Here is a 58,971-nt window from a genome sequence, read left to right on the forward strand (position 1 = left end):
ATTAATTAACGCTTATTTATCCATCCGTATACTTATTTTAATTTACGAAATTAAACAACCCTCACATACACTTTCAGAAAAAAGGCACAAAAACTGTCACTGGGGTGGTGCCTTTTCAATAGGTAAACTTTAGTACCTTATTTAGCCCTAAATATAGCACATTTATACCTGAAAGGTACATATTTTACCCTAAGTGTACTTATCACTTTTATTTTGGAAAGCTATAGTGACCGATTTTGTACCTTTTCCCTCTGAGAGTGAGCAGTAGGCTACTTTGTACCTTTTGGTGCCTTTTTGTTTTAATCAAACAAAATAGTTCGAGAATCATATAGCCTAGGTTTCATGTTACAAAAGAAGTCTCTTAAATCTTGATGGAAACGGAAACTTTGAAACGTTTCTGTCAACCTACTTTAAAATCATAATGCAATCTATTCTTGGTCTGATGCTTAAAATATAGTCTACACTATAATATTGCGGTCTTCCTTTCTGGTTCTGCAAACTTTAAAATTGCAAGATGGGAAATAACTTTATTAAGACGTCCAGTCTATATTGGGGGGAAATATACAAGACCACAATATAAAAACAACTTATTACTGTAATTTTACTCTGTAGACTCACTTCCACTTTTTACACCAAGGATGCACAACGCCGATGACAGATGAAATGATGTGAGTGTATGCTCGGGCAGCAGCCAATTAAAATGCGGCCCCCATCCCTCCACATCTGCCTCCCTTTACAAACGAATCAAACAGAAAAGCAGGAGCCCAGTGAAAGAGCGCTCATTGAGATCACAGATGGAGTATAGGTTTTTGCAAGAAATTTGAGAAACACCATTGTCCCAAATCCAAACTCAATGTGGTCCCTCACAATGGTTGGGGCTTTGAGCTGCGCCGACTCAATTGGCCTTGTTTTTAAACTTGAAGTGTTGAGCACAAAGACCGGCCTCCTAAATGTCACAACCGCTCCAAGTGGGGCTCTGCAGCGCGATGCTGTCTGAAAAAAAGAAAAAGAACACAATTATGAAGCAATAATTACTCTGCTTCTCTTCGCACGCCACTGCGTCTATTCAGGCCCCTTTAGCCCCATTTAATGCTTTATTCTCGTCCACGATAATCCGAGTACCACAGCTTTATTATTTTTTCTTCTCCCTTGCAGAATTTTCTTATGAGACGGGAAACGGGGATTGTGCTAACCTGGACAATGGCCGTGTTAACTTGCTTTCTGGACAACTTTTTAATATCGAAAGATTAATGCTTAGTGTCACAGCTGAGAGCTGCTGAACGATACTAGATATATATTAATAAGTTCATCAGTTTACATTTTTTTTTAAAAAGCCTTCTGCTACAAGTAGCACCGTTACTCACAAAAATAAATACAAGTAGTGTCTTAATTAAAAGTGTGTTTTAAAGAGGGGGCAAATTAAATTTCTAGGCTACATTTTTTAACGATATTAAATAAACGATAATAAATAAATAAATCACATTTTTAAAAAGTATATTATGCCTCTAAGCTATATTATTAATATAGCCCAGCAAAAGTTTAAAACACAAATTTTAATGCAATGTAAAAAAGATGGGGAAAAACATTTTATTTTATTCAAGTTCTGACTATAGGCCTACGTTTAATTTAATAAATGCATTGTAGGCCTGTGTTAGGCAAAAGGGTCAAATGCACTACAGTTCTCATAAAAGAGCTTCCTTCATTGTCTTGAAGATCTGCCTCATTGCTTTGCTGAGTAAAATATTTTTGAAGGAAAGATGACGTCTTAATATGTAGTGAAGATCTACAAAGAAATCAGTTAATATTACTAGAGGTTGTTTGTCTACCAGGACTAAACTGGGCGTTTGTGATTTATTGGTAAATAAAGGATACAAAAGTTGTGTATTTCAGTGTATTTCTTTTATTCATTTTGGGAAAAACGTTTGATGCCAATTGCCAATAAAGTTTAAAGGTAAAGTTTACCTTTGTCATTTCTGGAGATCCAATTATTATTATCTAGATGCCATCAAAAATATATATAAAATATGCGATTTCTCAGTTTAAAATAATATTATGTAAAATGACATTTCTCAGGCAGAGATGTGCTCTCATGTCACTGCTAATTTTTTCACAACCAGTAAACAAATAGAAACTTGACCATTTTTGGAGAAATTGTTCTTAAAAAGCTGTATTGGCTACAGTATTTTTTGCTATTAAAACATTAAATTAATTAAAAGTGTGATTTCAACAATGCATTAAAGTGGGGGAAGAGATACTCGATCAAATTTAAATCAATTATAAAGACACATTTTAAAATCTATTTAAACTTTGAAAACTACTAAAAACAAACAAGCCAAAACCAATCATTAAAAAAACAGGGTAAATTTCCTTAATTGAAGAAACATCCATAAATAGTCAAAAAGTAAGTTCCACCTACAGTAAACTTCAGGGCTCCATACCTAATGAAATGAAAACTCTATTGAAAACTCCTGGAGATCTGTCAGGATGACTAAAGCATTCCTTTTGGAAGCAGCCAATAAAACAATTTCTGTTCACACCAACCCCTCCCGTCTCACTCACTCCATTCGCACACATTGCCCACCACAAATGAGCCCCTTTTTCGGGCGACTCTTTAAGCCGCATAGATTCTGTTTCTCTAGCGTCTCTGAGAAAGTAAACTTTGAGTGACCCTCCAGGTTAGTTTAGTCTGGGATTTCAGCATCGTTGGGTGAGTGGATGCTGTGGGATCAGGAACTGCTTCAAAGAAGAGATCACTTGCGTCAGGAATTCTCTTCTCTCACCAAGGGCCAGCAGCATTCTTGACCCTTAAAGACTAGTCAAACATTATTGAATGCTTCCCTTTTTTATTGAAGAATCGAGCCACCACCTGATGTAGAACACAATTATGAAGCAATAATTACTCTGCTTCTCTTCGCACGCCACTGCGTCTATTCAGGCCCCTTTAGCCCCATTTAATGCTTTATTCTCGTCCACGATAATCCGAGTACCACAGCTTTATTATTTTTTCTTCTCCCTTGCAGAATTTTCTTATGAGACGGGAAACGGGGATTGTGCTAACCTGGACAATGGCCGTGTTAACTTGCTTTCTGGACAACTTTTTAATATCGAAAGATTAATGCTTAGTGTCACAGCTGAGAGCTGCTGAACGATACTAGATATATATTAATAAGTTCATCAGTTTACATTTTTTTTTAAAAAGCCTTCTGCTACAAGTAGCACCGTTACTCACAAAAATAAATACAAGTAGTGTCTTAATTAAAAGTGTGTTTTAAAGAGGGGGCAAATTAAATTTCTAGGCTACATTTTTTAACGATATTAAATAAACGATAATAAATAAATAAATCACATTTTTAAAAAGTATATTATGCCTCTAAGCTATATTATTAATATAGCCCAGCAAAAGTTTAAAACACAAATTTTAATGCAATGTAAAAAAGATGGGGAAAAACATTTTATTTTATTCAAGTTCTGACTATAGGCCTACGTTTAATTTAATAAATGCATTGTAGGCCTGTGTTAGGCAAAAGGGTCAAATGCACTACAGTTCTCATAAAAGAGCTTCCTTCATTGTCTTGAAGATCTGCCTCATTGCTTTGCTGAGTAAAATATTTTTGAAGGAAAGATGACGTCTTAATATGTAGTGAAGATCTACAAAGAAATCAGTTAATATTACTAGAGGTTGTTTGTCTACCAGGACTAAACTGGGCGTTTGTGATTTATTGGTAAATAAAGGATACAAAAGTTGTGTATTTCAGTGTATTTCTTTTATTCATTTTGGGAAAAACGTTTGATGCCAATTGCCAATAAAGTTTAAAGGTAAAGTTTACCTTTGTCATTTCTGGAGATCCAATTATTATTATCTAGATGCCATCAAAAATATATATAAAATATGCGATTTCTCAGTTTAAAATAATATTATGTAAAATGACATTTCTCAGGCAGAGATGTGCTCTCATGTCACTGCTAATTTTTTCACAACCAGTAAACAAATAGAAACTTGACCATTTTTGGAGAAATTGTTCTTAAAAAGCTGTATTGGCTACAGTATTTTTTGCTATTAAAACATTAAATTAATTAAAAGTGTGATTTCAACAATGCATTAAAGTGGGGGAAGAGATACTCGATCAAATTTAAATCAATTATAAAGACACATTTTAAAATCTATTTAAACTTTGAAAACTACTAAAAACAAACAAGCCAAAACCAATCATTAAAAAAACAGGGTAAATTTCCTTAATTGAAGAAACATCCATAAATAGTCAAAAAGTAAGTTCCACCTACAGTAAACTTCAGGGCTCCATACCTAATGAAATGAAAACTCTATTGAAAACTCCTGGAGATCTGTCAGGATGACTAAAGCATTCCTTTTGGAAGCAGCCAATAAAACAATTTCTGTTCACACCAACCCCTCCCGTCTCACTCACTCCATTCGCACACATTGCCCACCACAAATGAGCCCCTTTTTCGGGCGACTCTTTAAGCCGCATAGATTCTGTTTCTCTAGCGTCTCTGAGAAAGTAAACTTTGAGTGACCCTCCAGGTTAGTTTAGTCTGGGATTTCAGCATCGTTGGGTGAGTGGATGCTGTGGGATCAGGAACTGCTTCAAAGAAGAGATCACTTGCGTCAGGAATTCTCTTCTCTCACCAAGGGCCAGCAGCATTCTTGACCCTTAAAGACTAGTCAAACATTATTGAACGCTTCCCTTTTGTCATTGAAGAATCGAGCCACCACCTGATGTTGCCAGAGCAGAATCTGTGTCACAAGAAGCCACAAAATAACTCTATTGTCCCTAAATAAAGAGTTTGGGATCAAACCATGATGGCATTGGAAAATCGGATTCTTGACTGACAGCAGCTACAATTCAGGGTCACGGATTGAGATGTCACAGATCTGACAAATGGGCAACAAAAAGAAAATCACATTGACAAATGCAAAACTCAATATTACTAATAAAACTTTTAAAAATGCCGATATTAAATATAAATAATACAAAATATATATGTATACACACACACACACACAAATGAAAATGAAGTGTTTACGGTTTTGCATTATTACACTATTTTTCCTATTGAATACTGTAAATCTGCTTTGACAGTCTGTATTGTTAAAAGCACTATATAAGTAAATATAAACATGTAATATACACACACGTTAAGTAAAGTCACTTGACGTGTCAAGTTGTGCGTGTGTGTGTATATATATATATATATATATACACACACATATGCATATACACGATAAAAATATTACTTCCTTTTTTTCCACAAGTTGTCTTTTTTAAACATATAAATAACAAAATATTTATAAAGTATAAAATAAATAATATTTATGAAATAGCATGTGTGTTTGTACACACACACACATTTAATGTAATAATAAGGGCACAGTCATACTAAAATATCAAAAGAAAATTGTTCAATGTTTGAGTAGTCTTTAAGCATCAGGAATATATTAAAGACTACAAAAAAGTATATATATATATATACATATGTGCTTGTTGTTTTATAATATAATTTTTAAGGCTATCCTTTTTTCAAGCTGTGTCCTTTTTTAAATTTAACTGTTCAATAACTTGGCTAATCTTTTAGTGTCAAGAATATATATTATATATATATTACACATAAACACCCACACCATTCTTGACCCTTAAAGACAAGGTAAAAAAAGTTTATACAAGGTAAAAAAAAAAAAAAAAAAGACGAATTTTGAAATAACTTGAATTTTTAAGTAAAATCAACTTACAAATTACATTAAATTATAATAAACTGGCTTAAAATGAGTTGAACCTTGTACAACTGATCAATTTGAAGATTAAAAAGTTGAAATCTGCTTAACTTATTTTGACGAGTTAATGTAAAAACACCTCATAACTTATTGGTCATCTTTTTTTTTTTTTACAGTCTATAAAGTCTAAAAGCTAATAAAAATGTTTAAAATGGGAGGAAAATAAAAAAAAAACATTATGTCCTTTGATACAGGATTATTTTTTTCCAAACAAGAGGATTACGGTTTCAATTGTAGGCATTATTGTGCTCTTCTCAAATTGCTCAGAACACACCTGCCAAAAGAACGCCGTTAACGAAGTGTAGACAAGCCGGATCAAGCTAAAAGAAATATCAGTTCACTGCTTAAAATGATAGCATTTCCGACCTGCTCATCACTGCTGTCTGTGTCAGTACAAAGTCAATGTCTGCATGCATTAACCAATCATTCAGTCATTGAAACAGTAATATCACACGCACACAGGAGCTGCATAACCAGCATTTCTCCCTCGGGCTGGATTTACCAGTCTTTCACACCTGATCGAGCATGATGAAAACAAAGAAAATCTTACCTTTCAGTGCTTGCTCTTTCTTGAAAACACGGGAGAGCAGACTACGCCAAACTTAGAACAGCTATCTGCAGATTCTGAAACGCATTCAAAGTCCAATTTACACAGGCATTACTCATATTTGACAACATTAAATTGCACAGCAGAAGTGAGCATATAAACCATAAGAAGGAAGAAACATTCACATTTTGTGAATGCTCATTTTGGGGCTGACGAACACACAAGAGCCGATTTCAGAGAATTGTTACCCAACAACACATTTAGTTTGTTGTTGTCACTTTGAATAAGGCTGCTTTCTCCTTTGTCTGAAATGAATACTGAACTCACTGGCCAGAACACCACAATGCTTGAGTTAGTTTAACATACTAAACTCATTCTCACCAAACAGTGTGTGTGAGAAACCGAATGATTCATGTCTTCTCAGGGCACATCACCTACAGTGGAAGTATGACTGGATGCACACAATAAACGTTCGGATTCCTTGCGTGAGAAGGCAGACAACACAAATGAAACAGCCTGCAGGTTAGACTCCTTCTATCCAAAAGGTCAAGTGCCCATGAGGAACTGTACTTTACATAAAACACATTCTGTTCACTACTTATAGTTTAGCAGATCATTTCATTAGCTTTCAATACATCGACCAAAATCCACAAAGAATCAGGATGAACCATCATATATCATATTTTGAAAATTATATAACTTGATCAATCCCAAACAAGAGCACAGTCTTGCTTGTCTCTCATTAAAATGTGTGGAGCTGCAGAGATTACAATAAGCATTTCATTTCAAGGTTCAACGGGGAAAATAGCCATAATGGCTAATAATACTCATCAGAGATGTCAAGGAAAACAAAAAACAAACTCTACATCTACTGTCAGTACTTCAGTGTCTCTGCACGTCATGCAGCATCCAGACAGTTCCTCAAAGTGATCAGTGGAGATTCTTTGAGTCCTTTTAAAATACATGATCAGTCATGTGACCGCCACTGGCTACAGTCTCATGCACAATAATAATAATAAAAAAAGAGCCACAAGCTCCAGTGAATTACAATGTTAACCCCTAAGTAGTTCACATCAGCAGTGAAGATATTTGTGGCACTCCCAGGGTAAATTCCTCACTGAATCAAAATATTTCAAATAACTTGTAACAATCCTGACTTCAGTAATCTGGAAAATAACTGGGTAGAAATAAATTGGTGCGATGTTATTTTACTCCTGTCATAGGATGTTAAAAGAACAGTTTAAAGCAAAAAATGAAAACCCTGTCATTTGCTTACCCACATATTGTTCCAAACCTCAATGACTTTAATAAAAAGAGAATTTTTTGCTCAGTCCGATTCATTAACAAATCCAAAATGATTCAAACATTGCTATACTCCACCAAGATTGGTATTAAAAAATGACTTCGATTTCTACCTTCAGATGTCTATAGAAAACTTGCTGTATTGCACACAAATCATATAGACCATGTTTATGATGCTTGTGTCATTTTTGAAGATCTAATCCTCATTCAGATGTTTCATAATTTCTGTTTGGAAAACACTCATGCAACTTTGGAAGGACATGCGAGTTCATAAATAGTGTAAGAATCCTTTAAATTTACCTTAGCAGCCATGTATTAAAAATGCAGAACTTCAATGCGAGGAGGCCATGTGCTGGTTTGATGATGTTATGATGATATAGTCACCCACACATGAAGGTAAAAATAAATTTAGAGTGGCAAGACACATGCATGTTCATATATTCTTTATATAATGTATATTAACCTAAATCTAATACAGCATCAAACTAAAAAATGGGGGGAAAGTGAGAAAAATAAACGAGTATTAAACCAAATATAATCATTCTGGGTATAAGGAAGAAGCCAGGATGATGGGCTGTCCAGGGCTGTGCTGAGAATCAGGGACTCTGAGAACCTTGGGAAAGGAAATGGTCCGGCGTTCTCCAGGAAATGTCTCTTTGTATGACTTTTATTTATTTGTCATTTTTTTAAATTGATATTTTTTGTCTCATTTCAACACAAAACATGTCTAAAAAGCAGCCGCAGTGAGAAGTCCTTGTCTGTGAGGCTGGCTGTTTTAGACTTCCAAACCTCTGCTTGTTTTTTTTCTTTTCGGTTACCTTACGTTTTGGGTGGAAAAAGAACATTACACTGCAGTTATGGGGGGAGAGTGATCGTTTATCCATGTGCTTGTGAAGGCCTCCGTGTGCATAAAATGTACACTCAGCATTCATATACAACGCACTGTGTGATAGTGTGTGACGGCTTGTGTGTGTGTGTGGGTGTGTGTCTGGTCGCTGTGGACATCATGCTAAAAGTTCTTTGCTTATTCTTCTTGTTCGCCTCAGGACATCTCAGATCAGTCCTACTCTTTGGCCTCCAGGAACAGGGTCTCCTGAGGGAAGAGTTTAGCCTCCACCAGACTCCAAGCCGGGTCTATCTGCGTTATCTGGGAAGAGATGAAGAAAAAAAAGCAAATTTGAGATGTTTTTCAATGCTCAAGGAATAAAAAAAATTGTGCCAATTTTAAGACCAAGGAGGATGACTATAACGACATATCTGTGGGGTATTTTGAGCTAAAACTTCACATACACACTCTGGGGACATCAGAGACTTATTTTACATCTTGTAAAAAGGGGCATAATAGGTCACTTTTAAAAGAATAACAATAAATAAAAATGCATTTTATTCAATGGTGCCTTGTAAACACCCAAGGTCACCTTACAGCAAGCAAAATAGTAAAAATAAAATACAAAAAAGTCACAATAGACAAACAAATCCTGGCAGCATTACAAAGTTCAACAGCACAACTGCATACATACATCATAACTACAAGTAAATAGTATGGAAGCCTGTTTGAAAAATGTAATTGTAACTTTTTAGCTCACTATTTTGACTTTCAATTCTGAGAAAAAAAGTTAGAATTGACTCTGAAAAAGTGTCCAAAATGCAATATATAAACTCAGAACCTTCTTTTTCGCAATTGAGTTTTTTTTTTCCACAGAATTCTGAGTTTATATCTCACAATTCTGACTTTTTGGTTCTGCTACGGAATTAAAAAAATGGTTAATTGCAACTTTTAAATCACACAATTCTGATATATTTTCTTGCAAATGTGAGTTTATATCTCACAATTCTAACTTTATTCTCAAAAATGCAAGTCAGCTTGCAACTGTGACTTTTTTCAGTTTATATCTTGCAATTCTTCATTTATATCGCGCAATTCTGAGAAAAAAAAGTCACAATTACCTTTTTAATGTGTTTTAATATAAATCTTATGGTGGAAACAAGCTTCCATAGACTAGCAAAGTCCACATCAAAACTGTAACAATAACAGCACAGATGAATGATATAGTTGGAATCACTTTCAGAATGACTTTTTTCCAGCTGATGAATGCTAAAAACACTGACAGCCGAACAGAATCCATCTTTTTTTAAAGAGCTCAAGCATTTCAAGCGGCAGACGACAGAACTGCAGGATGCACTTACAATAAACCGAACGCTTTATGGATGCTAATATAGATATTATAGTAATCTTTCGTTCTTGTTATGAACTGGCCATTATTGCAATATTAAGATTGTAAAAAAGCTGTTCATGAGGTGTGCAGGTTAAGTCTGGCCATTCCTCCTAAACTAAGCGATGTGTGGGGTCTAGCCTTCTGATGTCATTGGTTAGCGCCATAATGCGATAATGTCCCCGTGTGAGGTACGTGTCCTGTTTCCCTTTGGGATAGTAGCTGTTTGTTATCGCAAATGGACCGATCCAAACCAAACACGATAGCAATGGGGTGAGAACTCGTCAGCCACTAATAATCTCCATGAGTGAAGCCCGACTTCATTATCCAAGAGCAATGCAATCACTGGCCACACTTTTAACAGCAAACTAACTGACATTTGTGCTGACATGACCATCATCCACATCTCGGTTCAGGGATTTTCCCAGCTGATGAGGAGTGACTAGCACTTGTGAAAGAGGCTTGCGATCCTGCGCAGAGAGAGAAAAGGAAAGCGGGAGATGATGGCTGCATTGTAGTGAGCTAATAGCAGAGCGTTCTCTTGTTACACGGGGCCTTTGCTCACACCTGGGTGTCTACACCTCGTACGGCCACAGTGCTCAGGACAGGGGCTTAACTGCAGCCTGGTGACAGGGCTCTGATTAAGGCCTATTCTCGCCTTCGAAGACCCCTCCAGCTCTACGTGTTTGTAATTAAAACACAAGAGCTGAAAGCAGCTGGACTGGAAGGTCACGGGGTCAGAGAATAAAGCTGTGTATAGTGTAATTTCTGTTAAAGCAGACAGGACATTGGACAATATTACAAAGCTGATGGAATAAAAAGAATATATGCCACATACTGAAAAAAAAAAAATCTCAAAAACCATTCCATATTTCATGGTTTCTAAGGTGTCATGGGTGCTTTTCTTACTGGCCCAAATCAAAATGCCTACTCATTTTTGCCACAATAATGAGAAAAAGCTCTGTAAAGTCCTTTTAGAGAAACTGAGGAATAATTAAAATAATTTTCTGTGGTAACTGGCAGCATGCCACATTATAGATATCACCGAATGAATGCATTATATCATGAAATCATGAATAGCAATTTGTATAGCATTTACAGCACAGATTAACCTTAATAATAATTATACTATTGTTCATTAATGTTAATTTACATAACTTAAATAGCTAAAAATGTATGTAGTACTGTTCAAAATTTTGGGGGACTTTTGCCAGCTCTCTTACACTCACAAAGGCTACATTTATTTGATCAAAAATACTGTAAAAACAGTAACATTGTGAAATAATATTACAATTTAAAATAACAGTTTTAGATTTTAATATATTTTAAAATATTATTTATTCCTGTGATGACAAAGCTGAATTTTAAGCAGCCATTATTCCAGGCTTCAGTGTCACATGACTCTTTAGAAATCATTCTAATATGCTGATTCTGTGCTTAAGATATATTTCTTAATGTTATAACTATATGTAATTTTGAAAAAAGCTGTGCTGCCTAATATTTTTTGTGGAAACTGCAACAAATTTTTTTCCAGGATTCTTTGATAAACAGAACATTTATAAAATAAAAAATAAAAAATAAAAAAACAAATAAAAAAAAAGCATTTATTTGAGTTTTTTTGTAGCAATTTAAAAGTCTTTACTGTCACTTTTGTTAAAATGAATACTTTCTTGCTGAAAAAAAGTATTCATTAAAAAATCCAACTTTCAATCATTAGTATATGTAGAAATTAACAATCAAGATTAATAAAAAGTACTTTTCATTGTTAATTTTTAATATCTAATTACACACATGTTGTCAATTAATTTTATTTAACTTGAAATATACTTTAAAGGCAGAATTCTGCTCCATAACAAAAACAATAATTCTAATGTCCAAAAAACTAATTTTACATAAAAAAAGAACTGTTTTGATGTAAAGGCCTCGTTGGGACACACCTGACGTGAAGCACTGCACAGACAACAGTAAGTTCAAAGTGACAGCGTATTATCGGCGGGTTTGGCATCTCGAAGGGGGGTAAGTACAGATATCACACCCGCTTCAGCACATTAGCTGTGTTGCCCCAAACCTCATTTTAGCGTGTGACTTATGCCTTTTGTTTTTCAATCTGACCTGAGGGCACAGGAGGGGGTAGTAAGATGTCGTAAAAACACGTCGCTCCCACCAGGATGTCTTCCCTTTCTTTCATACGAGAGCTTTAAGAAAAATTTCAAATGGAAATGAACCTGAAAACCTGCTATAACACCACAGCATCAGGTAGAAGTAAATGAGGTTCTAGGGTGGCGCAGATGTGTGCGCGTGTTTGTGTTGATGACTGTTCTCTTTTAAAGGGGAATGAGAGAAACAAGGTGGCACTCCAATGGCAGGAGACAGATGCCATGGATGATTGTTTACATTGTTATCCAATTAACAGACCATAAGAGGAGAAGCATCTGTCAACAAACAAAGCTGTTGTTTTCCTCCACTCTCCTTGTCTTTCGCTCTTTTTCTTCCTCTCACTCCCTCCCTCTTTTCCCAGCACTTGTTAGTTTCTTCAGAAACCTTCTGTTTGGCCCTTCTGAATGAAATTAGACTTCGCTGTGCAACAGCGACTGCACTTGTGCTTCTAACACCTCGACTGACACACAAACGCACACTCACACAGAGTCATAAAATGAAAGTATGATTACAACCCCCTGACTGACAACCTTAACCCGCAATGCACCGACGGGGGATGTTAAGACCAAATGAATTCAAACGTGAGATCTCCACTCCAGAACAATACGTTCTCCGACGGCCAAAGTAAACAGAAGAAGAAAAGAGATCATTTGAAGGGTGTGGAGACTCATATCACCGTAATCCTGAAGAGGTTTATTAAAGCAAGAAGTGGCTGTGCAATGGAGGAGAGGCCCGGGCGGCTGTTTTCTTTGGGCCTTGATGATGTTGATGGCAGGTAATCCTGTTAAACCTTTAACACACTCATCTTCAACGGCCCCACACAGTCACCAAACAAACACAGGACAGCCGCCCAGATGACCACAGGAAAAGGGGCACGAGAGAGAGAGAGGGAATCCTGCTCTCCAAAAGTAGAGTGCTACTCAACTTCTGAGCCCTAAATGGAACGATGACCATTTACAAGCCATTGAAAAGGAGCAAAAAAAGGTAACAAAAAAAGTTGAACTACCGTTCAAAAGTTTGGTGTCTGTTTTTGAAAGAAAGGCTCATATGCTTACCAAGACTGCCCCTTATTTGATCAATACAATCAGTACATATTGTAAAATATTATTACAAAAGTTTTCTATTTTTAATAAATTTACAATGTAATTCATTATATTTTAAAATAGAATTTATTCCTGTGATGGCAAAGCTGAATTTTCAGCAGCTATTACGCCAGTTTTTAGTGTCACACAAATCCTTCAGAAATTATTCCAATATGCTGATTTAGTACTCAAGAACCATTTTTTTTTATCAGTGTTGAAAGCAATGTCATGCATCTATGAAAACCATGCTAAATTTTTTTTTCAGGATTCTATGATTAATATGAATTTCAAAAGGAAAGCATTTATTTGAAATGGAAATCATATAACCTTGTAAATGTCTTCAGTGTTACTTTTTTATCAATTTACTGCATCCTTGCTGAATTAAAGCATTATTATTATTATTTAAAAAATAAAATCTTACTCAAACTTTTGATTTGTAGTGTACAAAAAAAATAAAATAAATAAAAATAAGCAAATGCAACTAAAGGCTAAATGTAAAGATTTAGGCCCAAATATTGTGGAACTTATAATAAATAGTATAATAAGCTTCTATATTATATACAATAATAATTTTAAAAAAGTGCAGCTGAAGGGAAAATTTACCAGCACTGTTAGTGTAAATATGTCTTCATGTGAAATTTGAGCAGTACTTTTAGATTAAAAAGAAAAAGAACACTAAGAAAATTCATTTGCATCACTGACTGTACTGTGTACATTTCTACAACCAGACTATTTGAAAAGTCCTGAGGGAATCAATACGGAGTTCACCGGAAAACAAAATAAAAGCTGAATGTCTCAGAGCATTATTAACTGATGTCACTTGCAGCTAAATATTAATAAAAATAAGCAAATGCAACTAAAGGCTAAATGTAAAGATTTAGGCCCAAATATTGTGGAACTTATAATAAATAGTATAATAAGCTTCTATATTATATACAATAATAATTTAAAAAAAGTGCAGCTGAAGGGAAAATTTACCAGCACTGTTAGTGTAAATATGTCTTCATGTGAAATTTGAGCAGTACTTTTAGATTAAAAAGAAAAAGAACACTAAGAAAATTCATTTGCATCACTGACTGTACTGTGTACATTTCTACAACCAGACTATTTGAAAAGTCCTGAGGGAATCAATACGGAGTTCACCGGAAAACAAAATAAAAGCTGAATGTCTCAGAGCATTATTAACTGATGTCACTTGCAGCTGCCAGTTCAGTTTAATTAATTTCATTATTAGTATACTTAAGGATTAACCTGATCAATAACACAGTAAAAACTCATTAAAATGTCAATACAGAGTTTCATCATAAAGCAGGTGTATGTTACCAGGCCGCTGCAAAGTAAACTACGTGAAGGCATTACTATAAATTAAGAACACACAGGTTTTAAGAAAGGTCTGGCTTCCGAATCACGTACTCAAAACATTTAAAGCAAATTAGTAATAAGCTGAAAGCCAGTCTTCCCTGATTCGTAGCGAGATTTGTTTAAACTGAACATCTCCACTTTAAAAGCCAGGCAAATAAATATTGCCATTCATTAGCACTAATAAAAGGACCTGCAATAAGCAGCTAAGAGAGAAGGAAAATAAAGACCAGACACGCGAGATGTGGTTTTCCAAACAGAAGGAAAAAAGAAAAGGGAAAAAAGCAAACCAACAAAAAAAGAAAAAGAAAAACAAAAAAACAGCTGAAACAACAGTTCTAATGAAGCCATTTAGGGTCCTCCACCATTAATTAAAACGCAATAGCCAGGTCTGTGTTAGCGCTGTGTTGTAGAGTGTTTATTTGGCCAATTAGGAAAGCGGTGGGAGATCATTATCTGCCTGCAGGAGCGGTGAGGGCGTCAGCGTTCACAGTGTTGGAGTAAGACTCTGTTAAGGGCCGGCCGAGGGTGGAGACGGAGGGGGGAAGGAGGGTTACCACCTCTGGGGAGAAGTCAGTTCTGGCTCCCTGCTTGTCTTTAGCATGACCACGGGATGCTAAGGGGGGTCTAAAGGCAAGAAGCCAACGCAAATGCACAGACAGGCCAGGCGCTGACGTAAGAGATGTGAAACTACACATCCAAATGACTCTCTGAGGGTAGAAAGAACAGATGTTTTATCAAGCAGTGGTTTTGCAACTGGTTTGGTCTGGTGACCCAGACTTTGGACATCACATGATGACCCCAAAAGATTTAGTGAAGTGAAAGTGAAGTGACATGTGGCCAAGTATGGTGACCCATACTCGGAATTAGTGCTCTGCATTTATCCCATCCAAAGTGCACACACACACAGCAGTGAACACACACACACACCCGAAGCAGTTATATAACAAAAGATTTATAAAGATGAATAATAAAAAGTGACCTATAAGCCACACTTTATAAATATATAATACATATATTTTTATATTATTTTTTATATTAGAAATTATAATATTGCAATCATGTAAAGCTGACACGTTGACAATTATAATATTGCAATTATGTAAAGCTGACACGTTGACAATTATAATATTGCAATTATGTAAAGCTGACACGTTGACAATTATAATATTGCAATTATGTAAAGCTGACACGTTGACAATTATAATATTGCAATTATGTAAAGCTGACACGTTGACAATTATAATATTGCAATTATGTAAAGCTGACACGTTGACAATTATAATATTGCAATTATGTAAAGCTGACACGTTGACAATTATAATATTGCAATTATGTAAAGCTGACACGCAAAAAATATTGCAATACATATATATATATATATATGTATATGTATAAACATATATATACATACACACACACACACACACATATATATGTACACATATACTACCAGCCAAAAGTTTGAGATCAGTAAGACTTGTAATGTTTTGTAAAGAAGTCTCTTATGCTCATCAAGGCTGCATTTATTTGATCAAAATTACAGAAAAAAACAGTAATCTTGCAAAATGTTGTTACAACATAATGGTTTCTATTTTATTATCCTTTAAAATATAATTAATTTCTGTGATGCAACGGTGAAATTCCATCAGCCAATCCTCCAGTATAAAGTATCACATGATCTATCTATCTATCCACACACATGCATGTTAGATTGTATATATTACAATATTCATATTATACTGTATATTTCAATTTTAAATATTCTGCATTTGTCTATTCTTTAAGTGATTGCTATATATATATATATATATATATATATATATATATATATATATATATATAACAATATAACACATTATATATAGATACACATTTCACCCTCCGCAGAAACACGCAACTCGATTCTCTTTTGATTTCCAAACAGAGACTGTGAATAAATGCAATACAACGTGTGAAATGCTGTTTGTTGGGTGTGAGGCTGCCCGAGTAGCAGTGTTTAAGGTGGACGTTGAGTGTTTATGAGCATGATAAGGCATTTTGTGCACGTTTAAAATTGTGAGTTTGTTGGGGCCCTTAACGCTCGTCCCCAAAGGGTTTGGATGGCATGCTGTCTGGGCAGGCCTGCGCACATCTCTTGATTAATGGAAAGCCCATTTCTGTTTCCATGCTGTTAATTAGTCAGGTCGTTAAGAGCAGAGCTTGTTATCTACCTGCTGCAGAGTGCACAAACGCAGCACTTTAATGACACAAACACACTCACACACAGGAAAAAGAACTGCTGACTGTATCTGAAGTAGCCAGTGCACCTTTCTGCTTCTGAGGACCGCAATTAATATTCCGTAAATTATTTATGCACTTGTGGATAGATCTAAAAAAAATATAAATAAATTAAGGAAAAATAAAATACACAAGAGGAAAAGAAATACTAATTAACCAGGCATGGCTTTTAATTAATGTGCAGGTGTGTGACTATCTGTGGACTTGTACAGTACACACACACACACACAGACTAAGATGAGCAACAAACTTCTGCCACACGCTGGGATTAACTAGCCAATTATACACTCTATTTTTCCTGCTGAGCTGTAACACTCACACACACTCTTCGCACACACACACACACACAGTTATTAGTGCACCGCAGATGGACAGGAATTAAAAGATATTCACCATCAGTGGGGCTCTAGACTAATATCAGTCATGTTCCAGCATGGGGAAAGTTGCCCACAGAAAATATATTAAACAGGAAGGAGGAGGGTGTTCCAGGACTATGTGCGCACTTGGGTACTTATAATAGCTGTTATGAGTGGGGTAATGGTCATGACCGATATCATTATGATATACATGTGTTACTCTAGTTATTTGCACCCAAATTTGCAGAAAAATGTCTTCAGTAGTTAAAAACAATAACTAAAAATATATAAACAATGCTTCCTTTTTTGAGAATATCCTTAAATATCCTTTAAAGAAAAAAAGTGATTCATAAATACACAATAATAATAATAAATACATTAGTGATATACACATCTTAATATAAAATGTATTAAACAATTTATTATATAATAATAAAAATAATATTATTCATAATTTTAATATTCAAGTTATATATACACACATATACAGTTAAAATAAACAAAATTATTTATATATAATTTAAATATATAATACAAAATGTATCCATTGTGTCTTATATATAGCACTAATATGTCATTTTAAGAAACTATAAGTGTATATTTATGCATTTATTCATATTTATTTATACTGTATTTTAAAAAGTGTAAAAAGTTTTAGTGCAAGTTTAAGGATTATTTTAGGGTCAAAATGCATATAAATTCGAAGACATTTATTTGAAAACTACATAAATCTATAGTAAATGTTTGTGTGCATGTGTGAACTTACATTTCTGCGTGGAAAGGTGGTGAGCAGTTTGAACTCATCAGATGGGTAGCCCTTGGAGGCGACGAAGTCAAACAGGACCTGGAGTTTACAGCTGCCCAGGAACTGCCTTTCCAAAAACTTGCCGCTTGGCGTCCGGATGCGCAGTTTGCTGATTGGCTCTCCGCCCTCCTCTTTGGGCTCTGGTGGCAGGGCCTGCTCCAATGAGAGACGGATAGCCTGCGCAGGGGACAGCAAAACGGTAACATTATGGCAAAACAATCGTACCTCATGAACTAACCCCTTCATAAATCTTCTGTTTGGAATGTGAATGTTTAAAGCTCATTTAATATTAAAATGACTATAAAACCACACTACTGTACCACATAACATATATATGCATGGATCTTATTAAATAGCACCACGAAAGTCATGCGTCAAAGGTCCTAAATTTAGCGCTCCATCATAGCTTGAACGTGCCACACAAAAAAAATCGTTCCATTTTGCACGTCATAGAAATATCACACTGTAAAAAAAAAAAAACCGAGACAAAAGCGAGGGACGGGGAGGCAAACAGCGAGAAGTCGCATACACGTTTAAAGAGAACAAGCGCGAAAGCGAGAGGGAGAGGTGAGGGAATTGCGCCGTCTCTAGTGACACGGAGCACGACCTGCCGCTCCTCTGGGCTTTTCAACTCCAGCTTGTTGTTCCTGTTGTGACACTGGGCAGCATATGCTGTGACAAAACACGCAGGCTTTATTTACACACCATAATGCAATTATATTTCATCAAAGTGTACAACAGTAGCTCATTAGCAGCAGGTGGCTTGTGTGAGCGCGTGCCGGCCCCGCTCCCTTAGGTAGGGGCCCACGTGTAAAAAGCCCTCTGGGGGGCGAACAGCGTTTCTCCCCAGCCCTGCTCGGGATGTATGTGTGCACTGTGTGTTTCCTGGTCCCTGCGCACAAAGGGCACTGAGGAGCATCCTTTTCACTGCGCTAAACAAACAGAGTGTGTGTGTAGCACCTGACGGCAGAGAATAATGACATCACCACTCCCCCTCGGCCTTTCGTGCGCTGTCTGGGTCACAAAAGAGTCCAAATCACAGAGCATTTCCCCTCTCTACTTCTCTATACACTTCTGCTGATTGTTTCCCTCCAGTGCGCCTATTGTGGCCACAGACCCACCGAGGTGCTGTGGTTTGGGCGTGTGCGAGGGTGCGCGCGTGCTTGGATAGACTCCAGGTGGAGAGCATCTTACTGCCTTGTTTACACACACACAATGTCACAAAAATGACGCACGGGAAAAAGCGTAGATACACACATGCCACATACGTCCAAACTGTAACAGCTGCTGAAAATCGCAGAAATGAATGTACGCCATTTGAATCTAATCTTTCCCATCAAGAGCAAGAGGTTATATACGATTGTGTGCGAATCCAAACGATGTCATGAAACGTAACAGGTGACCTCTAAGGTGCAGGAATCAAAGACATGTCACCCGTTTCACAGCTTGGAGATTCACGTCCAAAGGCGTGAAGTTTCAGTATGGAAGGGGGAAAAAAGCAAAAACGGTCATTTGAAGTTTAGTGCAGGTGATTTTATCCGTTTAAACGTGTGTGTGTGTTTCAAGCCTCTTCTCCCCTTGGGTTCATTACAGACAGCAGGTGAACAACTTTAGACCCTGCTCTCATTAAAACAAGGCTGCTGCTGAGTTAACAGCTCACACACACACACACACACACACACACACACACACACACGACTGACACAATTACTTCGCCTCCAGGCCGTCTTTGTGTTTACCTCTCCACAATATTCCTCATATTAAAAGCTTTGTCCAAGACAAGCATTAAATGAAGCTAAAGTGAGCTATTGTAGGGTATCGTATGTTTGAAGGTCTATACTGTAGCCTACACACCACGTCCTGACAAGAATGGTACCATGGCAATAGGAGATTTAACTAATTATGTGCTTTTGTTGAAGCCTAAAAGTGACAAATGATCTCATATAGCAGTTTCACCTGAGCTGGTCCGGTTAGTATTTACTGCTGAATAAACAGACGATAATCTGGCAACACTGGTGTGGTGGCTATTTTGTGTTTTTGGTGAGCAAATATCTTATTAAAAAGAGTGTGTGTTGAACTTGTAAGCACACTAAATGAACAAGTACACTTTGTGCCACAAACTGTCTTTAGAAAGGAGCTCTAAACCGCACCATCTGTAATAAATTTTTATGTTAATACGGTGGTATTGTATTCGGCTGATCAGCTGATAGGGAAGGGGAAATATTTGCTTACTCCTACATCTACAGGTGAGATTTAACTTTCCGTGACACTTTTTGATGCCGTCTTTGTGAGAGTGTCAGTGCTTTGACGTGCACCTGTCGTTTTGTACAGCTCGTATACGGGGCAATAGCGCAAACACTGCAGGAGTACGCGGGCGGATTGCAAATAAGTATGTGATATGTGCAACAACGTAAACTGTGTGTTTGATGAAAGTGGTTATGACAGGACATGAAGCTTTATGGCTGTCACTGCTATTTGTCATCTTATGAGGCGTGAAATCCCATTTAAGTTACATGTTTAGAATATCCATAAACACATTAAATGTCAATGTGAGTGAAACTGTCAGGTTTAAATTTGGACTTAAAGCACGGGTGCCATTTTTGTGCTAATTTTTTTCGGCTTCAATGGATCAGAAAGAGTGGTTTTAAAGATTTAAGATGTTTTCAAAAGCATTAATGGCTCTTTTGAACCAATTAACTGGAACTAACTGGTAACGCAGTGTAATAGTAACATAATGCAGGAAATCAGTCATATTTGGCAAGGAAACAAAGCTTCGCTGGGCTCTACGTAGAATAAAACAAGGAAACTAGTACATTTCTGTGAATTCCAGTTCTTTTACAAGGAAGGATCATGATTACATCGCCTGTATCGTGCTACTTTTAAGGTGAATTATTTAGGGTCATTCTGAAATTTTCTTCTTTTCACCAACCTTTGAGAGCTTGTCATATAAACCGTGTTATTGAAACAGTCACCAAACCGGTGAAACTCAAAGTAAACCTCACCTCTCGTTCTTCCTCCTGCTCTTTCCTGATTCGCTCCTGACGGACTTGCTCTGCCTCTTCTCGCTCTTGCGCTTCTCTCTGAAAAAAAAAAATAAAAAATCACATTAACTAGCAACATACTATACTAAAATACCTCAATAAGAATTTTACACAATCATTCAGCAATTATACCTCTAAATTCAACGAAAATAAATATAAATAAATAGATAACTTGAAATAAATAAAAACAAACAAACAAACCAAAAAAGGAAATCTGAGCAAAAAAGGACATTTAATATCTTGCCAAACCTTTTTACGGTCAGCCTCCAGAGACAAACGATAAGCTTCATCCTGCTCTCTTTTGACCATTTCTCTGGCTTCACGTTCATCCTGAAAGAAAAATGAGGGTGAATAAAATTAATGTCATGAACTAATCATCTAAAATTAGAACAACAATTTTTAATTTCTGAAATGAATATGAACATTAATATTGACTTTTTTATATACAGGGGGATCCAAAAGTAAAAAATAAAATAAAATAAAATAAATTCAAATAAAGTTGGAAGTAAACAATAAAAGATGTGTCTAAATTGAAGACATAATAATAATAATAATGATTATTATTATTATTAATAATAATAATTATTATTATTAATAATACAAAACATTAATAATAATAATAATAATAATAATAATAACAACAACAATAATTCCTGAAATGAATATGAACATTAATATTTACTTTTTTATATGCAGGGGGATCCAAAAGTAAAAAATAAAATAAAATAAATTAAAATAAACTTGGAAGAGAACAATAAAAGATTTGTCTAAATTGAAGACATAATAATAATTATTATTATTAGTAGTAGTAGTAATAATACAAAACATTAATAATAATAATAATAATAATAATAACAACAACAACAATAATTTCTGAAATGAATATGAACATTAATATTTACTTTTTTATATGCAGGGGTATCCAAAAGTGAAAAAAATTAAATAAATTAAAATAAACTTGTAAGAAAAACAATAAAAGATTTGTCTAAATTGAAGACATAATAATAATAATAATAATAATTATTATTATTATTATAATTATTAATACAAAAACATTAATAATAATAATAATAATAATAATAGTAATTTCTGAAATGAATATGAACATTAATATTTACTTTTTTATATGCATCCAAAAGTAAAAAATAAAATAAATTAAATTAAACTTGAAAGTAGTAAACAATAATAGATTTTTCTAAATTGAAGACATAATAATAATTATTATTATTAACAATAATATTAATAAAAACCATTAATAATAATAATAATTTAAAAATAAGCAAATAAATAAACTAATAAATAATTAAAGTTTTAGGTCTATTTTTAGGTCACTGATTGGAAAAGCAAGTAGATACTGACCATGTGAACTAACTTGTCCAAAAGACTTTTAAATACTTACTAAAACTGTTTAGCTGATAATATAATTAGGAAAAAGGCATTTTATCTAGTAGTCTCAGAATTTATTTATTTTATCACTAGATTTCTATTATCTACATCCTATACCAGGCTAGCCAATAAGAGCATGTCTATCCAGATAACAATCCCACTGGATCTTTTACGTATGAGATGGTTCCTTGTCATTGTCAACAGTAATGGCCACATACTGAATACTATTGTATTGTCGGACACACTAACTGGGGACGACTGAAAGAGTATCTTATAGAAGTGAATGCATGGAGTTCCTCTACATACAATGGACGGGTTCTTTTATTATTGTGAGTGTGTGTGTGTGGATCCTGTTTGTTAAAACCCAGCTGCAGGTCTACCTGCTGAGACTGAAGACTGTGAATAACTACTGTTGCTTTTGTGCAGTCAGGCTCGTGCGATTGTCTGCGGCCGCTTTTAAGACTAAGGGTCTTTTCTCCTGGCTGGACTTTGTGTGGAAATGTGAAAAAGAGTTGTGACTACACAGAGCAGAGGAGAAGAAAAGGAAGGATAGAGAAGAGAAAGGAGCGATAGAGCACAGAGGCTGATCAAAGGAGAGATACATCCTCAAATTCTATTCAAACGAGCTGTAAAAGAGTGTGTGAAATCCATGTTGTGGTATAGGAAGAGTTTGTGGGCTGTGTGTGGGTCTCTATTCGTAAAGTCAGAACACTGAAACAACTCAGGTGTATCGGGATTACAAACAACTGGATCTTTTATCTGAGGGCTGGAAATAAGAACAAATCGTACAAGGCAAAATCTTTCAAAAGGACTTTCAAAAGCCACTGTTATAATAAAGCAATTAGTCATGAGAGGCCATGTTTTACACTGAATTCGCCATAGATAAGTGTTGTTAGAAACAAGGCATGTCAATAAAAACTTAAAGTTAAAAAAAAACTAATGGCCTCTCACAGCTTACTGGTTCACGAAATGGTGACAACAACCTTATTATGAAAGAATAATTAAATTTATATTTACTAAACAACATTAATAGTAGCCATTTTTCCACCAAGTAGTATAGTAGTATAGTTCATTATCCAAACGGCAACCTAGAGCAACAAAACAAAAACACAACAAAACACAACAAAACAAAAAGACAGCAAAAAAAAAAAAACAACAAAAACAAAACACAACAAAAAAAAAATAGATTAAAAAAAAAGAAAAAAGTTTAGATGTTGTGACTGGTCATACCGTAGATATCTAATTTTAAAATTCATAGTAAAATTAAAACAAAACAAACAAACAAATTTACAGTACAATTTACAAAATAACAACAACAATAATAATAATAATAATAATAAAATAAGGTTTAGGTGTTGTGACAGGTCATCAAAATGTCCAGAAAATGTACAGCCAGTCTCTTTTGGGAAAATCTAAAATGTAACATTCAAAATTATTTCTATAATGCCCTTGACTAGCAATATCAAGTAGCAAATCATAATTCATGGCTGTCATCCAAGCTAACATCTATTGGCCATTAAAAAATAGTAATGAATTTTAACATATAAAGTTAATTATTAAATTCATTAGTCCAATTTCACCAATTTGATTATCCATTTACTCCACTTGTATCCTTCTACATGAACTAAGCAAAGCATTCTTTCAATGCTCTGTCAAAGAGAAAAAGAAAGTGTAAGTTGAAAATAATTAAATGGGGTGAGTAAAGAATGAGAAAGCTTTCTCCCATGTTTTTTTTTCTCTGTTACACTCTACATACAGTGAGTCAGTGCTGTGACCTGTACAAGAGCTAATGGAGAAAGCGTATAACTAACTATTTTACCCCTGACTGCACAACCCCAGGTCATGTCACTTACACAGAGAGGAATGCTGGTGTGATTTTGGTGGATGAGTGTGTGCTGTCTGAGTCTGCCTGTTGATCCAGACAGTGTATGTAAGGGGTGTATATCTGTCCATACAGATGGACAGACACACACAGGTCACTATGAGTCACCTGACTGTATGGGGCAGGAATGACACTCACACAGGGACATTTCGGTTAAGGACTTTAAAGGGCAAACCTAAACTGCCTCAAATGGCAGGCTGTTAGTGGTGGCACAACAACAAATGCTTTCAAACACTCCCACACATTTCTAAGGTGGCTCACTCATTTGTGTACAAACACAAGGTTAACAAAAGATTTGGGTTCAAGCATCACACCCATGATTTGAAATGAGCTGTAATCACCAGCTGTACTTTAATCAACAAATTTAATTTAAAACTAAGTCAATGCTACAATACTTTGACCCTTCAAAACCATTCGTAGTCTGAATTTCTTTCCTTTCTAGTGAACGTAAAACATTCAGTGCAACCAGTATAGTCAAACTTGCAAACTGGTTCTTTTTGTTGAATCAAAAACATTTAATGCAACAGGTGTAGTTAAATATCAAACAATTAACCCTTTTTTTTGTTGTTGACTCAAAGACGTTTACAGCAACCAGTGTAATCTAATTCATGGAGACATGACTCTCTTGAACCTGTTCTTTTTGTTGAATTAAATATTTTTCATCCAACCCCCAGTGATGTCCAATTCATTAAAAAAGTATTCTTATGAATCGGTGGTTCTGGTTGAATCAAAACAAAAACAAAAAAATCGGTGTCGCCAGTTTAGTCCAATTCATAAACAAAGGACTTTTATGAACTGGTTCTTTTTACTGAATCAAAAACCTTCTGCACAACCAGTGTAGTCTAATTCAAGAAAAATGAAAGTTTTCTCTTTTTGAGTTAGTCCTTTTAATTAACCATTCAAAACTAATTTGAATAGTTTAGACATAACTCAAATAAAGAGCTGGTGAATCAAATTAAAATGTGTATTGATACCCAACCCTAGGGAGTAAATATTATAATTTTACATGTTTTAGGCAAACCTCATCTTTCATTTCTACCACATAAACTGTTTTTCAGTGAACAGAAAATGAATGGAAAACTTGTTGCTTTACTTTCCAGCTAAGGGCCAAATGTGTGAACAACATAAAACGCAAAATATCTCCTGCGTTTCCTCTGGCACCTCACTAAACCCGGCTCCCTGTTTGTGTCCGTTCACATCACATTTCCTTCACAGCCAAACAGATTACAGCCATTAATTGCCACGAGGAGCAAACCGTCAAGATACTTCCAGCAGAAATCCATCAATGTGTCAGAGTTATTCAAGCGCTCTGACTGAGGAAATCTCAGAAATTTCACAGCCTAATGGTTCTAATGGAACAGATACAAATAACGTTTTTAACGGAACTTATTCACCGAGCCGGGAAACCGGCCTAATAGCAGATGGAGACTGAACAAATTACCTGGATTCTAGCAGAAATATTTTCACACTGAGACAATGGCAAGAAATATGACAATTATGACACAGCATAAATATTTTCTGTTGCTTTTCGTGATTGATAATTATTCAAAGCATCTCACGCAGGGGTGCGAACTGAAAAGAGAATGCTGGGACGAGGCATGAAATGTCATGACTTATCAAATCATGGAGTCAATGTGCCTCAGGGGGACAGTAACCTGTGTTTGCTGCCTGAACATTTCCCACCAAACCACAGACACGAACATTAACACACACAGGTGAAGAAAGATGACTAATTAGCTCAACTCAAAGAAGTGTGGACAGACCTGTCATGACATGTAACAAAACTTTAATAATTAGTGTTTTTAATTAGGCAGGAAGTTAATCTCCTCTTGAAAGTTGCCACAGAGCATAGAGATCCACTATTTGGAATAACCTTTCACTTAAAACCGTTTTCAATTGATTTGAACAGATGGACACATCTTGTTTGAGCTCTTTGTAAGTGCATTTGTTTGCAGACTGTTTGCATTGATTTAAACAATCTCATACCGCATGCAGACATGACACACCAAAATCGCATCCTGCCAGCATTGTGTTGACTTCACAAGCACAGGCCACCGCAAGCTTACATTACACAATTGTGCTTTTTCTTCCATGGCTTGTCTGAAACCCAGACAAACGCACAGACGCAGGCGGAGTGTCTATTCTTACCCCTGTGTGATGGGCCGACTCGTATGAGTCAGACAATGAGTGGTCATCTGCCCCAACATGCCCCTTTTTGTGGCCTAAAAATATGACTTTGAATCTGCCTAATAAAAAGCCTCTCTGTGCTAATCAGTGTCTGGTGTAGTGAATTACAAGTAGCGTGCGTTGCAAAATTTTGGGAAGAACTGAGTTTATATTGTCACGATACAATGTGGAAGTGATTTTTCCACAAAGGATACATGCAGTGCTATCTTAGAATTTGGCCAAACAAAGTATCTTAGGGGGCAGAATAATGAAGTTGCCTATTTTTGTTTAAGAAATGAGACCTTAAAAAGCTGCCTATGAAGAGAGCTCATGTTTGATCTCACCTCATCTTTGATGTCTTCTTGCTGCTGTGCTGTGAAGATCTCCATGGCTCCCATGAGTCTCATCATAAGCTCATCCACTGTTGTGTTGCCTTCATCACACAAACAGAAAAACAACAACAATCAAACTGTAGCAGACTTATCTAATTTTGCAGTTCTTCATACTTTGAGATGCATGCAAAATGTTCCAAATGTAAAATAATTGCATACGGCATGACATGAGACACGTTGATCTACAATTTAATTTTATTGATTTTCTTATTTGAAAAATAAAATCGGAATTACTATGAATTATTAATATGAACGCAAATCGATGCGAAAAAGAAATTCAGTAGACATTTATTAATTTGTTTAAAGATTAAATAATTTTGATTTATGTTTTTATTAACAATTTCATTATGTATATAACAATTTATTTAAATATATTTGGAATAATTTGGCCCTCCAGAGACTAAATTGAGCCTAATGTAAACCTAAAAGTTTTATAATTTTGTACATTAAGTACAATTTTAAATTGTAAATTTCTTGATCACTAATGAGTAGGGATGTAACGATTCACTCAACTCACGATTCGATTCACGATTTTGATTTCACAATTCGATTCACGATTGTTTTTGAACAAAATGAGATTGAAGACAAATTATAAATTAAATGTGTCCTTTTATTATTACTTGGACAAAATACTGTACGTTTCTTTGTGAAATTGAAATATAACACTATAATAATATACTAATATAGCACTTGTAAATTATTGCTCTTTTGTTGGTTTTGATTTCTTCTATTGTCCTCATTTGTTAGTCGCTTTGGATAAAAGCTAAATAACAAAATTTTAACATAATGTAAATGTAAATAACAAAACTAAACTGAAATTTTAAAACAAGCGCCAAATCAAATAAATAAGTAACAAATAAAATAAATCTCTTCATATAAACAAACTAAGGCTTTGTCTGTGCTCTTTCCATTTAAAATTAGAGGCAACCACTGCATTTTAATCATGATCCAAACAAAGATGCTGCATACATGCAACATGAGCAGTTTTTAATCTAAATTAGATTGTATAATTTCGAAATTTGAAGCAAAAACAGAATGGTTTGACTTCAGTTTTGTGAAACTATACATAAAAAATATCTGCATGAAACAGAAACAGCAGACGAGCTGAATTAGACGCAGATTCACTCTCTGCCAGCAGGTGGCTCTTAAAGCCTTTCTGCTGTAAACAAAGCAGCGCTGCAATTATGAACTTTAATATGCTTTATACAGAGGCAAGAGGAAAATAAAAAATACCATTGAAAGACAGTAAGTTCCCCCCAGACATATATTCATATAAACTCCTACCCCTAATTGAATTGCGATTTGTTTAGCATCTCAACCGATTTGAATCATCACATATTTAAATCGATTTTCAACCGGCTCGCAGTTAATCGTTACATCCCTACCAATGAAACAAGTACATTTGTGACAGGTTTTACACACATTTGTGGAGTTCAAGGCCACTCAAGCTGCTGCTATTATTAAACCAAAGGGAATCTTTCAATTCTACCTCAAATAGTTATGTTGACAGTATAATTTTTTTCTATCTATCCATCCATATATGGTCTCAGATTTTGTGATAGTACTAAGTAAGTTTAATTAATTGATGAAGTGTTATCTATAATTTTATTTGTAGTTCATTTAGATATATATTTTACCTTGAATGACATTTAAAACTTCATTTGATGTCCGTTTGCCCATGACAATTAAAAGTAATGGGAACTGGTCAGTCTTGTACGTCCGAATGGTCTGTGCAACAACACTGCCAAAGTGCCTTGTACACATCGTGAGTAGTCTAGAAAGAGAGTGAGAGAAAAGAGAGAGAGCCAGTAATTTAAGTGGACAGTGGACAGCCAGCCAGTGAAACTCTCCTGAACAATCACTGAGCTTAATAAGAGTACACAGCTCATCATATTAACAGACTTTAAAACCAATTCTGCTCTCCGCTCAGAGGATGGTCCTTCTCCAAACACTCCCCCGGTCTGAATTAGTATTCAGCTCCCGCCGCACCAAATTTGATAGGGCAGAGAGGATTTCTTATTCCATTACAAAGACAGAACTTTAAATTAACGTTTCGCTGAAGGAAAAGGGTAGCAGGCAGACTCAGAGAGCTCGCAGTAAATGTCATAATATTAATGAATTGCTATAGAGCGAATGCAAATATAGATTAGCTTCTCTCTTCTTTTAATAACATCGGCTTTAATGACTGGAAAGTAAAATAGAGGAGAGATGGAACACACTAGAGTGAAAATTGAGGATTTTTTCACACCAAATTTCACCCTATTATCAGAGAGAGAACTATAAAAAAAAAAAGTTGCATCAGAGGAGATGAGTGAGCACTTCTTGGACTCTGGGTATATTCAGATAGGCATACTACCTATAATTGATGAAATAGTATGTATACTGTGTGCAGTAATTATTCAGAATACACTACATGGAATAAAGTATTTCTAATTAAATGCACTCCACCAGATAATAATGCACTCATCATTGACTCTTTGAATTACTTGCAATTACTAGAGTTAGTTAAGTTAAAGTTGAGACGCAACATGGTTATTTAGCATTTTTATACAATGTTGTGACAATGTAGCATACTGCAAATGAATATTCCCTATATTTCAAATACCATTAGAAAACAAGGAAGTGAAGTGAAAACGAGTGAAAATAAGAATGACAAGAGTGAAAAAATTTAATTAAGTTAGCGTACTACATAGTTAACTAACAAGACAACAGGCGATCTATCTTCTGTGTAACTTGTACAGATGACTAGATTCCACTGAGCTGTTTCACTGCCAAAAAATATTAAACATCATACAAATAACACTTGTGTTTCCAGAGGTCCCATCAGGCATTGCATTTGGCAGTTCATTGTCACATCAATGATGCGTAAAGGAATCTCGAAGAATGTTAAGAGTTCTCAAAGGACCTCAGGGGAGTTATTTTTGATTTTCTAGTTAGTAACACCAGGTGTTTTAAGCATCTCATCAAGGACATCTTCGTAATTGGAGTGACACGCTCTCGTCTCCTTCTCAACCCTAGCTCGAGTGTGTGAACCGTAATATTTCCCCATCGCCTGAACCGACAGAGGTGTGGCACAGTATCAGACCATCTGCTGGGGCCACAGGGCGTGGACTGCTCTATGACTGTTTCCCTGAGAAAACAGTGTCTCGATCACAATTATCATGATACTTCTTAAACTATGCATTGATTTTCAATGACACAGTTGCACATCAACAACAAACAACAGAATTCCAAGAATTTTCCTGGAGTTTTTAAATACTTCTGTTGATTTACATGATATTAAAACTAGATTTTTTTTTATACACTGTCTTCAGTCTAAGTCTACCGGATTTTTTCGCTTTTATCATCCACAAGCAAAATTCTCCAATAGCCCACCTGTCCTCAAAAAGTCAAACGATTTGAGGTATCATTTACACCTGTTGCAAAACAGGAAAAGACATTTTATACTTTGGATAAGGGATTTTGTTATTAAGTATATTGCTGGAAAAATAGCCTTGTGCACATCTCTTCAACATCTCCAGTTTGAGTCCTGGCTAGTGTTTCTTTCCTGATCCCTCTTCTCCTATCATATCCTGCCTCTTCTCAACTGTTCTTTAAACAAAGGCAAAAAGAAAAAAAAGGATGATCAATTGTAGCAATAATGCTTTAAATATTATCTTATGGCTATAATGATCTATAATGATTCAGTTTGATTCAGTACACAATTAAATTTTATTTAACAACAATTCGACTTAGTATTTTTAAAAATACATTTACATTATTCTTTAAATACTTTCCCCAATGTATCTCACAGATCAGAAAAAGGGACAAACTTTCTTCCGACTTTTTGCTGCAGGACAAGAAACTGCTGTGGCTGTTGGGAAAAAAAATTAAGTATTAAATGGCAATTATTTAGATTTTTAGCATTGTCAATAAATCAGCTATATGAATCATCAGGATTTAGGCCCCGTCCACACGGAGACGCGTTTAGCTGTATATGCATACATTCTGTATCATATAGGCGTTTCGTCCAAATGGATCCGGCGTTTTGGGAGAGTGAAACTGCTATTTTTTGAAACCGGGTCCCAGAGTGGATAAATCTGAAAAAGCCACCCTTGCGTTTTCATGTGGACAGCGAATCCGTATATTTTCTAAAACGATGACGTCATCAGCCCACGTCCAGCCCCTAGTCAGACACCACTACGTCACGTAACAGGAACAAAAACATGAACAAACACTGAACGATTGTCTTTTTATTAACTAACATTAACACAGATTAATAAATGTATTGTTCCATGTTCGTTTGTATACCGCATGCAAGGTTTATGCGCATAGTCCAAGCCGTCTTCTCCCTTTTTTTAGTGTATCTCTGTGGCAGAATTACAGTGCCACATGCTGGCCTGGCATGTATACTATATCGTTTTGTGTCAGGTTTCGTGGTTTTGTGTGGACGCAGATATTTCTTGAGACAAGGGGGAAAAAAAGATCAGATAGGGAAAGCTCTGGCTTCGTGTGGACGTAGCCTAAATGGATTGAAGAAACTTTGTATCTGCTAGAATACACAGTCAAATTGTGTCCTGCAGCTTTTTCTTACTTATACCAGTAACAAAGAGCACCTGTAGCACCTGTGGGTGCTAATTACATTCACTCTAATTACATTTGGGCTCTGGATTAATGCACAATTATGCTGAAAGTCTATGTGATCGGTGTCAGAGATTAGCGATTCACAGGCTTCATTCACAGAGTTAGCTTTGAAAAACACTGCCAGTCACCATCCACAATCACCAATCAGTCAGGCCTGGCTCGGGAGCGTGAGAATGAGGTGTGTATGTGTGTACGAGTATGTCAGTATATAAGGATGTGGGATTGTGTGTGTGTGTGTGTGTGTGTGTGTGTCTCTCTGTTCGCATTATGAATAGCCCCAGATGTTGTCCGCCTTTAATCTGTGGTAGAAAGGCTCAGCTGGGGCAAAAAGCAGAAGGGGAGGGAGAGGGGTATAAAGGCAAGGCTGGACTGAAGGAGCCCCTGCAGAAGCAGGTCACTAGCTGGTCTTTCTCTCCCCGTCCACTCCGGAGGGAGGCCTTTAGGGTGAAGCCTACTGGAAGGAAAAGTAGAGGCCTGCTCAGAAGTAAAGCCTGCTGGGACCAATGAAGAATCCATCTGCTGCCTGACCAGCTTCGCCCTTTTTCTCTCTCTGTTCGTTTCCTTTTCTGGCATTAAATTTTTATTTTGCATGCTCCGTTTCTACCTGAAGCAATCTGGGATCTTCGCTATTTTAGGTGCATGTTTCTCTTGCTTCTGATGGCCAAAAGTTGCATTTGCCCAGTGACAAAATGTAAAACCTCTGTAATTGGCATCCTGAAATGAAGACATTCTGAGGAGTGTGCTCTATGATGGCTGTGTGTCTAACTGACCCTTTAGCGGGGCAGATTAGTGCAGATTGCCCTACCGGGGCCTCAGTGAGCAAACACGACATCTTTTGTTAAAGCCCTCTATGAGGAGAGAGTCAGAAAAGGAGAGGGGGGAAGGGAGGAATGCCTCTCATTAAGAGATCATCCATTTTGAGTGTGAAAATGCTTCCGATCCCCACCGTTCTGGATGGTTTGACTGCCATTGTGAGTGCATGCAATGAGAGAGATGAGAGGAAGGAACATGCCAAACAGTGTTACCTGGCTTTATTAGCTTCTTTAGTAACGTCCCAGGCCCATGTGATGAAGTTCTGGCTGAGATATGACACTATGGAGTCTGCGCACATCATCTGAGAGCAGAACACGTTACTGAGGACACTCTCGTCATTGTGGAGGTAGATGGCCAGCAGTTTTCTCTGAATGACAGAAGCACAACATATACAAACAGTTATACGGATCATATGAATTGAGATTATGGATATGATTCAAATTCATCTTGATGCTTGTGGTTCCTTAACAATTCATTTCATATTGATGTTTTAGTGATTTGAAAAGAAAATTTTTGGAAAACAGAAAAGCAACTGCTGCCCACAAGAGTCTGTAGCATAATGAAGAAATCATTTCAGAATAAATGAAAAAACAAATCAAATTAAATAAAATAAAAAAGTAGTTCCAAATAGGTGCTAATGGCCACACAAGTTATTCCATCCCCAACATCTAATTAGCAGAAAAAAACATGAAAATAAAACAATATAAAAATTTTATTTTTATGTAAAATTTTTATGGTATTTATGTAAAACTACACTTGTGGTCAAAAATGCACACATCTTGCAGAATTTGCAAAAATTTTAATAATTTTATCAAAATAATATGGATGTATGTAAACTTTTGAGCAACAACTGTATATTAGTTTTAGTTTTTTTTTTTTACCACAACTATATAAAAATTGTATATACACACACACACTAAATAGTTCAATTCACATCGGGGGAAGAACGCACACTTGACAAAAAAAAAAAAAAAATGTCCTAACCATTCAAATATCTGCACTGAATAAAGAGAGACATTCACCCATTTACAAACTAATACCCACATAAGTTATTCCATTCCCACATCCAATTTTCAGAAGAAAAAAAAAAGCATGAAAACTGAAGCCTCAATGGCCAATTCACTACCTATGAAGCCAGAACCCATCTAATCCCGGCTCACTGATCCACCCTTATTTCATGATTCACCATCAGGCTTTCTGAGAGCTTTAAGGCCACTAATGCTTCAACTAGGGTTCACGAGTAGAAAAAGACAGCAAGTGCCCTCCCCGCAAACCCTGAGCAAAGCAAACATCCAAACCAAATCAAACTGATGCAGGCTAAATCAAACTTTCTCTGAAAAACAAAAACCAAACAAATCGCTTTATTTGTTTTGCATCAAATGCCAGTGCCCTCCTTCCATCATCGCAGGTTAGCACAGGAAGGCACCGCTGATGTCGACGCACATCCAAATCCACAGATATTTACGTCGTCAGATGGACGGCGCTCGCTCGCATAACCCAGCAACTAATTTTTTTAAAACGGACACCGCCACAAACATGAAAAGTTTCGCCAGACAAGGCAAGGGAATAAAACCCACAGAATTACAGAACAACTCTGAACGTTTCCTACAGCTCTGACCCCTGATGGTTCGTTGAATACAGCAGGAGGGATTTCTTAACAGTCTGACGGCGGAAAAACAGAAAGCAAAGCGGGGAGGAAAGTGAAGGAGGGCATCAACGGAGGAGAGAAAGTTGGGCTCTATGGAGGTGTATATGGAGGGAGCGCTGCTGTGTTTGCACAGTGATTGAAGCTCTCGAATGAGCCACACGGCCCCTGGCGGGAGAGAGCTCAGGCCTCTTTCTCTAGCCCAATTCAAGGCACTGAAAAGATTAAACACTCACGCTGGGTAGACAAGCAAATGGGACCTGGAGAGAGGGCGAGATTTTACTCGTCAAAAACTAGAAGGGGGGTGGATGAAAACGAGACATGAACTTTTCCACTCCTCTCTTGTAGTCTGTCCTAAAAATGACATGGCTGTTTCAGCACTGACTGAACGTATTCACTGCGAGCTGCGAAAACGTTTTGACCTTTTGAGGCCTCTAAGATTTCACTGAAGAGGTGGGGAGAAGCTATTCTCGCTAATAACAGTCTTTGGTCAGCTCCCACGTTTCACGCCCCTCCATTACCCACAGTCACTCCTCTCTACTTTCATCCCATTGTTTTCTCCTCCTTTCTTTTCCTCATTTATGTGGGGCTTTTCTTAGCCTGCAGAAATCAGTGCTCAGTCCAAATTACTGGGTCTGTCCTGGGGAAGAAACTGACCCAAAAGCTCTTTCTGTCACCTTGAGCTGTCCCCCATCTGCTCGGGACGAGAATCCTGAAATGGTGAGGAGGAAAGGGTAGAGAGGAACATGGGAGGAGAGGACAGAGAGGGAGGTGGGTAGAAGGAGAGAGAAAGCTGATCTGTCCTGTGAGTGGGACAGTACTAGCTTTCACACAGTTGTCTGAAAGTGAGGAATTCCCAGGCTAACTTTGGACATGTGAGTCAGTGTGGCAGCAGCACAACTACAAAGCATGTTTATCTGCTAAATGACGGCCTATTCACACCAAGCATCATGGCTGTTTGGCATGAAAAACATGAATGAAACAATGTACCACTTTGTAGTCCTTTAAACAAATCAGTCATTATTTATTCATATACAAGTCATTAAAAAAAAAAATCATTCAGATATTGAAATATGGAGGATGATGAAAATTGAATGCAAAAAGACGCATTTTTCAAATTGTGTGTTATTTAGTTGCATTAAACTTGATGTGAACAGGCCTTGCGATTGAATTTACCTTATCAAGGACATGCTAACCACCTTGAACGGAGCATTTGCAATTAGTAAAAGTGTCTTCCAAATGTACAAATAACGGTTTGAAATGTAGTATTCCACCGTGCACTAAACAGGCAATGTTTCCAGCATTAATGTGACTATAAAAACTGAAGCAAAATGCTATGAAGCACAAATCAAAGCGAAGCAAGACACATTTAAACATTTGAAGTCAGCATGAAATGAATATTTTCTAAATGAAACTTATTGATCTTTTTGTGAATGATTCATCAAAGCATGTTTCATTTTTTGAGTTGGCAATTTTTGAATCAAAATGTTATAACTTGATCTTCCAGTTAAAAGACAGTCTTCGCCAGCCATTAAATCTTTTTATACAATCAATTGCAAGCTTGCATTTAAATCTGCCTCCATTCAATCAACAACCAAAGAACAGAACCAAGTCACTCATCCTACATTTCTTCTTTTTTAATAATCTACTTCACTTGGATGTACATCACAATGCAGTCTGCTACTACTTCCATTACATTGTGATTTTATTAATGCGCTATCAATAGAGATTTTGAACCAATGCGATTTCACTATGGGTGGAGCTACCAGTGTAACACTGCAGAAACAGAAATAAAGCGAGTGGCAAAATGTCCTGCTAATGATATTAACATCACGTTATTTCTCATGATGTAAGAAACAGCTAGTTTTTATCTAATGCTATTTACAGGGGCCGGCTGCATAAAAGGTTTAGATTAATTTTATAAGTTAGTCATCTAATTTTTTTCTTTAAGAGTGGTCATATTTTTTTTAATTCAGTTAAATAAAAGCATAGATTAGTCTAAGTTGAATCCAAAAATAAGACTGATTACCCTTTGGTGAACTGCTAGTTGGTCAAACTCATACTTAAGGCAGTCTTAACATAAGTTTATGCAACTGGCCCCAGCAGGACTCCTGGAGTCTGTTCACACTTCTACTGACAGAAAAAAATCTAGATTTTTTTCAAATTATCGTAAGACATTCTGTTGATTGCTCCACATGCTCGACCGTGAGAGTAACGCTAGTTATACAGACAATCATCTTGTAAAAGTATGTTTTTAATTACAGGCAATGTGTATGTGCTGGAGGGGGGGGGGGGTGCTGGGGGGGACGGTGAAATTGATCATCCTCTTTTGCCTGTAGGAAAGCAAACAATGGGAAATGAGGAGTTCATATTACTGCACTCTCTTGACCTGTAGCGGACTGCTTTAACAGATGGCACTTACAATACTATAAGAGATTCTCCAACAAAAACTGAACAATAATCTAGTAATAATAATAATCTTGTTGCATAATTAGTTTAGCTTTAAGAGCTGCCTTGTATATGTAAAACAACTCTTAAAGGGCCAGTTCACACAAAAATTAAAATTCTGTAATTATTTAATCACCCATGTCACTCCAAAACCCAAATTAATTTCTTTCTTCCAGAGGACAAAAAAACGATCATTTTTTTAAAGAATGTTTTTTCTTACGTTTTGAAAAGGATGCAAAAGCACCATAAAAGTATGATAAAAGTGGTTCACATGACTCACGCACTATATTCCAAGTCCTCTTGATGGCTATGAAACAAACAGAATAATATGCAAGTAATTTGTATTTATTCAATTATAACAGCGATTATAATCTTCCTCTCCAGTGTGCTGTGAAACATTAGGATCATTTGCCTCACAAGAACGAGTCGCTCATGAATCAGACATTGTTACTTCTCCTGTGGATGTGCACGACTGACATTGTTACTTCTCCTGTGGATGTGCACGACTGACACATCAATAAATTATTTTGATCAGTGTATATAGACAAGAGTCAATTTTCATCAGTCCTCCTGTTAGAACAGCACTGTCAATAACAAGTCTTTCGGGTGTCAGAAAACTCATCTCTCTGTATCTCTTTTCTCACGGACTGAAAAATCACTTCGTCACAGAGGCTCCTCTATGAAACTCATACACGAAAAATCCATGAAGGGCGCGAAGGAGCTATGAATTTTGATGGCCGTCTTTGTGCGTGTGGCAGAGGAGGGTTAGCTTGATTAGCTGGATGTTAAGGGGATTTGTGATAAGGCCTGTGCTGATGGGTGGCCTGACTCAAGAGTCTTCCTCTGATCCTCCGGAGGAACTCCAGGGCCTCCAGCATTTTCATTAAGGATGGATTGGGAGCATCTCCCACTCCAGAAACACTTCATCACATGTAGTGTTTTACTTAGTGATTAGCCTCTCAGGCCTATGAGAGAGGGGCACAAGTGCCCTCAAAAAATCCATCACACACATGCACACGTGCAAATGAAATGTACACAGTCGTGGCTAAAAAACCTACATGTAACGAGAAGACCGGCTGACTGAAAGGTGGTGAGCACAGTGGCTCGAGCAATGGCCTGAGCAGTTTGAAATGGGGTTCTTGAATGCTTCCCTTTGAGAATCCTATTTTACTAGTCTTTGTTTTTGCAGTTCAATATGGTGATGTTGGTGTGCAGAAATTTAATCAGTGTTTCCCATTCCCTGCCTAGACTTTAGATTAATTGCCTGCCACAATCTAATCTGTCCTGCCACAGTTTTGTATTGAAAATATTTTGTACACTTTTGATAATTAAATAACACATTTTGCACTATTGCTTTGACAATGCATCTGTCAATGAAACCAAAATAAAAATAAGTTATTTAATTAAATATATAGTCTGTTGCACAGCACGTTTGAAAGAGAAGTGTGCACATGATCAGCTCGTGATCTGATGTTTTTACTTCACAGTGCATGTGCTGTGAGTTTAACATGCATTTGGGAATGCAACGGGCACCAGTTATGCATTACTTTCACATTTGCATAATTTCCAACATATTTGTGGTCATATGATTAAAGCATTTCACAAGATTTGTTAATAGACCTGTTGTAAACCTATGTTCACTGAAACTGCAATTTTCCACCAAAATAAAAGCCTACAAGTGACGATATTAAGACAAAATAAAAAATATATACGTTTTATGAAATTCTAATGAAATGTATTGTTCATTTACATTTATTTTACAGTGCAGTTTTATTACAATAGCAATATATTACTGTCTTATGGATAATAATAATAATAATAACAAAAGTATTATTATTATTATATTCTAATTGTTTGGCTTCCACTTTAACGTCAATGCAAATCAATGCAAGGTTTTTTATTCCGTTTAATTTGGACACTAAAAATTAGTTGGCGCTCTTAATTTTAATCTCTTAAAAAATCTTCATCTGGGGGTGGCTTCCCCTTGGTCCATCTCTCATATTCTCACAATCAAACAAGTTATGTCATAATTAACTAATACCACAATGTAGTGTTTATCGTACAATACGCTAAAAATATTTTCGGTAACACTTTAGAATAAGGAACACTTATTCACTATTAACTACGACTTTTCCCTCAATAAATTCCTAATTTGCTGCTTATTAATAGTTAGTAAGGTAGTTGTTAAATTTAGGTATTGGGTAGGATTAGGGATGCAGAATAAGGTCATGTAGAATAAGGCATTAATATGTGCTTAATTACTACTAATAAATGGCTAATATTCTAGTAATATGCATGCTAATAAGCAACTAATTAAGAGACCTTAAAATAAAGTGTTACCATATTTTCATAAGTCATTTGGGACTTTGTTGTACCAGAACAACATTCCAGTTCACGCTGATCCATTTTTTGAATTTTCTATTCATCTTTCATCATTTTTACTCAAAAATACTTTTTAATGACGCATACCTTAAATATGTCCTGTTAAATCCTTCCTAAAGATAAATCCTCTGGCTGAAGCCCAAAAGGAGAGCAACTGCAAATTGCATACTAGAGAAGCGCACATGGATAAAAGAGTGAAAATGTATGACCCGTGAAGAAAAACACTGACTGTCTGCAAGAGAGGAACACAGAAGGTCATCTCTTCTTCTTACATTAGTTTGTTTTTACTGACACACTGAACTGTCTCCTCGGGGGAGAGCGGCGGCCATATTGCGCCTGTGCTGAGTAGAGGAGGAGATCAGCTGGGCTGCAGGCAGGAAGCCATTCCAGCCCGCTCCTCATGCTCAAAAACCCCCTGAACATCTTGCTGCATCCTCCCAGTCTAATAAGACCGTAATCCACACAAGCTGTCAGTTGATACAAGCCTCCTTATGAGGACACAGCGGGAAAACCAGCGCAAAGCTGTTCTAAATAAAGCTTCAGCTGTTCAAATGGGAAACGGAAATTTGATGGGGATTTATCATGATGGGGGGGCAGTTCTGCCAATCAAACACTTAGCGTTGTTTATATACCTGAGCATATGACTTTCAAAAGAAATGTTAGAGACGTGACCTGGTAGTGCATATGCTTATATGTGGGCAACGTAGGTTTCTGGAATCTAGCTCTGGTTATTTCCTGATCCCACCACCCACTGTTTTCCCAATCATTTCCAGTACCACCTCCGACTGTCACCATTAATAATATTAAAATAAAATAAAATAAATCACTTATAATAAAAAAGTAAATTATTCCATAAAAAAATAAATTTAAATAAAATCATGATATAAATTACACATTTATTAATTGGTAAATTATGGAGGTTATACTCACATCTCTGGCTTTGCCATAGAAGGCCTCTTGAGATGCTGCTTCCAAGGAGCCGATGTAGAACACAGGATGGCAATCGCCATATCTACAAAACATACATGCACAAACTGAGCAAATATCACACACAAATAAGCAAATACCAAATATCAGAGCAGCTATTTTCAAATATTAAAAACATCTTATTCAAAATCAGCAGTGCTGAAAAAAATGTGCACAAGACACCGCATACTGAGCTTCAAAGAAATGCAGTTTATGTTTGGTTTTCTTTAGTGAAATTGGATTAGAAATGTTACTTTGTCCAGGGATCTCACCTTCTAGAAAATTCAGCAGTAAAGTGCAGTAAGGCATCACCCTCATTTTCACTGTTCTCTGGCACTGAGGGAAGATGAAGGAATATATCAATACAGATAATCCAGTAAACACCATTCCTTCATGGTCAACCCCAGATGAAATGACACAGTATAACTTACTCATCGGAGACTTTCGACAACTTGAGCTTCCCATGCCAAAGATTTCAGATTCATCTACACCAAACTCAGGTGCATCCTCTAAATCCTCTCCCTCACTGTCACTGACCATGTGAACATCTGTGCACTGTAACACAGACACAAAGGCAATTTCTTAAAAAATACAAATAAAAAAAATAAAAAAAAATTTTATTGTGACAAAACTAGAGATGCACAATTTATCTGTGATCACACCAATGGGGATCTAATCCAAAACGTAGGAACTTGAACATTTTTAAAATAAATAAATAAAACTAATCTCTCTCTCACTCTACACTGCTTCAGTGTCAACTGTGGCATGAATGACTAAATTTGCCAATCCCTAGATTAGGCTAATATATTTAAGATGACAATAATATCGAAACCTATTATTACGTAAAAAAAATAATAATAATTGGGCGTTTTGTACATATACAAAACAAAATTTTGTATATATAACTATGTATACAAAAAATTACCAATTATAAACAATTTTTTTAAATAAATAAACTGAATATTAATTCAACCATAAAAGGCCTCTTAAAGATTTGTTTCTATGAGAGGTTCTAAAACTTCAATAAATCTTTTCTACTGTATATCAAAATCTAATTTCGAATCCTAATTTCACTGAGAGGTATTTGTGTCTATAATCGGGGGGGGGGGGGGAACTAAAGCAAAAAAACAAACAAAAGATTTATAATCCTGGCAATAACAACAGAAATAGCTATTAGAGTCAGCCAACAATGCCTATATTAGTGACCGCCCAATTACAATTCCATATAAAAGTATAATAGTTCATAAAATAGCTCCCATTTTAATTCTACATTGGGGACCAACCCTAATATGAATGGTGCGGAGAATGTAATAGTTGCCAATCTGTTGAAAGGTTGCCATCAGACTTGAAACACAGGGGCAAGTCTGGCTGCAGTGTTACGCCTGGCAACTCAACAGCGATCCCTGTGCCCACTACAAATGATTTCATCAATTCAGAGGGGGACTGCATTTCTATTCCAAAAACGAGTTTCTCAGTAAAGATAAAAATGGCAATCATTTATCCATTTTGGCTGAGCGGAGCAGTCTAATTAAAAATCCCACAAAACATTAGAATTGCCAAAACTGGCATCACATGCTGGCTTTCCATATGTTGAAAAATTAAAAAACAAAAACAGCAAAAATGAAATATATAAATGTAAAAATTATGAGAGAAACAGAACTTCTTTATGGTTCTCATCTACAGGTAAACGACAGCAGCTTTGACACTGTTTGTGCATTGTAGTGGTGTTGATGTGTGTTCTGCTTTACCTCGTCTGTCTGATCCACCGTGAGCGCAGGGGAAGATCTTCTGCACACAGTCAGGTGGTGGCAGGGGTAACTGATTCCACTGGAGGCCAGAGTCATCTGTGCAATCAAAAAATGTATTTATTAGACATTTTAGCATTGTTTTCCCAACCTTTTTGTTGTGTGTAAAATGAAACACGTCTTTTTGTTAAGGGAAAGTCATCATAGCTAACGTTTACAAAGTTATCATTTTGAGTTTGGAACATCATAAGGAGCCAGCAATGATAGAATTATTGGGTGAACTATTCCTTTAAGATAGCATTTCCCAGTAAAGTTTGCAGAGACCATCGGTATTCATCTACATAGGGTTTCTCTGGCTCATGATAGAGGTACTATCTGTTTGGCACTCTAAAGAGCATCACATACAGCATACGGTGAGCTGCTGGTGAAGGCCTGAGTACCTCATTAACTCTCAGGCTAGAGTGGAAATGTCAGCAGCACTCCACACTACAGGGACTCATTACAGACCAGCCCCATACACACATACACACATACACACACACACACACACACACTCATAACTCCGACAGAGGTCTATTCTCTCGACTCTTACCTGACATTACCAATTACACACTATAATCACAGTCTGTTTTTACATATTAATTTTCAATACCTAAATGACCACAGCGGTCTATACTTTATACCAACAGTAATGATAAACATTTTTCAGCTCTTAGCCTGTCTTAAACCTGCCTAAAGTAGCAAAACAGACACATCAGAAGAAACTAAAATACAAGGAGACAAAGAGAAAATGGATACCTGACTGCAGGGGGCTCTTGTGCTCTTTTACTTTCATGTGTTCTAGAGAGATTTTTGGTTCAATTCAAGCTATATTTATACCAGTTTATCACCTACTTAAGTTATTGGTTCTTCAATTTTAGATCTACTGATGAATTGCATCATTAGGTGGAACTCAAAACAAATTGCATGTCACGTCTTGGTATTGATTAACAGACATAACAGATAAAGTGTAAAGAAGCTTTGGTTTAAGCACCATAATATCCCATAATGCAACTCCGAGAGGATTTCAGTGTCAAGTACCTCAACAGGGCGCTAACTCCCCCAAAACACACAAACACACAAGACACTCTCTCTTTCTTTGTGATGGCCCACACAGAGAGAAGAATCACAGTGTTTCTCTTCTACAAGGACTAATTAAAGACAGACTGTCTGTATACAGAGAGACAATGTACAGTACTGTTGGGTGACACAAACAAAAGCACTGTCCAAACATCAGACATGTTCTTTTTTTGCAGGAGGATCAGAGTGTTGGAGGCCAGAGAAAATGTAGAAATCATTGGGAAGAGAGGGTAACCTGTGCCACTAAATATTAAAGACTTCTATATGTAAATGACCTTTGTTATGCAAACCTCCACATACCAGGTAGGATCACTGGGTTGGTAAAGTTGTCTAATCCTGAATAGATGTTGATATCCAAATGGTTAGTTTGGAATATTTAAGGATAGTTCACCCAAAAATGAAATTTCTGTCATCATTTACTCAAGCTCATGTTGTTTTAAACCTATGACATTTTCATAGTCTCTGAATTCAAAAGAACCCTGATCTCGAATTACTTTTTATTAAACAAAAAAATAATCTATACAAAATAAAGTAAGTCAAAGGTTTTTAATTACATTAAATAAGCATGAATTTTCATGTTTAGGTGAATTATCCCTTTAATGTGCTCACAATGATATATTTTTTTCAGTTTAGTTCTCATAAATACTCAGGAATGTAAATATTACAGTACATCTACATAGTAAATAAATGTTATCTAACAAGGTAAATCCTGTTTTCCATGATTTAACACGTGAAGCAGGGTAGAATTAGGGCACTTAAAGTCACAGGTAAGTCGTGAAACTTCCATGTTCTGACCCCATTGCCTAGCGGTATGAGTGTGTCTGAGTGTTCAAGTGTGTGCGTGTTCAGAGCCGCAGGCTACAGGGGAGAGGTCACCCCCTCATCTTTCCACACCTCCCTCTCCAACTCCAAACAAAGAACAAAATCCTCCTCTTTTGGACCCCTTTCATTAACACTTGCATTAAAGCCCCTAGCACTCAGCACCATGCAAAAGAGGAATTCCATTTATTTTTCTCTGTTCTCATCTTAGAGGACTTCTCCATCTACTATCAACTAAACTTATTTCTTTGGCCAACTTTTACTTCTCCTCTTGGTTGTTTTCATCTATTTGTTGTCATTCTCCATCGCTCAGGCTGTGAAGGAGATAATTACTGCTGACAGCTGCTCTAGTCGTCCGAAAGCCCCAAGCTGCACCTTGTGTCTGCCTTCTTTGATAGATGAGGACAAGAGAGCTACAGAGAGCGGAAAAAGTGAGAGTGTGTGGAGACCAGAAAAGAAAAGAAAAATAAGAAGCCCCACCCTAAACACCTGTTGGACTCTTTCAGGTTGGGGTTTGAAGAGGTGTCAGTCTTGATTAAGATCTAGGGTCAAATACAGTGTTTAAAATGTCCAGTGAACCTTTCAGAACTAAGCCCTTCGAGAAAAAAAAAGTGTGAATAGGCCAGGCGATGTTTTGTTTTCACCTGTTTAAGGTGTAATCTGTAACTGCTACGATTTTCCGGATGCCGGATGGCAGACAACAGCAAATGCATCTTACAATAATAAAATGTTATAATTCTGTAGTGCAAAACTCAGTGTCAAAATAGTGATACTTTAACACAGAATATTATTTGAAATACTTCATCTAAAAAAATAGTAACTGACATGTCCAAACTTTAATAAAAAAATAATAATAAATCAAAGCTGGTGATAAATTTATATGCATTAGGTTTACTTATTTATTTATTTTTTTGTATTTACTTACATAAATGTGTGTGCATATACGTACGTACATACACTTTTATATATATAACTTTAAAATAATACAAATAATAATTACTAAATTAATTAAAAACATTTAAAAAATTTATGTTTATTTACAGTTTTCTAAATTAAAATAGTTTCCAAATCATGCAGTGTGAAAAACTAAAACTAAAACAGAGATGAATGAAAAAACCCTCCATTTCTAAATCAACCATTACAGATCCATTTCACCTGCATATGACAGATCACCACTACCCACTGCTAAATATGACACCGGCATAGTCAGCAGGGTGTTGATCTAAACATGTAAAGCATGATTTATGTCAGTCGGCCCCAGTAAGGGACAGGGAGTGGACATTCTGAAGACAGAAGATTGGCAATATAAGAGTGTATATACCTCTCTCTCGAAAACTTCACCTGCAGACAGCAATCTCACAAGGGGCTCTGTACGGGCTTAGAGCTGAGCCTCGTTGCTACGGCAACCAGCGGGCCCAATAAGCCGCCTCCGCAGGTCTGTGACGCTGAAAGCCCATAACAGCCGTGGGCCACGGAGACCCTCAGAGAGCAGCAGCAGTAATACATTAGCAAACACCAAGAAACACTGGATAAATGTCAGCAATTAAGGGGGAAAAGACTCTAATAAGGACGTTCCAGAAGTTGTCAATCATTCCCATAGGTGCTCCAAGAGGTTGGCAGTGAAATATGAAAAGAGCTCAAAAGAGTTTTGGCTCAGGATGTGTGTGTGTGAGAAAGGGAACTCAGAGGTGGGAAATGGACCAATTAGGAGCCTAAATTAAGAGAACAAATAAAATAAACAAGAACTTGAGCTACAATTTGACGCTGGGACATTTTTAATAATAACGTCAAGGGAACAGTGCACAGTCAATCAATCTTGAACACAATACATTTTTTTCAGATTACTATAGTTACATAAGCCATGAAATAAATCTTCACTAATAAAACAAAATTATGAACTGGCATTATTTACATAAATCATCGAAAATCTCCAGGACACAGTAGGATTCAACAAAAAATGTAGTGCAGCCCAAGTTCGGGCAGAAAAGATATCAAAGTTTGGGTGGTTAATGCCAAACACAGCCTGCAAACAGCAGTCCTCAAGTGGCCTGCCATATGAAGAAGCCTGTGTCAGCCCCTCAAACACACCACACGCATCCCGACTACACCCACTCAAACAAACAAGGGCTAAAACATTATTATGGTAAACAGCCTCCTTTGAATTTACAGACACTGCATAGGGACGTCAAGACAACCACTAAGATCCACCCCCAGATTCAAAAGGCATAAGAAGGTACGCTGATTTTTACATTGTAATCCCTTTCTCCCCGGAGACAAATTTACAATGCTAATCACAAATCCAGTTAAAACAACCTCACTGTTTAAATGTTAACTGGTTAAACAGTTTCACTGCATGAATGGATCAAAATCAAACCATATTTTCTTAATTTGACTCTCTGACAGTAAAACAAAACACAAATACAGAAGATGCACTGATAGCCAAGTATACGTTCTGACTTCCCTCTGAAACTGATTACTATATTAAGTTCAATCCATTTCAACAGTACAAGAAAAAAAAAACTAAACAAACAAACCTGTCACTAGCTCCTTCAAAACCAATATGCTTAAAAGCTCAGTTGGCGAAATGTAAACTGACTACTGATCAGTTTTCCATTTTTCACCCTTATGAGCTGGAACGGAGCACAGAGAGACTCGCTCGCTGTATATGAGCAAGCCAAGGGTAATGAAAGCACAGCGGAGTAGGCATTGACTCAGATTGCTGGTAAATGTATTTCTAAGCCTGGGCTGTCATGTTTATTGGTACAAATCCCGGGAGATGAGGGAAGGTTAATGAGATACGCGCAAAAAACGGCCTGCCTGCCATGCGAGAGCTTTGCGTCTAATGCACGGCTAGGCATTTCAATAAGGGCCGGGGGCCATTATTAAGACTGGTGCTTTAATAATATGTCTCTCCCTATAAGCCAAGACGAGTTGAGGTGAAAAGCTGGTCTGTGGCCAAGTGCATGACGACCACATATAACCAATCACTGCTTGGGCATTAACGGTTAAATGTGCCTTAAAGAGTATTCATGAGCAGTGCCCTCTTCATAAAAAAAAAAAAACAAGATTGTGGGTTGAGGTCTTCGGTGAGTGCACTTCAGCCCTGAAGTGGCCTGACTCAAGTGGGCAGTCTGTGGTGAGAGGGTGTAATTCAGTGACCTTGTGTCTGTTGTGCTTTTCGCTAAAGGACGAAACGATGTCTCCAACCACCCTTTTAGCAATATGAGCTAAATGCAATGGGTGAGATACATGAGCCTTACAAACGCACACTGAAAATAAACAATGCTGTCATTGTTAAAGAGCTCTGTGAAACACTGCTCATAAAGCTATTGACAATGGGGTCATAATCTTTTGTTCTGGTACTCTCAAATACTAAGTAGTCAGAGGGTTTTATGTTTTATTTTGTTCTTTTAATAGTGGTAACCAAAACCATCTTAATAGCTTCAGAAAAAAAAAGCAGTCAGATACATTTTACTCTTTTGAAAGATGACAATGCAAATTTGTCCCGGTGGCGCTGCTCTGCTTGCGACCCGGGCTCGTGCTCCACTACATCAGTCTGTTCGTACTTTGTTCTGTTTTTATTTATTTTATTGTTATTTTATCTTATAGTGACGAATCCGACGCTCATATGGCGAATATCGTCCAACTTGCCTGTCTAGTAACAGTCATATGGGGATACTTGGCGCAGTGCACGGTATATGCAGGTGTGGAAACATGGACGCCTATTAGCTATACCCGAGATACTTTGCTCGCGCTTCGCCACATGGGACTATCTCCACCGAACCTACCTACCTGCGTGAGGGTGCAACCTGAGCGAAATAGAAGGCAAAGGAAAAGAGGCCGGAGGGGCGGAATACGGCAGCGTCTTCGACGACGAGGGAGTAGACCACCCTTACCGTCAATGATTCTGTGTAATGCTAGATCTCTGCATGGAAAGATGGGAGAACTTCGTGCGATCTCCAAAGCATGTTTTGAGTACCGCACTTCAAGTTTGATGGTGTTTACGGAAACATGGCTTCATCAGGATATCCCCGACACGGCCATGGAGTTGGAAGGATTTACGCTTGTGCGGGCGGATAGAAGTGTGCAATCGGGGAAATACAGAGGCGGTGGTATAGCTGTGTACGTGAGTAACAACTGGTGTAAACAGTACACAATCAAGGACACATTCTGCTGCCCCGATGTTGAAGTCTTGTGCTTAAAAATGAGACCCTTTTATCTACCGAGGGAATTCGGAAGCATTGTTGTTTTATTGATTGTTTATTTATTTTATTGTTTAAATGGTATGTTTTGCTGTGTTGTGTTGTGTTGTGTATGTATGTATGTATGTATGTATGTGCATGTGTATGTATATATATATATATATATATATATATATATGTATGTGTATGTGTATATATATGTATGTATGTAAATATATGCATACAATAATTAACTATCTTAATTTTATTTATTTATTTATATATATATATATATTTTTCCCTTTACTACTATGTGTTGTATGTGATGTGGTGGTTGTATTTCTGAGCCTAAGACAAATTTCCCTCAGGGACAATAAAGTGTACCTAACCTAACCTAACCTAAATATGGAAGTTGAGGGGGGGACTTTCAACACCTGAAACAAACAGTGCTCACAAAACAGGTTTGTTCATCAGGCCACTCCCTTTGAAATCGTACTTGCCCGAAATTAGGCACCTGACAGCAAATGAAGACACAATGACAAGCACCTAAGAAACACATGGTTAAAAACACAAGGGCAATTTCCATGCTTAACTGGTCAGTTGCATAATGACTAGTGATAAGTAAAGAAAAAGTTCCTATGGTTATTGTACAGATGCTTATCATGGATGTCTAAGCTGGGAGGTGGGGTTCCTCAGGATTCGGTGTTAGGGCCCTCTCTGATGACTGTGAACGAGTCGTACTGGGCGAGAAAGGTCACTGACCCCCCACTACATGAGCTGTAATGTCCACACAGAGAGGACAAGGGAGAGGAGCTGCTGTGTGACATCTTAATTAGTACCAACATCTTACTTTCACATTGGGTGATACTTAAACCACTACAGAAAAGAAGAAATTATTATATTCAATTTGTCTAAACTTCTATAAGAAACATGTTTTCTTCCACTCCTAAGGCACAATTTTTTGTCATGTAATTTGTCATTTCACACAAAGTAAAAATGCAACAATTATAGAAAAGCAAAACATATTTGAAGTTAGAGTTATGCAGTGCAGGATTTGGGGCCAGTGAGATTTTGCTGTGGGAAGGGATATCAGAGTCTTGACAAAACCAAGTGACCAACAAGAAGGCTATCTTTGTCATCGAGGTAGGTAAAATCTCTTTTTTTAAGTTTAATTTTTTTAAGTTTAATTTATATATATGGAAGCTATATAAGTATATAGTTAGTGACACTTCTATTAATCTTAATTTACAACTTGTTCTCTATATTATAATTATTAAATCTGGGCAGTTTTATTTAAACTGGAGCAAAAGGCAGGTGCACAATTGTCACAGGGTTAAAAAAAAACAAAGAGAGAGTAAAAAACATACCGAGTCATCTGAGGCAGAGGCAGGCCAGCCGTCCCACTGTTGATGCCGCACAGGGATGTTTGTCAGGTCTGAAATGTTCCTTTTCACCTGAGACATAAACATACAAAAATATTAGATAACAGATACAAGAACACAACACAATCCACAAACACATTCAAGTTTATTTCACAAACACTACCAGACAACACTTTGTTTAGACACTATCAGAAGACGAAGTGTACCTACTATTTTCACTAAGATATAAGTGACTGTGATGGGAGGGAGACAAGTTTCTGAGCCTAAGACAAATTTCCCTCAGGGACAATAAAGTGTACCTAACCTAACCTAACCTAAATATGGAAGTTGAGGGGGGGACTTTCAACACCTGAAACAAACAGTGCTCACAAAACAGGTTTGTTCATCAGGCCACTCCCTTTGAAATCGTACTTGCCCGAAATTAGGCACCTGACAGCAAATGAAGACACAATGACAAGCACCTAAGAAACACATGGTTAAAAACACAAGGGCAATTTCCATGCTTAACTGGTCAGTTGCATAATGACTAGTGATAAGTAAAGAAAAAGTTCCTATGGTTATTGTACAGATGCTTATCATGGATGTCTAAGCTGGGAGGTGGGGTTCCTCAGGATTCGGTGTTAGGGCCCTCTCTGATGACTGTGAACGAGTCGTACTGGGCGAGAAAGGTCACTGACCCCCCACTACATGAGCTGTAATGTCCACACAGAGAGGACAAGGGAGAGGAGCTGCTGTGTGACATCTTAATTAGTACCAACATCTTACTTTCACATTGGGTGATACTTAAACCACTACAGAAAAGAAGAAATTATTATATTCAATTTGTCTAAACTTCTATAAGAAACATGTTTTCTTCCACTCCTAAGGCACAATTTTTTGTCATGTAATTTGTCATTTCACACAAAGTAAAAATGCAACAATTATAGAAAAGCAAAACATATTTGAAGTTAGAGTTATGCAGTGCAGGATTTGGGGCCAGTGAGATTTTGCTGTGGGAAGGGATATCAGAGTCTTGACAAAACCAAGTGACCAACAAGAAGGCTATCTTTGTCATCGAGGTAGGTAAAATCTCTTTTTTTAAGTTTAATTTTTTTAAGTTTAATTTATATATATGGAAGCTATATAAGTATATAGTTAGTGACACTTCTATTAATCTTAATTTACAACTTGTTCTCTATATTATAATTATTAAATCTGGGCAGTTTTATTTAAACTGGAGCAAAAGGCAGGTGCACAATTGTCACAGGGTTAAAAAAAAACAAAGAGAGAGTAAAAAACATACCGAGTCATCTGAGGCAGAGGCAGGCCAGCCGTCCCACTGTTGATGCCGCACAGGGATGTTTGTCAGGTCTGAAATGTTCCTTTTCACCTGAGACATAAACATACAAAAATATTAGATAACAGATACAAGAACACAACACAATCCACAAACACATTCAAGTTTATTTCACAAACACTACCAGACAACACTTTGTTTAGACACTATCAGAAGACGAAGTGTACCTACTATTTTCACTAAGATATAAGTGACTGTGATGGGAGGGAGACAAGGCAAGTAGTGGAAAAGAGCTCCGTGTTCTAAAAAATTCCACAGATGCCTGTCCTAATACCCAATGCCAACAGCCCTTCACTCGAAAAATGGACAGTATTTCCCTTCTGCTATTCACCCCTGTGTAACTGCACTTAATAACATTGCGTGCATTTAAACAGTTGATGCTGACCCCTGCTCCTATGCCGCTGTTGGTTTAAAGCCTAACGCCAAGCTGATGTGCGGAGGATGGGGGTGATCAAAGCAGGCGTCGCCCAAAGCTGGATGGGCCGCAGATTCTAGTGCATTATCCCCAGAGAATGCACTACCCTGCGGCGCTAGATACAGAGGCAGAGAAAACTAGCCATTGTGGCAGAAAGCCCTCATAGCGCATGGCCAAATCCCACCGCCAGCACACTGAGTGGACATGTATCCTCTGCCAGACTGAGGACTCGTGCCCACAGAGGCAGAAACGATGGCTGCAAGATGCTTGTGAAAACAAAGGACATGAAGCAGGGTTGAAAGAGATTTAAGGGTTAAGAATTCATTAACAGATACAATCATTACCTTTCTGTTGACAAAATATAACCACTAACAATATGAATATTTATGGATGGAATAATAAAGAGGTTCTTAACCGGAGGGTTGTGACATTACCTGTCAGCTGATTTTATATACTTTTATATTTTTTCAAGACTTCAGAAATTAAAATGATTAATACTCTTATGTGATTAATGCTTATCCTATGTCATGTCAATAATTACGCATATTGTTGGGCTTTCAGTTCATGATAATAATAATAACTGGATTTAATTACAAAGGCATTTGTTGACTCATGATCAATTTTGGTCAACTAAAAAAAATAGGTAGAAACGATTTTCACTCAGTGACTGCTAATAAATGTTACAAAATCACAATAAAACAGCAAGTAACACATTAAATTAAACATGAAACTTTGAAGTAGAAAAAAATGAAAGTATTTTCTTGTAAAACAGTCTACTCCAATTTTTTATTTTTATTGTTTTACAACCTACAAAATGTAAAATCTGTGTTCTGAAGCAAAACAATTTAAGACCACTGCATTAATTTATAGAGGATTTTTAGGATGCAAGGATACAAGGATGATTTAAAGGCTTTCCATACAGATAGAAAAGTTTCTTTTTTATGTTTCAGTAATATAGACATATAAAGAACCATGGCTAAAGTGAGCTTCCTGACCATTTTGGTCAGGCACAAACTCAATAAAGGGAAACAAATTCAGATATTGACGACATCACCTTGGTCGGCTGAAGTCGGAGACTCTACCATCACACACACACACACTCTCAAACATCAACAAGCCCACACACTGGGCTGTGCGTTTTTCTTATTGAAGCGAGCAAGGGTCAGCTGGGTTGGCCAATGTTATTACAGAGTGTAATATCTGTGTTTGACCAGAGGGCTACAGGGATTTGGCCGCCCAGGCCTGACCGGCAGGCTGCCGTAAACACCAGCTCTTGGCTGTAATGAACCGTTTAGGGTCAAATGGCACCACAGCCCAGGAGAAAGTAGAAAGTAACGCCATCATCGAGGGTCAGTCAGAAGCATTTAGCTGCTATAACAAATCGGCCCTCTGCGAGAATCTGATATTTCACCGCTTTACTTCATTGGGCCTTTTTTATGAGCACTGCCCTACTGTCAATATACCTATACCACTCGGTACTTCAGCCAGACTTCATCCCATCTTGACAAACATCCAAAGATAAGCTATTCACTGTTATTTGACGACAAAACCGATTTAGCTATATTGAAAGGTGAATTCAAAACGCTCTTGGAGAATAAGAAAAGAAAATAGCAAATAAAACCACACTGCAAACCTGTCAGTGAAAAAAGATGGCATAAAAGTTCATTTATCAGAGGTGACTTGTTGAGTGAGGGGCTTTTTCTGCAACTACTGTGAATTATAATTGACTTAAAAGGAGAAAGCCCCATCCTGCTGCAATATTCACAAACACAAGTGTCATTACCTATTCATGAGCTACGAATTCCTCCTCTTAGCAGTCAGGGGTCTGTAAATTAAAGCCAACATTACCCAACTAAATGAGAGAAAAACACGTGAAGGATAAACAAACAAATCCACCGAATAACAAGTTTATTTACCACTGATTTCTGAGAGAAAGTAAAGAGAGTTTGAAGATGTTCGGTAACGGCTGACATTTGTTCTGTCTTGCACAAACTGCTGCCCATAAGGAACAATGAGGTTTGATTAAACAACGAAGGAAAAGACTCAGTCCTATTAAACCCAATTCTTCTGACATTTCATTTTAAATGTCACAATAGAGTTTTAGCATCAGGGAACAGACATCCACTGTGAAAAGGAAGAGGAAAAAAAGCAGAAAATGTTGACATTATATCAGAAAATGCGGGAAGATCTCATGGATAAAGACATTTCAGCTGCCGGGATTATATTCTTAAGGACTACATTTAACAGCGCCTTTCATTTAAAAAGGTTTTCTTTTATTCATATATTCTCCAGTGTGGTTGTCATATAAGATCAATTATATAATTATTTATCATCCTCAGAACAAACAATTCCATGGTGTCAAAAAATCCCGCTTAGAAGATGGACTGCACAAAATTTACAAAGATAAAGAACAGTATTTGAGATACAAAGAAATTGAAAGGCATCTGTGTATTGCTGCCCCCTTACTGACAGAACCTAAACTGCAGAGTTCAATTTGAAAATTAATCTAATCTTTTATATGTATATATAATAAAAAACCTAATTTAATTACCAATTAAACAATCTAGAACATTTTAGTAAATTCAGTAATGTCATTAATATCTTCAGATAAAAAAAAAAAGATTAAAGTGCTCAAAAAAAATCATACAAAATTAAAAGACTTCGAAGTCAACAAACACGTACGCTCTCCCAGACAAACATGCGCGCGCGCACACACATGCACATTAATGATCCAATCTTTCTAAATGCCAAGTACTGGTAATCCTTGACTGGAGAGAAATCAAAGAGAAGAAAAGGTTGCCATTAAACAGTCACAAGCTCTTCAGCACCAGATGCCTTTTATTCACACTCTTTTACGCTCCATCCTTCTTTTCTTCCTCTGCGTTCATCTCTCCAGCTGCGGAGAGAAACACTGTGGGGCAGGCAAAAATCCCTGGGACGAGTCGTCTGGTCACGGACGACAGAGCCCTATCGGACGGCCCTATTCTCCCTGCCACTTTCCTGACAAACATTTGCTCTGAGGCTTAAGCGTAGCCCCGAACTCGGGTTTGGGAATGCCAATCAGAGGAGGAGAGCAGGGCCCGGGGCCGAATAGTGGAAGGGTACGTTCCCTGGGAGCCTGGAGGCAGAGCGAGAGCCTTTGGCAAAGACAAACAACGGGACATCACTGAGGGACTCTCTTCTCTCTCTCTTTTGCTGCTCCTATTGATATGCACATGCAGAAAAGCATCGGCTGGTCTTCAGCAAAGACAAAAGATGAGCAGAAAAAGAAAGGCTAGAGAGGAGTCCTCTCCATATGTGGCTGTGAGGGGGTGAATGGGGAAAATAAGAGAGAGGGGAGACTGTGAGAGCTCTCTGTTGCTGTTTTGTTGCATTTTCACACAGGCCTTCAGTTTTAGGGCCCCAACTGTAAAACAAAAACCTTCCTCACATGTTAGTAACTTTTTCTCAACGAGACGTTTGTGAAGAAACGCGTTGGATCCCGCTGAGCTTTTGTTTCACGTTCACATGTTTATTTTCTGGCATTTTCGGGCACAAATTTCCCATCCCAAAAGAGGGAAACTCTTCCTGTGGAGCCAAAGTAACTAATGAACTCTCCAGCTAACTAAACCAACTCTGACAGAGAGACGTGCAACCAATAAGGTGTTCTCTTACAAAAAACGTTCGTATCGCACGCAATTTGTTTCTGCTTAGAAAACAAATCTTCTCCCTCTTCCCCTCGTTCTCCATCTTAGGAAGAAAGAAACAGAATGCCTGAGGATCAAGCCAATCGGGGCCACAGCGGCCCGTTTGATTCAGCTTTGTCCAGTCACTCGCTCCCCTACCAAGCCAACAGCTTCGCTTCCTGCTTCTCTTTTCTCTACCCTGCGGGCTCTACTCTCCAGTTGTTGTAATCCCGGCAGCAACACTTAAGGTTCACAGTAGGTGCTCATCAAAACCATCTGCTGAGGGAAAGAGAGCGCTCACCCATCTCACTTTAATCTCTTCAATTAGCACCATTACAAACCTGTCAAGTAGTCTGATTACTGTAATGGTGACCAGCGCCATCAAGGCGGCAGTTTCGCCGGGAAAGGGATTCTGGGATTGCGTGGACAAAGCTGAGGTGGGGAAAATCAGTTCTTTAGTTAAAAACAAAAGAACTAATTCTGACTTAAAAGTATATAGAGTATGAAATGTATGAACTACTAAAGGAAGCGCTTACTCAAAAATTAAACAAGAGGATCAGTAAATAAGGAAATCGTTTTAATTTTAATGGTACTTTTCCTTTAAGGAAGAATGTTCTGAAACAGTTTCTTACAAAATTCCTTGTGCTTCTCACAATTGATATTTACAAATAAATGGAATTTCAAAATGGAGCCTTTGGTGCACCGAGCTTATCAGACTTTCAAAAGAGGAAAAAAAAAAACTTAAATATATTATCTAAATCTTAATATCTTAAGTTTTTTTTTGTTGTTGTTAATAATGAAGACTATTCCGTAGTAAAAACAAGTCTTAATATCTTATGCAGTGTTGGCACTCAAGTAAACTGAACTTGTTTCAAGGATTTTTAGAAAACTTAAGTAGAAAAGAAGACAAAATCTTTTCAAACATAAAGATAATTTCCCAGAAAACAAGTCTTAATATCTTATATATTGTTGCGGTAACACTTTGTTTTAAGGTGTCTTTGTTACATGTACTTACTATTACAATAACAATAAATTATGCATAATTACATGCAAGTAACCCTAAGCCAAACCCTAATTCTAACCATAACCATATAGTAAGTACATGTAGTTAATTAATATTACCCAGTACTTAAATGTACAATTACACTGTAACAAGGACACCTCAAAATAATGTATAACCATTGTTGCTTCTTAAACTGATTTTGTTTCAAGGATTTTCCTACATTTTAAATGGAAAATAAGACAAAACCATGTTAATAATATGAGTTTTTGGAGTGCAGATTTAAAGTAAGAATCTAAAAAGTTAACTCAAGTTTTAAAAAAAAGAACATCACAGTCTGTTTCTTCAAAACAGCACTGCACTGGCCCAACATGACTCCCCCAGCACTGAAGGAGGGATTCAAGTGGCGCTGTCAGTCCACAGGGAGCTTGTTACACTTGACGTGGTGCGTGCTACCTGCTGTGAATAATTAATGGAGCCATTTCCAGAAAGCTGTGTGTAGGTTACTGGGGCAGGCTGAGGAGAATGTGAGGGACTCGGGGAGGGGTCGGTGTGCATGCAGAATGGAGCGTTTGGGTTTTGTGTCCCACACAAACCAACCTTAAATACAACACAGTGTAGTTAAAAGAAAAGTGATGAAAAGAATGGCATCGCACAGGTCTGATGGGAGAGGGAAAGGAGCTGATGAGCCACAGGGGGGTTTATGCTGCTCAATACTGAGACAATGTGATGAGCAGAAAGACGCACAGCAGACAACAGTCTTCGAGAATATTAAACTTACCTGCTACAAAATATAATGTTATCAGAAAGAGGAAATAAGAAAACCCCTACTCCCTCAAGATTTCAGAGATTTCCATTCCACAGAACATGGGAGAGTGGGAAATTTAGCTGTAATAATTTTTACTCAAGTTGTACAATAGTCAACAAGAAATAAGAGGGGGAAAAAAGACTTAAAAATGGTTATATTTCAGAATGTCTGCTATCAATGTAAATTAGAAGAAAACATACAATATCCCAAATAAAAATCTGTATCAAGTGGTATAATAAAGGGAAAATGTGTCAACGATTTACATTTAAAAATAAAACTAACAAAAATACTGTACTAAATATACTACTCATGTTCCAAAGTCTTATTGTGCTGCATGCTAAATAAAATTTAAGTTTAATATCTGAATGTTGTACTATATGTACAATATATATTTGTAGATCTAAATAAAATTTGTTTTGAATAAATTACCATGCAAAAAATTGGCCTCGAAATGCAAAACAATGTGAATCTCTTAATCACAGGAAACTGTATATGATGGGCCCATTCTAAATGTATTGGTAACATGACAAAATTTACACTTAGGTTCACCCAAAACACACAGTTGTGACATTTTGAGGCAGTCCTGAAGTTAGCAGTTCCATGGGTATTCTGGAAAGGAAGAACTTTGACTGGGAGATAATTAGCTTTGGCTCAACACAGGCCTTAATCATCATCCTTAATCATTTCCAGCACAATGAGGACTATTATTTTAGCATGTAATAATTAAACTGACGCCCCACCAAAAAAAGCTTGAGAGAACACGGGCAGAAACACAGTGGAGAGACAGAGAGACAGACAGACAGCAGGTGTAGACAGACAGACAGAGGGGCTAGGTGACAGACAGGTGTGCGGTTGTCTCACCTCCTGGATGGTTTTGCTGGCAGGGAAGTTGAGGTTGTAATCTCTCTGTGCTTCACGGTGGCTAATGACGAGCAGGTAGTTCTGACTTGACAACCCTTGCTGGGCACTGCTAAATGGCGGGAAGGGCAGAAGGGGGAAAAAGAGAGAGAGGAGCATTAGAGTTCAGCAGTGGACGAGTCCGGGCTCGTCTATGTCTCCCCAGGGTCTCTGGGCTTCGACAAGCCTGTGCCACCCCACTGCTCTGCTTGCGTAGCGGGAGGCCAGGGCAGAGCCAAAGGCCACAGCATGGGCGCACACCAGCACCAAGGCCATCTGGAGGTATCGATTGGGGCTAAGAGGTGTAAACGTCACATAAAAGGACAAGAGGGCTTGTGCCGCTCATCCACTCCGCCGTCACACTGACCTCAGAGTGGGTTTGAGATTCATGGGAGCTGTGGTGCTGAGCTGTAGGAGAGAAGGCCTCATCTGATGACAAACGATGGGGGTTAAGTAGCGCTTTGAGCAAATGCTCCGTCTGTGTGTGTGAATATGAATCAACAGCTTAGAGGCGAGCCTGCCGGCTAATCAGGGTTAGAATGAAAGCAGTCAGGAAGAGGAGAGTCTGGGAATTAATATGTAACGCACACATTAATTATGCAACCAGCGCCTTAATCTGAGGAGCTTTGGACAAGCTTATGTTAACAGAGGACCAAATTTACTGTAATGGCAGCTTATTTACATTGACTAAAACTGCGAAATCAATATGTAAATGTAATGTTTGTTGTAGCTAGCGAAGAAGATTGAAACGGTGGCCTAGGAGAGGAGGATGCATATGCGATGCTGTGGAGAGTGGAAAAACACAGAGTCATGAATACAAGTTGTAAAAGGGGGGGGGGGGGGGGTTAATTGGGGTATCAAGACACTCACCAAATAAGCCTGATTTGGAGACATTTTGCATTCTGATACAATATATTTGCATTGACTAATGCGCATAACTAAAGGTAAGGTATGGGTAAAAAAATATTGATTTGAAGATTAATAACAATCTAATATTGATTCTTAAAATCCCTCAAAATTAAAACCTTGTTTGATATATTGCTAACCGGTGTTTATTATCTGCTATATACTACTAGCTACATAAAAACAGCTTATTTAGTACTGTTCACATAATGTACTTCACATCAAAGCAAAATACACATTGTAACTGTACTATTTCTAACTTAAGTGATATTGAATTAAGTGAGAATCAGAATTGTGAACTTGCAAATCACAAATTAATTGAATAGAGTTTCAAAAGTATCCCTCTTCAAAAGTAGAATTGTATATTTTTAAAAAGTGTTTAAATTATTACAATTATACTAAATGTGAAAACACAAAATCTCATATAGATTCATAAAAAACTATATATTTGATATAAATTTGTATATATTCATATAAAAAAAATCATCTTTTACACACAATTTATTTTATATAAAAACACACATACACAAACACACTATTGTTCAAAAATACAGTAAAACTGTATTATGAAATATTATTACAATTTAAAAGTTTTTCTATTTTAACATTTTAAAATGTTAATGCTTATTATTCATATTATTATGCTTACTATTTTTGTGGAAACAAAATTTGGAAATGTAGGATTCCTTAAATATAGTTGAAAGACAAATATTAACATTATAAACGTTTTTAATGTCATTTTCGATTAATTTAATGTGCCCTCACTGATTAAAAGAATAAAAATAATTTGCAGTCAAAACAAGAAAAAAAACATCAAAAAGCAAAACGCATTGTTATATAAAAAGAATATACATTTATCTGGAACTCTGGGTTTGTCCCACTTAAGATGGTGTTATGAAACTGTGGGTTAAAATGTAAACTGCAAAGTAGAACTTTTCTTTTTTCTCTCTCTCTCTTAAAACTATGTGAAATTTCCTCTCACAACAGATCTACAGCATAAGGTTCATCTGTAGGAGCTTAACCAGGTTCAGCCCTCTGTGGTCCCAACAGCACCTGGAGCTGACCCTG

The 58,971-nt window shown here is 36.9% G+C and overlaps 1 protein-coding gene across 1 annotated transcript; it reads right to left on the reverse strand.

Annotated features, from left to right (window-relative positions):
• Positions 1-8,334: 8,334 nt before the first annotated feature.
• Positions 8,335-57,135, reverse strand: LOC107599795 (FAS-associated factor 1-like). Its single transcript, XM_016291478.1, has 13 exons — positions 56,965-57,135; positions 50,162-50,248; positions 41,382-41,477; positions 40,065-40,188; positions 39,906-39,969; positions 39,598-39,679; positions 32,405-32,559; positions 28,394-28,530; positions 26,709-26,797; positions 21,180-21,260; positions 20,892-20,969; positions 17,851-18,066; positions 8,335-8,784 (listed from the first exon to the last, which is right to left on the reverse strand). The coding sequence occupies exons 1-13, from the start codon at positions 57,118-57,120 to the stop codon at positions 8,701-8,703; spliced, it is 1,449 nt and encodes a 482-aa protein (XP_016146964.1). The 5' UTR covers positions 57,121-57,135; the 3' UTR covers positions 8,335-8,700.
• Between the last annotated feature and the right edge of the window lie 1,836 nt (positions 57,136-58,971).

The sequence above is a fragment of the Sinocyclocheilus grahami genome, unplaced genomic scaffold, assembly GCF_001515645.1.
Source record: "Sinocyclocheilus grahami isolate Dianchi unplaced genomic scaffold, SAMN03320097.WGS_v1.1 scaffold272.1, whole genome shotgun sequence".
In the NCBI taxonomy this organism is placed as follows: domain Eukaryota; kingdom Metazoa; phylum Chordata; class Actinopteri; order Cypriniformes; family Cyprinidae; genus Sinocyclocheilus; species Sinocyclocheilus grahami.

Excerpts from the sequence above, each read along its gene's own strand:
- LOC107599795 (XM_016291478.1), bottom strand. The coding sequence starts at position 57,120 with ATGCTCCTCTCTCTCTTTTTCCCCCTTCTGCCCTTCCCGCCATTTAGC. Across the intron at positions 39,970-40,064 it reads TTGTCGAAAGTCTCCGATGA|TGCCAGAGAACAGTGAAAAT; the intron begins GTAAGTTATACT and ends ATCTTCCCTCAG. Across the intron at positions 32,560-39,597 it reads TCTATGGCAAAGCCAGAGAT|AGAAAACTGCTGGCCATCTA; the intron begins GTGAGTATAACC and ends TCTGTCATTCAG.